General features: G+C 45.4%; 1 protein-coding gene and 1 long non-coding RNA gene across 2 annotated transcripts in view; one reads left to right on the top strand and one right to left on the bottom strand.

Moving 5' to 3' along the window:
• The window catches only part of LOC128902137 (uncharacterized), a 5,891-nt gene extending 4,736 nt beyond the window's left edge, over window positions 1-1,155 (top strand). The window contains exons 2-3 of the long non-coding RNA XR_008463644.1: window positions 453-713; window positions 1,083-1,155. This is a non-coding gene — a long non-coding RNA (uncharacterized LOC128902137). The remainder of the gene's footprint in view (window positions 1-452; window positions 714-1,082) is intronic.
• A 45,819-nt stretch (window positions 1,156-46,974) lies between these two features.
• Window positions 46,975-64,501, bottom strand: LOC128902043 (hsp90 co-chaperone Cdc37-like 1). Its single transcript, XM_054184368.1, is given in 9 exon segments — window positions 46,975-47,137; window positions 47,992-48,129; window positions 51,517-51,639; window positions 51,951-52,066; window positions 53,411-53,504; window positions 54,270-54,551; window positions 63,991-64,020; window positions 64,105-64,119; window positions 64,400-64,501. Coding segments are annotated over 9 exon segments (999 nt in total). The 3' UTR covers window positions 46,975-47,038.
• Between the last annotated feature and the right edge of the window lie 7,588 nt (window positions 64,502-72,089).

The raw sequence follows: 72,089 nt of genomic DNA, 5'->3' as shown, positions 1-72,089 counted from the left end.
AGCAAGGGAAGCTCTCTCCTCTTTGGGGACAAAATGGGAATATCATACTCCCTGGCATCCACAAAGCTCGGGAAAGGTAGAAAGAGTAAATGGGGAAATAAAGAAACAGCTCACAAAATTGATGTTAGAAACTAAGATGTCATGGGTAAAGTGCCTCCCCTTAGCACTATTGAATATAAGAACACAGCCCCGAACTGATGTAGGAATTTCCCCCTTTGAAATGTTATATGGGATGCCATACGATTTAGAAATTCCGCAGGACCACCCCCAACTTGAAAATTCACAAATTAGACCTTATATAATTCAACTCATGGCTAGGAGAGAAAAGCTGCGGAATAAGGGCTTAGTAGTACAGAGACCCCCCTTGGATGTAGCCATGCATAACATAAAGCCAGGAGACAAAGTGTTAATCAAATCATGGAAAGAGTCCCCATTAACCCCCCGTTGGGAAGGGCCCTATCTCGTTTTACTCACCACAGAAACAGCCATCCGGACAGCAGAGAGAGGCTGGACTCATGCGAGCCGCGTAAAAGGACCATTAAAAGACTGTTCTTGGGAAGTGACAAGCCCGCCTGGAGATCTGAAGATTGCCTTCCGGAGGTTGTAAATGGACACACATATAACTGTGGTACAAGTGAGCGACTACAGCATATCGGTGGAGTACGGTTACGGTGATACAGGGGACATAAGAATCAAGTGTGACATTCTGAGCTGTAATTGTTATCCTTTTTATTTGTTTTATTTGTAAAGGGTGTCGAGAACGGAGGGGGACCCATTGCCGTTATGGGATACCCCCTCGAGGGGTTTGCCAACCTTGTGGGGACAAAGAGCGTGAGCTCACCAAATTGGCTCTAGACATAAAAATATTTAATGGTGAAATCCAGGAGCAATCTAGTGAGTGGCGGGAGATATTTGCACGGGGTATTAAACCCGAGTACTATTGCTATCACCCTCACGAACCTGCTCCATTTGTAATTGACATTATTACAGTGTGTTGTTGCAAGACACTTAAAGGGGTTCAGTGCGATTCACCTGAAATGCACAGAAGCAAGCGACTAAAAATTGCATTTATTCTCCTGAAGACTACCCCTGCTGCCGAGAAGATGATACCCCTCGTGGCTCGAAGCAACCGAGTCGACGAGCGAGGCAGAGGAGTACAAAGCTGTGGAGAACAGAACCCACGGAGTGGGACTGTACAAAGCCACTGGGAGGACTGCCTCAGTGTTAACCAAGGGAATCGCACGAAATGCCCCGGGAGGAGTGATAGCACTACAAAGGACTGGGTAGTTGGAGTGAGTGTTCAAACTAAACTTATTAGCCGGCCGGGTTTCCACCCTTCTCGCCACACTCTAATTCTGATTTTACTAAATCTTGTAGGTGTCTTATTGTTTGCACAGCAAGGGGGGTTGTGTGTTGCTCTGGATGAGGAATGCTGCGTATATGCAGATCACACTGGAGTAGTTAGAGACACCATGACAAAACTACGAGAAGGATTAGAAAAAAAAAAGGAAAGAAAGAAAGAGAAGCACAGCAAAATTGGTATGAATTTTGGTTCAATTATTCCCCATGGATGACTACGCTATTGTCTACCATCGCGGGACCTATGATACTATTAATTTTGGGATTAACATTTGGCCCTTGTATATTGAACAAAGTAATTGAAATTGTAAAGGGCAGACTGGAAGCTGCCCATTTAATGCTTCTCAGGGCTAAATACGAGTCATTAGATCAGGAACCAGCAATAGAAGAAACATTAGCTTTAAGTCACGCTGAACTCCAAAGATTTGATGAACAAAATGGTAAATAAAAAAAAAAAGGGGGGGGATTGTAATAAATAGAATCATGTTTGTTAATCAAATCAGGCTTTCTTAAAGGCTGGTGAAAAAATTACACTGTTTCGACTCTTCACATACTTGAATCGCAGGCATCCAGTGTGCTATCTGGTGCACTTTGACACCTCAAGGCCTAAATCACAGGCATCCGGTGTGCTGTCTGGTGCACTTTGACACCTCAAGGCCTAAATCACAGGCATCTGGTGTGTTTTAACACTTCAAAGGGAAGAGCTAAGTTGTGAGATAAGCTGAAAAGAGTCTCCCCAAGGACACTGATAAAGATGAGGAGCCTTCAGCCTCACGACCATCAGGAGGCGGGACAAGACCGACCCCCTAGCAACACGTCGCTCAGACACAGAATATACCAGGATTGACACATATACGGGAACCAGAAGAGTATATAATCAGCTACTTTCGGGGAGTGGGGGTGCGCCGTTGGCGGAGCAAAGACTCCCCGGCCGCCCAGCGCTGTTTTGCTTGCTGCCGCTTGCTTAATAAACTAATTTGATTAATTGGACTGGTTCCTGTCAATTATTGGGCCTCAATCTATAACACTTATTACAAGTGTTTTGCATTATGTTTGCATTGTGTTTGTACGTTATGATCCCAGTAAAAAAGGCACTCAGACTCTGTAAAATATCATTTAGAATGCTATTTATTAGAGCTAACGCTATAAGGAGAGAACAGCACAGACACTTTTACTTCCCTTTAGATGCTAGGAACCCTGAGCGGTGTAGCATTGAATGGGCCTCCAACCCACGAACAGCATAATGGGCAGACTCCATCCATAGAAGAGATTCTTCCCTTTCCATCATTTAAGCTATTATAGGATTTTCTTGCAAGAAAACAATTCTGTTTATCGTTTCTACTGTCAAACAAAAAGTTCTCATGAGAACTTCTTGCTGCACTGTTAGATAAAGGCAAGGCCACGCAGGTGGCATAATCTCCAGTACCAAGTGGAGCTGCCTGCGGGCTCCTCTGTTACAACGAGCTTCTGAGTTTATCCTGCGGCCAAGGGATTTGTGCAACCCAACACAGACTCGAAGGCCACACTGTATGCATAGCATGGCGCGCCACTGCACAGCACAGGTTTGGGCCTCAGCAGGACAGGGGGGAGGAGAAAATAAGATGGAAAAAAAACCTCGTGGGTCAAGATAAAGGCAGATTAATAAAGCAAAAGCAAAGGCTGTGCATGGAAGCGAAGGAAAACAAAAGATTTATTCTCTACTTCTCCTCAGTAGGTGATACTTTCTTTAATAACTGTCGCGTTAAAAGGACTGTAGTTTCGATATTTGTCTGTCAGAGTCCCAGGACTTTCACTGATTTGCTATCAGAGTCCCACCAAAGGACTTTCACTGAATCAGATTCACAAATAATCAAAATTAGTTAGTTTATTGAGAGCGACAGAACAGATTCGAGATTGCCGTTGATAAAGTCACTAACTGCAATAGCGCTAATTACTTAAGGCTGATATTGCTAGCAAAAATAACGATAGTACAACAACCCGGGGTGACATTCCCCAGAGGGTGAAAGGCGCAGCGCTTACCCAGAAAGGCATCCCTGCCTGGGGTGGAGGGAGAGAACGCAGCCCGTCGACTGGTCCATCAGGTATCAAGTTTCTTCTCTCCCAATTTAACAGTCATTTTCTCCATCCTTTTATCCCCAAAGTTACGAGGTTTCCCTCCCCTAGGTGACGTGTAGTATGATTTGGGTGGAGAGACGAGTGCTATAGTCATATATGTTTAGCATGATCTCTAAAATCTTCATTAGCATATACAGGGGTGTCAACTTGAATATGCATTTCACAGGTAACGAGGCAAAGGTCAATTACCAGACATGGGAGACTCTCAAGGAAACAAAGAGCTACACAAAGTCTCTGTTATCTTGATTTTACTGTCTCTGCTGATGAAAAGCAGGGCTGTCCTGGCTCCCCAAGACTACCCTGTCATTTATGTATCCTGTGATAGCCGGACAGGCCTTCACCCCCCTGGGTTGCACAAGAGACAGCAAAGCCAGTCTTAATTGCTCTTTGAGCACAGATACTTCACCTCATTATCCACATTCCACATTATCCACCCTGTGACTATAGTCATCGAAATCCAAATCACACTCTCATAAAATCAATTTTGGGGGTATCCCTTACATTGGAGTTCTTCTCTTCCTCCACTTCAGGATTCATCTTCAATTCTGTCCTGCCAGAGATCATCCGCACCTGATGAATTAACATCCGGGTCAACATAGATTTAACACAAGCCAATATCATACAAAAAACAATTACTACAATGACTACAATAATCACAGATTGCAATAAAGAAGCAAGCCATCCTGATAGTGAAAATCCTAATCCTTGTAATAGCTTATTCAACCATGTTGTTTCCATCCCTATCCTCAATTCGCAGCTGGCCTTTGCCACAAGCTTTATGTGATCTAGTTGTTCGTCAAGATCTTTAGTCACATTTGGTATATGAACACAACAGGTATCATTCACTAAGTCTAAATATCCACACGCTCCATTTTCATGCAGCAATAGCAGATCTAATGCCAGTCTATTTTGCAATGTCATTTTTGATGTTGCCTGCAGCTGTTCATTTAATTTTTCCAGTCCAACCCAAGTCGCATTATCCAAATTCCACATTAAGTCAATTTGTTTCGAAGTTAAAAATTATTTTGATAAACATATTTTTCCTTTCTATCCAGCAAATAAAGATAGTTTAATTTAGCTAATAATACACTGAAAGTGTTGGGAAGATGTATTTTCATTGAATTTTAAATTCCTTTTTAATGATATAAGGGACAGAAAAGGCTCTAAAGGTTCTAAAGGTTGGGCACCAAATAATTTTTGTCTCATAAAAGCTGTTGCCAGAACACTATGACTGTAAGTCCACAGTAATGCTTTAGAATACTTCATCTTACCCATAATGGTTAAGAAAGCACTGACATCAGGAAGCACTTTATTACTATGAGGGTGACTGAGCACTGGAACAGGTTGCCCAGAGAAGTGGTGGTGGTTGCCTTGGAGATATTTAAAAGCCATCTGGACATGGTCCTCGAAAAACAGTTCTAGGTGTCCCTGGTTGAGCAGGGAAGTTGGACTAGATGATCTCAAAAGGTCCCTTCCAACTTCAACCATTCTGTGATTCTGTGACGTGAAGGCTGTTTCTTCTTGATACTGTACTCTTATTTCTTCTGTCAAGCATCATTTGAATGCTTACTTGCTTGGACAGATGAACAGGATAAGCTGTGGTAAGAGCCTTAGAGTTGGCTCTTTATCTCAGTCGACTGGGCTTGTCAATTTGTGTTCTCCAAGCCAGGAACTTCATGTGCCTGTCTTTGAAGGAAGAAATTAAACCTCTTTCAGGACTTGTCAGAAATAAAATGAAATGACTGAAGTTCTTTCCCTTACTCTACATATTTCCAGAATGTTTTAGAAACATCATAGCTTAGGAATATATAATCAGCTGTTATATAGGTAGGAGGGTTGTAGCTACCAGTGTTTCAAGGAAATTATCAAATCAGTTTAAAGTTGTAATCCTTTCTTCTATGTAGTTAATTTGCAATGATAGACACTTAGATCCACCAGGGCCTAATACACCTGATAGAAATTAGAATAGGAATAGGAAATTCTACTTCAAATACTTCCACATATATCATAGAATGTGTTGGGTTGGAAGGGACCTTCAAAGGTCATCTAGTCCAACCCCCCTGCAGTAAGCAGGGACATCTTTAACTAGATCGGATTGCTCAGAGCCTCATCAAGCCTGGCCTTGAATGTCTCCAGGGATGGGGCCTCCACCACCTCTCTGGGCAACCTGTTCCAGTGCCTCACCACCCTCATTGTAAAGAACTTCTTCCTAATGTCCAATCTAAACCTACCCTGCTCTAGTTTAAAACCATTGCCCCTCGTCCTATCGCTACATGCCCTTGCAAACAGCCCCTCCCCAGCTTTCCTGTAGGCCCCCTTCAGGTACTGGAAGGCTGCTATAAGGTCTCCCCGGAGCCTTCTCTTCTCCAGGCTGAACAACCACAACTCTCTCACCCTGTCTTCATAGGAGAGGTGCTCCAGCCCTCTGATCATCTTCGTGGCCCTCCTCTGGACCCGTTCTAACAGGTCCATGTCCTTCTTGTGCTGAGGGTTCCAGAGCTGGACGCAGTACTCCAGGTGGGGTCTCATGAGAGCAGAGTAGAGGGGCAGAATCGCCTCTCTGGATCTGCTGGCCACGCTTCTTTTGATGCAGCCCAGGATGCAATTGGCCTTCTGGGCTGCAAGCGCACATTGTTGGCTCATGTCCAGCTTTTCATCCACCAGTACCCCCAAGTCCTTCTCCGCAGGGCTGCTCTCTATCACATCATCCCCCAGCCTGTATTGATAACAAGGATTGTCCCAACCCAAGTGTAGGACCATGCACTTGGCCTTGCTGAACTTCATGAGGTTTGCTTGGGCCCACCTCTCTAGCTCATCCAGGTCCCTCTGGACAGCATCCCGTCCCTCTCTCAAAATAAACTTTTTAAACTTAAGTCATTCTCAAAGAAGGTATGTCTCTTCTTAATTTTTTAAGAGATCATCCTTTTTTCTGAATTTTACAACAATTACTCGTTGCTATTGTGGAAGTAGAAATGCTAAGGTCTGAATGGGCCTCTTGACTCAACTCTCATCCTGTCTCATGGGCCTCTTGATTGAACTCTCACCCTGTCTCCTGAAACAATAATTACTGTGTAACCTTCATGATAAATCGGTCCCTGTGCTAAAGGAAGCAGACTCCAGACCAGCATTGAGCAGTTCTGTGGCCTTATGTATGTAACAGATATGAATAACTCACATCCTGATATCTGTCTTTTGCAGCATCTCTAAGCGTATAAAACTTGTATACACTTTACAGAGACAGAGTACACATCAGCAGAGGCTGTTTCTCTGCTGCTCTGTGCTCTCTCCAATAGCTTCTGTTCTGACCTTATGTAAATTGTATTCCACTTTTTCCATGACAAATTTGGGGCCGTGAGTCAGTTTAACACATCCTGCTTCATCTGGGAGGACTACAGACTGCTCCCTGCCAAAACCCCTTGGCATCACTCAGAAAGGTACAGGACCTTTTGAAATCATAGAATCATAGAATAGTTTGAGTTGGAAGGGCCCTTTAAACTTCATCTAGTCCAACCCCCCTGCAATGAGCAGGGACATCTTCAAGTGGATCAGGTTGCTCAGAGCCCCATCCAGCCTGACCTTGAATGTTTCCAGGGATGGGGTATCTACCACGTCTCTAGGCAACCTGTTCCAGTGTTTCACCACCCTCATTGTATAAAATGTCTTCCTTATATGTAGTCTAAATCTACCCTCTTTTAGTTTAAAGCCATTACCCCTTGTCCTGTCGCAACAGGCCCCGCTAAAATGTTTGTCCCCATCTTTCCTGTAAGCCCCCTTTAAGTACTGAAAGGCCACAATAAGGTCTCCCCGGAGCCTTCTCTTCTCCAGGCTGAACAACCCTAACTCTCTCAGCCTTTCCTCATAGGAGAGGTGTTTCAGCCCTCTGATCATTTTTGTGGCCCTCCTCTGGACTCACTCCAACAGGTCCATGTCTTTCCTGTGCTGAGGGCTCCAGAGCTGGATGCAGTACTCCAGGTGGGGTCTCACAAGAGCAGAATCACCTCCCTCGACCTGCTGGCCACGCTTCTTTTGATGCAGCCCAAGATACTGTTGGCTTTCTGGGCTGCGAGTGCACATTGTCAGCTCATGTCCATCTTTTTCATCCACCAATACCCCCAAGTCCTTCTCAGCAAGGCTGCTCTCAATCCCTTCATCCCCCAGCCTATACTGATACCAGGGCTTGCCCTGGCCCGGGTGCAGGACCCTGCACTCGGCCTTGTTGAACCTCATGAGGTTCACACAGGGCCCACTTCTCAAGCCTGTCCAGGTTCCTCTGGACAGCATCCTGTCCCTCAGGCATGTCAACCGCACCACTCAGCTTGGTGTTATCCGCAAACTTGATGAGGGTGCACTTGATCCCACTGTCTATGTCATTGATGAAGATATTGAACAGTACTGGTCCCAACATGGACCCCTGAGGGACACCACTTGTCATCAGTCTCCATCTGGACGTTGAAACATTGACCACTACCCTCTGGATGCAACCATCCAGCCAATTCCTCATCCACCGAACAGTCCACCCATCAAATCCATATCTCTCCAATTTAGAGAGAAAGATGTTGTGGGGAACCGTGTCAAAGGCCTTACAGAAGTCCAGATAGACGACATCCGTAGCTCTTCCCTTGTCCACTGATTGGTCAGGCATGCTGGCTGTCTCGAATCACCTCCCTGTCCTCCATGTGCCTTAAATCCCTACTGGGACTTTGGGCAATGGTCATCTGTAGGCTCCTGTGGCATGCTGAGACTGCCAAATCTGAACTTTTGATAAAGATCAGTTCAGACCCAAATTGCTGGCTAAAAGAGAGAAGAAATCTGTAATTCTGGTTTTGGTAAAATTTAGGAGAGGTAAGTCAGGAAAAGTCTGGGTTGATTTCTGGTATTAATATGGTATGAATGAATGAACCTGTGTGAATGGTGATTCTTGAGAGCTAGGCATTGATTTCTGCCACCACTTAGAGGGGTATCCATTAGCCACCCAGTTAAAAAATGGTGTGAGCGAACCCATCAACCCTTTTCTGTCTCTAGTTCTAGTATGAGCCTCCTTTGGTTTCATTGTTGACGACACCAACCTCAACCAGTATGGTGGGCTCAGGTGACCAGGAGGGTTGTCGTGGTTTAAGCCCAGCTAGCAACTAGGACCATGCAACCGCTTGCTCGCTTCCCCAGTTGGGATGAGGAAGAGAATTAGAAGAGTAAAAGTGAGGAAAAACTCGTGGGTTGAGATAAAGACAGCTTAATAAGTAAAGGAAAAGCTGCACACACAAGCAAAGAAAAACAAGAAATTAATTTACTACTTCCCATTGGCAGGCAGGTATTCGGCCATCTCCAGGAAAGCAGAGCTTCATCACGTGTAATGGGTCCTTGGGAAGACAAGCACCATAACTCTGAATGTCCCTCCCTTCCTCCTTCTTCCCTGCAGCTTTTAATGCTGAGCACATCATATGGTATGGGATAACCCTTTGATCAGTTGGGGTCAGCTGTCCCAGCTGTGTCCCTTCCCAACTTCTTGTGCACCCTCAGCCTACTTACTGGCGGGGCAATGTGAGAAAAAGAAAAGGCCTTGACTCTGTGTAAGCACTGTTCAGCAATAACCAAAACATCGGTGTGTTATCAACACTGTTTTCATCACAAATCCAAAACACAGAACCATACAAGCTGCGATGAAGAAAATTAATTCTATCCCAGCCAAAATGAGTACATGGGCTGTCGTGGTTTGGGCCGGACTGGCCACTAAAACAAAGGACAGATGCTCTCCCCCACCTCGCCCTCCAGGGAGAGGAGGAAGAGAGAGAGACTTATGAGTTTCAAAAGAAACTAAACCACTTTAATGAAATATTAATAATAAAATAATAAAAAGAAAATAATGAAATAGATACAGTATATACAAAACCATATCAAGCTCCCAGGATGACAATCACATCACCGGCAGGCACTGGGAAAGTCCAAGACTGGACTCAGCAATGGACGGTGTGTGAGCCAATGCAGGCAGGATGCAGGAACAACCACAAAACCACGGATGGAAAGCAAAGAACAAGTTTAATCTCGATACCTCACAGACCAGGGAATCTCCGAAGCAACACTCGGGCAGAGGCACGCAAGCAGGGGCCGCGGGCACCACAGAGTGAGAGAGAGTCCTTGTTAGCGAGAGTCCTTGGCAGCGAGAGAGTCCTCGTTAGCAAGAGCAGGCGCAGACTCCCTGTTCTCGCTGGTATTTAAAGGGTTCAAACAGGCATAGTTTTCCCACTGTGCTTTGATCTTCTTCCACAACAGGCCAGGATTCTCAAGCAGCTAGATAAGGTGTCCCTGAGTCCATCACAGACTTCTGTTATCTAAGTGCAAGTGTTTTCCTTGCAAGCACCAGAGACTGAATAACAATTAGTGTGATATATGTGTTTTCCAGTACCCCAGGTGCGAGTCCCTTGAGCGTATTTACAAAGGCATGCAATAAACATATATATATATAAAGGAATAAACATATCTCTACAATAATGCTTTGAATCAGGTGTCCCATTCCTCTTGTTAGGGGATTAAACCACTCAGCCAGGCAGGCACCACCAATAGTTTCGTTCATTTGGTGTGTTAAGTCCCAGAGAATGCTGAATGTCGTGCTCCATGCTGGCTGTTTCATCAGTTATGTTGAGGCAGCACATGCCGTCACAGTCGAAGCGGCATTTCTGGTGTCGGGGGGGGGGTGGGGGTGGAAATAGTCCACCTTCAGTTGATATTGTAATATTCATTGGCATACAGCCGTTACCTACTCAGAAAAGATAGCAACGAAAGACATTAATATCAAAAATCACTTAGCATAGTATCATTCTGTAATACAGCTGCTGGGGTTGATGCACCACTGAAAACAAGTTATCTAAATATCTGCAGCTGTTGACCTTCCCTTCATATATAAAAGGCAAATGAGTTAGGTACAGTAGAGACTAACCACATCCAAGTATTTACATATTGATTTTGCGGAGATGTATCCAGGGTGTGTACTTGTAGTACCAGACTATAAAGCACGGCAAGCCAGCCTGTGACAGAGGAGGAATACAGGAGCGTCATCACTTTCCAGCAATACATACGCTATTGCTCCAGCTCCTTCAGCCAATATTACCCCAGGTTTGACGACCTGATGCAGGGTAACTGCCCACACAGACTGGGGAGCTGTGGCTTGTGCTTTTTCAGATTGGACTTCAATTCGATACTGGGCTCGTGATACCAATAACACCGTTCCAATGCGATCTCCTTTAGATAAGGCACAGGTACTTGTCGAGGGCACCTGAAATACAAGAACTCGAGAATCTGATATCAACAACAAAGGATGTAAAGTACGAGGAGAAGTTGGGTTATGATGTATAGGGGAACCTTGTAATGCCTTGGACCAAAATCCTACAGGTTCTTTCTGATTTTTCATCCCAGTCATCTGCCACAATCCCGAGACTGTATCGTCTGGAATTGTTACTTCTAATTCAAAAGGGTATCCTTGCTTAGGAGTGTATAATTGTGCATGCTCAATCAAAGCATTTTTGCAGGCATCAAAGGCTTCTTGTTGCTGCTTGGTCCCCTGCCAGACAACTTTCTTCCTAGTTAATTTCTGCAGAAGGCACATTAATATCACTAAATGTGGGATAAAAGTTCTCCAATACCCGAAAAGTCACAAAAAGATCTGTAACTGTTTTACTGCGATTGGTAAAAGAAATCGCTGGACTGTTTGCTGTACCTGATTTGCTATTTCTCTAATCTGTCCATGCCAAGCTATTCCCCAAAATTGTACGGTAGCACTAGGGCCCTGTATTTTCTTTGGATTAATTGCCCGGCCTCAGTCCTGCAAATGCACTTTCAGCAATTCAGCAGCTGCTTCACTTTCTTGTTGTGACTCTGCCATAATCAGTAGACCATCAATATAATAGTAAACAGTAACGGTACCTGACCGTACTGCTACATCAGCTGCTATCGTTAGGTGGCAAATGGAGGGACTGTGTGTGTATCCCTGAGGCAATACTTGGAAAGTATATTGCTTTTGTTCCCGGGTCACATCTTGCACTGAGGTGTCAGGCAGGGCGGAGGGGGGGCGCGGAGTTGGTGGTGGGGCTGGGGGCGGTCGGCTTTTTTGCCTAAATGCTAACTTTTGCCACCGGGGAAACATTTCTGATGTTGTGATCCCATCTCTTTCTGATTGTGGGATAACAGCTTGTACAAAATCATTCCACATTTGTTTCCTTGTCACCCATGCTGTAACTGCTTTCTGTTTCGTCGGCTCTCCTTTATTGACCACCCACACAGATGGTCCCGAAATCACAGCCTCAGTTTCCCTCAAGGTATTTCCCAGGGCACCTACAGTACCCATAGCATTTGTCGCTGCTGGTATAACCAAGGGGTTTAGTGAGGCAGGCGCTCCTCTCAAAAACTGCATTTTGATACTTCTCATCACTGCTACAGTGTCCGGATTGCATCCTGTAACCAACACGTGAGCCATCCCCATCTGCTGCACCAAATTAATACCTTTCTTGGTTGCACACCAGTTTCCGAGGGACGACACTAATTCAACAAGTTCTGTATATGCTGTTAAAACTGCTGCACACAACCACTGATACAACACAGGTGCGATAATGTCTTGCCCGTCAGGACCTCTGACATTTTGCAGCTGAGCATATCCTCATATCTGATCACGAATGGGGATAGGGCTTAATAAATCTTTTTCGCTCTCTGATAAATGGATAGATGCAGCTCCACTATCCCAAGCTGGCAGAATCCATGCCAGTATACCTTCCCCACTCTTTTGCTGACAAATCTCTAAAAATTCCCTTAACTCTTTCGGAGTGTCAGTACGCGTGATCTGCACTCCCCTGTCTGCTCGTTCCCGCTCCCCCCTCATTTGAATGAGGGGTCGTGCTACCACCACCTCACTGCTTTTTAAGTCCGCATCAAATTCAAACTCAGTCCCGGAGTCTGAGGGTTCACTCCAAATATTTTCATCCCATTCCTCAGGATCCCATGACCATTTTGTGGTGAGAGCACGAACTTGGGAAATTGAAAGCTTACTTTTCCCATATTTCTCCCTTTGTTTATTAACAATACCCGCTACCAACCGGTCTACATTATCTTGCAGCTCATGGCACTGCTCTGCTTGAACAGTAATTACTTCTTGCGCGATCACCTTTTCATCCTGTAAACTCCTGTATTCCTTTTCCAACTCTCTCACTTTACTACGTAATGCAACGACTTCACAATTAAGAGCTCTAAGTCCAGTAGCTAACAGCCATCCTAATTTCCCTGCTAATTCACATGAAGAACACGATGCCGTTTTCCACAGCAACCGACACATAGCCATTTCAATTGCCTGGGGGGTAATCACTCCTCTGTCATCTAATTCAGGCCATGCCTGCGGCAGAGTCAATTGAGCCAGAAAAGCAGCAACGGGAGTCCAGTATTCAGTACTGGGCCATCCCAAAATATAGGAAGACATCTCAGTTTCCCCTCCCCAACCCACCGTTTTTTCCTCAGCCATGGCATGGTTGTTCCTGGAGCTGCCGACTACGCCAAATGTGTGAGCCGATGCAGACAGGGCACAGGAACAAGCACAAAACCACGGATGGAAAGCAAAGAACAAGTTTAATCTCGATACCTCACAGACCAGGGAATCTCCGAAGCAACACTCGGGCAGAGGCACGCAAGCAGGGGCCGCGGGCACCACGGAGTGAGAGAGAGTCCTTGGCAGCGAGAGTCCTTGGCAGCGAGAGAGTCCTCATTAGCAAGAGCAGGCGCAGACTCCCTGTTCTCGCTGGTATTTAAAGGGTTCAAACAGGCATAGTTTTCCCACTGTGCTTTGATCTTCTTCCACAACAGGCCAGGATTCTCAAGCAGCTAGATAAGGTGTCCCTGAGTCCATCACAGACTTCTGTTATCTAAGTGCAAGTGTTTTCCTTGCAAGCACCAGAGACTGAATAACAATTAGTGTGATATATGTGTTTTCCAGTACCCCAGGTGCGAGTCCCTTGAGCGTATTTACAATCCTCCTCGCCGATCTTCCGTTGCTTTCCCACAAGAGGTCGCACCTGCGGGGGGGAGCGGACGGGACAGCTGACCCAAAACTGACCAACGGGGTATTCCATCCCATCTGCCTCATGCTCAGTATAAAAGCTGAGGGATCAGAGGGGTCAGCCCGCTTTCTTCAATGGACGGCATCCAAGGAGGACTCTGTCTGTTTGTCTTCCTTTGATCCTGATCCGTGCATTCCTGAATCCAGAACCAGGATCCATTTCCCGTCTGTCACTGACTCCAGTCTGGGACTTTCCCAGTGCCTGCCAGTGATGTGATCGTCATCCTGGGAGCTTGATACGGTTTTGTCTATATTTCATTATTTTCTTTTTATTATTTTTCTAATATTTTCATTAAAGTAGTTTAATTTTGTTTTCAACTCTTAAGTCTCTTTCTCTTTCTTCCTCCTCTCCCTGAAGGGCAATGCTCTCCCTTCCCTTAAGGGAGAGAGGTCAGAGAGCATCTGCCATTCATTTCAGTGGCCAGTCCAGCCCAAGCCAGGACAGATTTATTGGTGCCCAATGTGGGGCTTGAGAGGGACTCAGGGCTCTGATAAATTGTTTGAATAGTTTGAATTCCAGCTTGCTCAGAAAATAAAACAGACAGCTCACATAATGTCGTTCTTAAGCGAAATGTTATATTGTGTCTTTAAAGAGTTTTGTTTAAAGTTGATGCAATGCTGCTTAACCTGCCAAATGTGTTGTATGGTTTATTTGCTCTTTGTGCTTTTATCCAGTGGTTTAAATGTGCTATTCTGCTGTGGTTTGGGATACAGATCTATAATATGATAAATTGGATAATGGTTTTACCTGCATATCTCGGGCATCACATAATGGATTCTTTTACTAATTACACTTTCATTTTTACCTGGGGACAGTTTACTGTTATGGTTTGAGAAAACCCATAACAATTTATTGTCGTTTAGACAACTATAACCCGATGACCCCTCCCCACCCGGAAAGGGGAATCGGGGAAAGCAAGGAAACACGAGGGTTGAAATATAAATAGACTTAATAGGATAAGACTAAATAATTAACATTAATAATACTAAAGAATCAGTATTAATCCCGATACTAATATAAGATATACAAGAATTATACTCAGCCAATTACATCAGTAGGAAGCCGTGCACTCCCAGCAGTGGATAACGAACATCGGACACTGCGAGCACAATGGCTTCGGGAGGAAGGGAAGGGCTCAGGGGTCAGGCACTGGGGCAAGGAGTTCTCTGGACTGCCGCCATCAAAGGAGAGAGAGACTATGCAGCAAACTTCCTAATTTATATTGAATGTGACATTCATGGTATGAAATAATCCTGTTGGCCAGCCTGGGTCAAATGCCCAGGCCTCGCTCCTCCTCATCCCTGCACCTGGCGAGGCTTGAAAACACTGAGACCTTGAATCCCACATAGCCTAGCTGGCTATAAAGTAAATATTTTCACAAATTCAGACACTAGAGTCTTCTAAAAGTGGAGTTTTCCCCAGGATTACAAGAGAAATTAGTCCTGTGTCGCTCAACCCAGGACATTTATTTTGCCCTTTAATGCTTATGCCAAATTGACACCATGAGAGCTAGGAGATGGAAACCTTTTGGACTTCGAAAATGAATGTTACTTTCTTAAAATCATGATTTTATTGACAATTTTCCTGCATGTGTTGCAGGGGTGGTTTCTTATTAAGAATCGATGCAGGAGTAGGTATTATATGACATATGCTGCTGCTACTCAAATCCCACAAGCCACTCCATCACCTGTACCAGCACGAGCTACTCCAGCTTTGACAATGAACACCACCACTACTGCAACTCTGACAATGACCACTGTCACTATTCCAGCTGCTTTGATAATGACCACTGTCACTATTCCATCCTCGACAATGAGCACCATCATTACTACAGCTGCTCCGACAATGACCACTGCTACTATTACACTCCTTGAAAGGGAGGCACAAGCCACTCTGCCGCCTGCACAGGTACAAGCCACTCCATCACCTGTACTGGCACAAGCTATTCCAGCCTTGACAACGAGCACTGTCACTAGTCCAGCTGCTTTGACAACGAGTACCACTGCTACTCAAACTCCATCAGTACCAGTACAAGTTGCCCCGGTGACCAGGAAGCAGAAAAGGAGATCGGCTGGTTCCCCTGCCCCTTATGACAAAGACCAGCTCAAGGCAGATAGCACGGGAGAGAATTCTTTTGATGAAGATCCAGGAGAGGGTCCTTCTAAAGTAGATCTGGGAAAGGGTCCTTCTCAAGCAGACCAGGAAGAGAGTCCTTCTCGGGCAGCATCAATGCAGGAGGAGGAATCAGACGCAGAGGTAATTGTTAAATCCTTCTGTATGAAGGACTTGCAAAATATAAGAAAGGGCTTTAGCCGTCGTGAAGGTGAGACACTTATCTCCTGATTGCTCCAATGCTGGGATAATGGGGTCGATACCATGGACTTAGACAGTAGAGAAGCTAGGCAGTTGGGAAACCTGGCCAAAGATGGAGGTATTGATAAAGCAACTGGGAGAAAGTCAAACACCCTCGGTCTCTGGAGGCAATTGGTGTCAGCCGTGAAGGGCAGGTATTCCTTTAAGGATGATATCGAATGCCACACAAGCAAATGGACCAGCATGGAGAAAGGTATTAAGTACCTGAGAGAAATGGCTGTGAAAGAGGTGATTATGGTGATTAGCGAGTGAATGTACACCCTGATGAAATGCCATGCAAATGACCTATGTTGCAGAAGTTTGTGCAGAGTGCACCATCAATGTATTCCCACACATTGTCAACAATGGTCTAGGGATGATCTGATGCCGACACACCAACTGTAAATGAAGTGGCTAACAGGGTACGACATTATGAAGACAGTCTCTTTCGTCCCCTCACTGTGGCAGCTGTGGAAAAACTGTCTGAGAAAACCGAGAAAATAGTTAAGAAAAATGAGAAACTGCTTGATAAACTGTTTGATAAACTGTCCAGGATGGAGGAAAGATCCCACTCTTCCCCTGCACAGATCCACGTTGCAGCTGTTAGGAGAAAACATCCTCCTATGAGACCGACTCACAGAATCACAGAATGGTAGGGTTGGAAGGGACCTCTGGAGATCATCTAGTCCAACCCCCCCTGCCAGAGCAGGGTCACCTAGAGCAGGTTACACAGGAATGCGTCCAGGCGGATTTTGAATGTCTCCAGAGAAGGAGACTCCACCACCTCTCTGGGCAGCCTGTTCCAGTGCTCTGCCACCCTCAAAGGAAAGAAGTTCCTCCTCATGTTTAGATGGAACTTCCTATGTTTGAGTTTGTGCCCATTACCTCTTGTCCTGTCCCCGGGCACCACTGAAAAGAGCCTGGCCCCATCCTCCTGACACCCACCCTTTAAGTATCTATAAGCGTTGATAAGATCCCCCCTCAGCTGTCTTTTTTCCAGACTGAAAAGACCCAAGTCCCTCAGCCTTTCTTCATAAGAGAGGTGTTCCAGTCCCCTAATCATCTTGGTAGCCCTTTGCTGCACCCTCTCCAGCAGTTCCCTGTCCTTCTTGAACTGGGGAGCCCAGAACTGGACACAGTACTCCAGGTGCGGCCTCCGCATAAGATTCCTCTCCAGCCTGTCCAGGTCTCCCTGTATGGCGGCACAGCCTTCTGGTGTGTCAGCCACCCCTCCCAGCTTTGTGTCATCAGCAAACTTGCTGAGGGTGCGCTCTATCCCCTCATCCAGGTCATTGATGAATATATTGAAGAGGACTGGGCCCAGTACTGACCCCTGGGGAACACCACTTATCACTGACCTCCAACTAGACTCTGTGCCCCTAATCACGACCCTCTGAGCTCTGTCTTTCAACCAGTTATCTATCCACCTTACTGTCCATTCATCTATCCCACTCTTCCTAAGCTTCCCTATGAGGATGTTGTGGGAGACCGTGTCGAACGCCTTGCTGAAGTCAAGGTAGACAACATCCACTGCTAGATAAGGTGTCCCTGAGTCCATAAGAGACTTATGTTATCTAAGTGCAAGTGTTTTTCTTGCAAGCACCCGAGACTGAATAACAATTAGTGTGATATATGTGGTTTCCAGCACCCCAGGTGCGAGTCACTTTCTTCCGTTGCTTTCCCACAGACAGGAACTGGATTCCGGACCTGGATTCAGGAATGCACAGATTGGGATCAGAGGCAGATGAACAGAGTCCTCCTGGGATGCCAGCCACTGAAGAAAGAGGGCTGACCCTTTGATTCCTCAGCTTTTGCACTGGACATGAGGCAGATGGGATGGAATTGCCATGGAGACCAGCTTCATTGCCACGGAGACCAGCTTCAGGGCAGGTAAGACTGCGCTGGGGAAGGGATCTGCAGCAAAAAGGGCCAACGAAAAGCTCTTCCTGGGGCTTTTTGAAGCTGGGAAAAGCCCTCTGCTTGTGCTGGGGGCTGTCAGGGAGGGATGGGGGCTGTCAGGGAGGGCAGGGACTAGTCCCTGCCCACAGAGCACAGAGTGAGCAACCAGTGCTTGTGTGTGTGCCGCGGCGGGTGCCTCATCTGGCTGCAGCTTGTTCGGCAGGGCGCTGAGCCTCTGCCAGTGTACGAGGTAAGTTCAATCCCTCTAAGTGGTCAGAGGACTAGGGCGCTTACCCCAACTGACCCTCGAGTCGCAAGATGTCAGTTGCTTGTAGAGATCCAGCCATGGTTGCTACCCGGTCGAAGGTTTTTGTTAGAAAAGCTGTGGGCACCCAGACAGAGGCCCCACGCAAACATGTGGGCATCCAGGCCTCTGGCTGCAGAAAGTGCCGGAGCCTGGCACTTGCAATGGAGGGTAGCGGAGACAACACCTGTGTCAGATGTGAACAGGTGAATGATCTGCTCAGCCAGGTGGCTGAGCTGAAGGATGAAGTGGAGAGGTTGAGGAGTATCAGGAAATGTGGGAGAGAGATTGACTGGTGGACCCACTCCCTGAGAGAAAGGGAACAGGTTGAGGCCCCACACAAATCAGAGGACCCCCGCCCCCCTTGTCACCAGGCAATAGGAGGGGATTGCAGAGAAGAGGGGGAATGGAAACAGGTCCCTGCTCAGGGAAGCAGGCAAATCCCCTCCCGGCCCCTCCCACCTTCCCGGTTACCCTTGCAGAACAGGTATGGAGTCCTGCAGGAGGAACTGGCTGTTGGAGAGGAGGATGGTACACCCAGGCCAGAAATGTCAGAAAGACCAAGTTGCCATAGACCCAGCATCACAACTGGCTCCAAAAGGAAAAGCAGACAGGTCATTGTTGTGGGTGACTCTCTACTGAGGGGGGCGGAGGGGCCAATATGCCATCCTGACCCGCTTCACGGGGAAGTCTGCTGCCTCCCTGGGGCACGGGTTAGGGATGTGTTAGGCAAACTTCCTGCCCTAGTAAACCCCTCTGATTATTACCCCCTTTTAGTATTTCAGGTGGGTAGTGATGAAGTGGGTAGAAGGAGCCCAAAATTGATTAAAAGAGATTTTAGAGCCTTGGGATAGCTGCTTAAGGGATCAGGGATGCAAGTTGTGTTCTCCTCTATCCCTTCAGTGGCAATCATGAATAAGGAAATTAACAGGAAGAGGCAACAGGTCAACTCATGGCTCCGGGAATGGTGTTATCGGCAGGGCTTTGGGTTTTTTGATCATAGGTTGCTATACGAGACACCTGGCCTGCTGGTGACAGGTGGGATGCACCTGTCCCAGAGGGGGAAAAGAATTTTGGGGCAGGAGTTAGCAAGGCTCACTGACAGGGCTTTAAACTAGATATGAGGGGGGAAGAGGAGATAACTGGGCCTGTCAGGAATAAACCCAAGGGAGGCATGCCAGGGCTTGAAGGATGGTTGACTAGCGAGGACTCTCACTCTGCCATTTCATTTGAGAGAAGGGACAGACATTTAGAAATCATGGAAGCACCTGAGAGGGGTCTGGTGGGAAATGGGGCCCACACTCACAAAAAGGTGCTGGAGTCATTGGCACATCTGAAGTGCATCTATACCAATGCACGCAGTATGCGCAACAAACAGGGGGAGCTTGAAGCCATGACGCACCAGGAAAACTATGACATAGTGGCTATCACAGAAATGTGGTGGGATGCCTCACACGACTGGAGTGCCACAATCGATGGCTACAAGCTCTTCAGGAGGGATAGACAGGAAAGGAGAGGCGGTGGAGTGGCCCTGTATGTTAGAGAATGCTATGAGAGCTCGGAAATCAAGTATAGTGATGATGGGGTGGAGAGTGTTTAGATTAGGTTAAGGGCCGATAAAGCTGATATCGCTGTGGGAGTCTGCTATAGACCTCCCAACCAAAGCAGTGAGGTGGATAAAGCTTTCTATAAGCAGCTGGGAGAAATCTCTCAGTCACTTGCCGTTGTTCTTGTGGGGGACTTTAACCTCCCGAATATCTGCTTGGAATACAACACAGCAGAGAGGGAACAATCCAGGAGGTTCCTGGAATGTGTGGAGGATAACTTCCTCACACAGCTGGTAAGCGAGCCGACGAGGGAAGGTGCCCTCCTGGACCTGCTTCTTGTGAACAGGGAAGAACTTGTGGGGGAAGTAAAGGTTGGTGGCCGTCTAGGGCACAGTGATCATGAGATGACTGAGTTTTTGATTCTTGGAGAAACAAGGAGGGGGGGTAGTAAAACTGCCACCTTAGACTTCCGGAGAGCAAATTTTGACCTGTTCAGAAGACTGCTGGACAAAGTCCCTTGGGAGGCTGCCCTGAAGGATATAGGAGTCCAGGAAGGCTGGACATACTTCAAGAGAGAAGTCTTAAAGGCACAGGAGGAGGCTGTCCCCGTGTGCCAAAAAACAAGTAGGCAGGGAAGGAGACCGGCCTGGCTAAATAGGGACCTTTGGCTGGACCTCAAGAACAAAAGGAGAGTCTATGACCTTTGGAAGAGGGGGCAGGTCTCTCATGAAGACTATAAAGATATGGTGAAGCTATGCAGGGAGAAAATTAGGAGAGCCAAAGCGCAGCTAGAGCTCAACCTAGCTACAGCTGTTAAGGATAATAAAAAAATGTTTCTATAAATTCATTAACAACAAAAGGAGGATTAGGGAAAATCTCCCTCCCTTACTGGATACAGAGGGATGAGGAGAAATAACTGGACTCCAGACGATCCAATGTGAATCAACAGAAGCCGTTTATTAAGCACAGATCATCATCTTTTATACCCTGTGTTGTAGCCGTACACACGACTCGCTTATTTCTGATTAGCTAGTTACACTGTCCCCGTGTTGTGCATGCAGTTCGTTCACACATCAGATTGGTTACAAGAATTCGCATAGTAAATTGCTTAGTCATTAGCACAGCATGTTTTCTACCTTCTCAGTTCCCGTTTTTCCCATGTACTAATTCCATCTTCTACCACCTGTTTTGCTCTTAATCTAATCTCTCACAGTAGGGAGGCTGGCTCACATGGCCATTTTCTCTCAGACACATTCCTACAATACCCCCTTTTTCTTCTTGAGCCAGCCAGACCTTATGCATGGCATTTTCTATCATGTCAGTCACTTTGCGGAGAACACTCGAGGCTACCATAATCAATAATAATATAACCAACAATAGCATGAGCCCTTGCTTTAGGAAGTCTGATAACCATCCCGTTATACCCCATGAGCTTAACCAATCATCGAAACCATTTTTGACCGCTTTTAATTTGGATATGTTATCCTTCAGATCCCATAACTGCTTATGAGTGGATGATGAGTGGTCGGAAAGGTTCATACAACACATACCTTCAAAATCTTCACACCCATGACCCTGAGCTAACAGCAAAAAATCAATAGCCGCTCGATTTTGCAACGTAGCATGCCAAATGCTATCAGCATCAGTAAGCAAGCTAGATAGGATTTCAGTTGTAAGGTTTATCTGTTTACTTGCCCAACACCCTATCTTATTCAACATATTTAATGCCGTCGCTGTTCCTAGTGAAGGAAGAATACTTAGCCCTATTCTTTGTCCGATATTCGAAAATGTTATATGGTCGTCACAGGACGGAGTGAAGGTATGAACTGTTCTCTTGGCTCTGTGGTTACTGTGTGCTCTGCTCACTGTGTCTTTGGCCGTACGCAGGCCTCTGCTCGTAGATCTGCCACATCTCCCCCTTTTTTGTTTAACACCAGACCATTTATTAACAGGGTCGCCATGACTTGTGCTTCTACTCGTTGTGACGCTCTTAGCAGGTTATATACTAAACACAATTAAAAACAGAATCAAAAAGAACCCTGCTAAGGCAATAAATACCCAGATTCCTAAATTTAGCCCAGAAAGCCAATTTCTTTGGATTTACCCACGAGAAATCCTTTTGTAATATTTCAAATGCATTGCGGTTCATTAAGTCTTGAATCTTTAGTATTTGAGCTTTTAGCTGATCATGTAAAGGACGAATATTTTGTTGCAACGACATGTCAAAAGCACCTTGGAGATGGTGTTTAACCATTTCCCAGCCATGTAGCAACGTATTCCAGGGGAGAGATGTAACACAAAGTCTTTGAGAGTTGTACTCCCAATCCCAATACAGAGAAAGACGTGTTTTTAACGCATTTTGCCGATTCCCTATCCATAGTACTGCTGTTTTATACCTTACTCGCGTTAAATTTACACAATAAGATTGATTACATTCTTGTATACTTGCATTTTGAGCCGAAGCAAACATGCAGATGAGAAGTACAAATCATTACAGAATTTTCTTGCTCACAACTTCTATTTGTTGCAGTGTTATCTGTGGTTAGCATGCACCCCGGTTTAAGGTGCTTATAGTACACCTTCGGTTCTTCAGGCCATTCAACAGTTCTTACAAAATGTCCATCTACTGCTGTGGATGACAAAGAAGACATGTTTAGAAAATTTAAAACATGAGTTGCTTTATACAATCACTCCTGAGGTGTCATACCTACGGGATTCCCCCTTTTTTGTTTAGCAAGCATGGTTTTTAAAGTATGATGCATACGCTCCACAATTGCTTGCCCAGCCGGGGAATGAGGAATACTGGTGACATGTTTAATGCCCCATGTCTGTAAAAAAAAAAGGCCTGTACTTTAGCGGACACATAAGCTGGTTCATTATCAGTTTTTATAGTTTTCGGTACTCCCATGACTGCAATGCATTGCAACCAATGTCGAATAACATCACAAGCCTTCTCTCCTGTATGAGCAGTAGCCACAACAAAGTGAGAAAACAAATCAACTGAAACATGTCCAAATTCCATAATGCGCGTAACATCAGATTGCCAAAGTTCATCAGGTGTAAGCCCTCGTGGGTTAACCCCTGCAAATGATGGCAGAGGAGCCAGCTGCTGACAATCGGCACAAGTTCACACAATACCATGTGCTTGTTGTTGTGTTAAAGAAAATTGCTTCCTCAATGCCTTCGCATTTTGATGAAAAAATCATGCGACATTTTAGCTTGCTGCATAATGTTCAGAGTTGTTACCGACAGAGTGTGATAATCTGCAACTGTGTTTCCCTCAGTTAAAGGACCAAGTAAACAGCTATGAGAGCGTATGTGGACAATAAAATAAGGAAACTGTCTTTTTCATAAAAGCAACATTAATTGCAGTAAGAGACTAAATAACAATTGGTTCTCTACTTGTTTTATAAACGCTCCTTCAAGTCTTTGAACAATGCCAGTAACATATTGAGATTCTGCCTACATTTAACAGTTCCTGTTGAAATAAGTCAAAAGCCTTTACTGTGTCCCTGAACCATCTACAAACACCGTACGGGTGCCAGCGAGAGGCTTTGGCCCTAGCAGGATGTGTGGCTGTAAAGGAATTTGTGAAAGTGACTGTAATAGTCTGTGCTAGGGGAAAGAATAATTTCTTTGCCCAATATAATGTACTAAGGAGGTTAAGACTTTGTGATAACCAAGGGTCAAGGTCGTCCTTTTTGATGGGGACGTGTATGTGGCTTGGATCCATTCCAGAAAGCTGCTGACAGCACAAACGACCCTGGAAAAACAATCGCGGTAACATTTCAATCATCATAGTTACTGGTTTTGAAAAGGTACGTGACAAAAATACCCACTCTAATGCAGTCAGGCTCTTTGCGAGTGCATCATCCCACTGTCCTATCAGGGCATAAAGTTGAAATTCTTGTAGGAAGGTGTTCAGTGCGTCTTGCAGCAGTAGTAGACTATATCTTATCTTGCAACATGCTGTAATGCCTTCGGAGCTGTTGGGGTTAATGAACATAGAACTTATGGGGGGGCGGGGGCAGACACAGTGCTTCAGGGCATCCCCTGTATCTTCAAAGTGCGCTCATGTCTCTCTCCCCCTCTCTGACCCGAGACAGCCTCCTTATATCCTGCACTGGATTGAGTGGAGAAGTACAGGCTAGAGTCGCTGCATGCATGGCCAGCGCATGCAGCGAGTCCCACCAGACTCTCCTGCACTGGATCGAGTAGAAAAGTACAGGCCAGAGTCGCTGCACGCGTGGCCAGCGCATGCAGCGAGTCTCACCAAACTCATGATCCAGCTTTGCTAACAGCGGCTGTCTGATACCTGACTACACTGCTGTACTCCCTTCTTGTTATCTTCTTCTGTGAAGGTCAGGTTCTCATGGATACACACATAGTTTTTAGAGCAACATATTCTACAACTCGTACAAGGGTACGACGCAAAGCGGCATCTACAACTGATCGTATAATGCTTATTAAACACGGCAAACAGCATACTAAACATAACAGACAAATTCCTTCCACACAGGCGATGAGTATAATTTGCTTCAACCAACCCCACCCCCAAGTCCATCCAGCAAAGAGATTTCACCCAGTGGTCTCCACAAGTTGCTGGTTCGGTCGGTGCAGTTCCTGCAACTGGGCATGGATGGATTTGGAGTGGTCACTTAGATTCATACAATACAGTCCTTTAAAATCTTGACAACCATGTCTGTGAGCTGAAAGCAAAAAATCAGTAGCAGCTCTGTTTTGCAGCGTCGCATATCGAATACTATCTACATCTAGCAATAACTCAGAAATAGCGGTACTAGTAGCATTGTTAAACTTATCCTTGGCAGCAAGAGAGTCCTTGTTAGCAAGAGCGCATGCGGACTCCGCGTTCTTGCTGGTACTGTGCTTTGATCTTCTTCCACAACAGGCCAAGATTCTCAAGCAGCTGGATAAGGTGTCTGTGAGTCCATTACAGGCTTATGTCATCCAAATGTTTTTCTTGCCAGCACCCGAGGCTGAATAACAACTGGTGTGATATATGTGTTTTCCAGCACCCAGGTGCGAGTCCCTTGAGTGTATTTACAGTCCTCCTTGCCGATCTTCCGTTGCTTTCCCATATTCCACCCCCTTGCTCAAGAGACCGCTTCCGCTGGGGTTCATTTTAGTCTCGCAGGGTATAACACAGAGCAATCTACTAAGGCATGCAATAACATAGACACATATAGGAAAAACCCAAAAATGTATCTCTATGGTACTGCTTTGAATCAGGTGTCCTATTTCTCTTTTTCTGATGCTTTCTCGTAGTGTGTATGGCATACTTTTGTGCTAACGTGGCACATTTCCCATCTAATTGGTCCTGTTTGGTTTTTTTTTTTTCTTTTTTCTTTTTTTTTCTTTTTTTCTTTTTTTTTCTTTTTTCTTTTTTCTTTTTTCTTTTTTCTTTTTTCTTTTCTTTTTTCTTTTTTCTTTTTTTCTTTTTTCTTTTTTTCTCTTTTTTTTTTCTTCCATCACTTACGACTGACATAAAAGTCTGCCTTTGCAACAAGAGCTCAGTTTCTCATTTTTCCTTAAGTTTCTCATTTTCCTACAGAGCATCCTATAGATTTTGGCTCAACTCCTTTTCCCAATCAACCATGATCTTATAGACAAACAACAAACAACCAGCCATACACCCTGCACGGGCGAGCCGTTCCCGAGAGCGTAAACGTGTCGGCTCGTGAAAACTCCCCCAATATTTCAGGACTTCCATCGGTTCTACAGCCCATCCTGGTCTATCTACCTGGGGCACGCTCGCCTTACGTCTAAACATTGTGTATATACAAACTTCTTCACTTGACGGAGTGTCAGCCCTAGTTGCATACGAGAACAGTACCACACCGGGCAGAACACCTGCTCAAGGGGAGTCACCTAACGACACTGCACACAACAAAAAGCAAACAATAGCACACATGCTGATCAGCAGGTATAAGCTGGCGCCCACACACACTTACACAGCAGACATACAAAACCAGCACTTCTATCTCAGGGAGGCGACTGGGGAGGGGAGGGGGCGAGGCGGGCAATGGCAGGAGCAAACAGCTCCGGCTCTGTCCTTCTCTGCTGACATTCTGCCTCCTCCCTCGGCCTCAGGTGGAGCAGAGGGGATCAGCAGGGGATCGTCCCAGACCTTCGGACCTGGCCTGTTCGATCCCCCTCCCGTGGGTTGTAATGCTGCAAAAGCCCCGGCTGCCGTGGCTCGCTCCGCCTTCATATCTTGTAAGGTCGATAACACCAACCACCATGTCGTCTCCAACGGTGATGCCTCTTTGTCTCCTTTACTTATCACTTCCCACAGTTTTTTCCCAACAGCCTCCCATATTTCTGGTTTAAAAGCTGTCTGGGGCCCTGGTGCGAATCCGTTCTCTCTGCACCAGGTTAACAACCTTCGGAGCATACGCTCATCGTATTTCACCCCTCTCTTAGAGAGGATATGCAGGAGAAGTCTTAATATAGCCCCTTCTTCTTTTGTTACTTGTTGCCCCATCTCCTGCCCCGGCTGCTCACCTCTCTCTGGGTGTCCGTGGCCACGTCGTCTGTTTATTCCGGATTGCCGCCCAATCCACCCGGTCTCAGTCCAGCTGAGCCGTCCTCCAGCCGGTGCATCTCCTTCTGGGTCTTCCGCCCCTCGCATTCCGTTGCTCAAGCCAAGCGCCAATCGGTATCACGTCGGGGTCACCATCTGAGGAGAAATAACTGGACTCCAGACGGTCCAATGTGAATCAACAGAAGCCGTTTATTAAGCACAGATCATCATCTTTTACACCCTGTGTTGTAGCCGTACATGCGACTCGCTTATTTCTGATTAGCTAGTTACACTGTCCACGCGCTGTCCATGCAGTTCGTTCACAGATCAGATTGGTTACAAGAATTCGCATAGTAAATTGCTTAGTCATTAGCACAACGTTTTCTACCTTCTCAGTTCCCGTTTTTCCCATGTACTAATTCCATCTTCTGCCACCTGTTTTGCCCTTAATCTAATCTCTCATAGTAGGGAGGCTGGCTCACATGGCCATTTTCTCTCAGATACATTCCTACAGAGGGAAACATAGTCACAAAGGATGAGGAAAAGGCTGAGGTGCTCAATGCCTACTTTGCCTCAGTCTTTAGCAGTGGAACTAGCTGTTCCCTGGACACCCAGTCTCGTGAGCTAGGAGACAGGGAGGGGAAGCTGAACGAGGTCATCACAATTAAAGAGGAAGTGATCAGTGACCTGCTACGCTGCTTGGATGCGCACAAGTGTATGGGACCGGATGGGTTACATCCAAGAGTGCTGAAAGATTTGGCAGACGTGCTCACCAAGCCACTTTCCATTATGTACCTGAAGTCATAGCTAACTGGGGAGGTCCCAATGGACTGGAGGGTAGCAAATGTAGCGCCCATCTACAAAAAAGGCAGAAAGGAGGATCCGGGAAACTATAGGCCTGTCAGTCTGACCTTGGTACCAGGGAAGGTCATGGAGCAGATCATCTTGAGTGCCATTACAAGCCATATAATGGACAAGCAGGGGATCAGGCCTAGTCAGCATGGGTTTATGAAAGGCAGGTCCTGCCTGACGAACCTGATCTCCTTCTATGACAAGATGACCCGATTATTGGACGAGGGAAAGGCTGTGGACATTGTCTACCTAGACTTTCGAAAAGCATTTGACACTGTTCCCCATAGAATTCTCATGGAAAAACTGGCGGCTCATGGCCTGGATGAGCATACGATCTGCTGGATCAAGCACTGGCTGGATGGTCCCAAAGAGTGGTGGTCAATGGAGTTAAATCCAGCTGGCGGCCAGTCACAAGTGGTGTCCCTCAGGGCTCAGTGTTGGGACCATTTCTGTTTAACATCTTTATTGATGACCTTGATAAGGACATAGAGTGTATCATCAGCAAGTTTGCAGATGACACGAAGCTAAGCGGGAGTGTTGATCTACATGAGGATAGGGAGGCTCTACAGAGAGACTTGGATAGATTGGACCGATGGGCCAGTGCTAATGGTATGAGCTTCAACAAGGCCAAGTGCCGGGTCCTGCACTTGGGCCACAACAACCCCATGCATCGCTACAGGCTTGGGGAAGTGTGGCTGGAGAGCTGCCTGGCAGAAAAGGACCTGGGGGTTCTAATTGACAAGCGGCTGAACATGAGCCAGCAGTGTGCCCAGGTGGCCAAGAGGGCCAATGGCATCCTGGCTTGTATTAGAAATAGTGTGACCAGCAGAAGGAGGGAGGTGATTGTCCCCCTGTACTCAGCACTGGTGAGGCCACACCTTGAGTATTGTGTCCAGTTCTGGGCACCTCAATACGAGAGAGATCTCGAGGTGCTGGAGCGAGTGCAGAGGAGGGCAACGAAGCTGGTGAAGGGCCTGCAGAATAAATCTTATGAGGAGCGATTGAAGGAGCTGGGACTGTTTAGTTTGAGGAAGAGGAGGCTGAGGGGAGACCTCATCGCTCTCTACAACTACTCGAAAGGACATTGTAGAGAGGTTGGCGCTGGTCTCTTCTCACAGGTAATTAGCGATAGAACAAGAGGGAATGGCTTCAAGCTGCAACAGGGTAGGTTTAGGCTGGACATTAGGAAAAAATTCTTCACAGAAAGAGTGGTTAGACACTGGAATAGGCTGCCTAGGGAGGTAGTGGAGTCACCATCCCTGAGTGTGTTTAAGAGTCATTTAGATGTGGTGTTGGGTGATATGGTGTAGGGGAGAACTTTGTAGAGTGGGGTTGATGGTTGGACTCGATGATCCCAAGGGTCTTTTCCAACCTGAATGATTCTATGATTCTATGAATACCCTGTTGGTCAGTTTTGGGTCACCTGTCCTGTCCGCTCTTCCCCACAGGTGCGACCCCTCTACACTTTTCCGCTTCCAACCCTCTGATGGGGCAAATAATGAAGTTAGCTGACCTTGGTTGTTATAGCAATAAGTATAAGCAAGAGCCTCTCTGCATACCATTCCTTGGCATAAATTATAATCAATCAGGTCTTATCAGTCTGGAAGCGGACACTGTCTGAAGAAGATGCTGTTAATTTCAGAGAGTTCAGTTAGTTAGAAGAGGCTTAGCTGCAAAGTAAAATTACTGAAAAGAAATTTGGTTCTGTTTTACCTCCAACCAGGACATGGGCAAAGAGGAAATACCTTATATGTAAAGTTAGGAATTTACTGTTAGTATAATTAAAATCTTCACATTCTAATCCAAGAATCACTATTAGTCCAGATGTAATTATTGCAGTAAGAGAAAGAATATGTCTATACATAATATGCTTCAATAATAATAATACAATTGTTACATACACTCCTTTTCCTAGTATTACGCAAACCCTTCCAGTGCTCCTCTAGGTCCTAACATCAGTGGCTTCATTCTGTTGTTTGTGATGGGGGGTGTTACTGCAAGTTGTCAGCATCTAGAGTCCTTCACCTGGAGGAATCTGATATTCTTGCTGATGGGTCCTTCTTCCTTACTCTAGGATCCACTTAGGCTCATTTGTATATGCTTGTTAACACACATTTACACCTTTGCTCTTTCTTCATTGGTCTGCAACTCCACATTATATCTGAATTTATTATCTATGACTTCTACGTATTTTAGATATTATTTATTTGTTCTCTTTGTTACCCCTTGTAGTGATCCAGACTGGAAGACCATTGTACATCGAGGAGTTAGAGATCCATATAACAGTTAACCTGAGTAGACCCAAGCCTGTGCTGTGCTGCGCTTATAGCTTGGCTTTCAGGCCTTTGTTGTGCCACACATTTTCCTTGGCCACAGGATAAACTTAGCCAGCTTATTGTAACAGAGGAGTCTGCAGGCAGCACTCGGTATCAGAGTTGCCTTGCCTTCATCTAAAAGTGCAGTAACAAGTTATAATGTGAACATCATTTCTCTTTGACAATAGAAATGACTAATAGAGTTGTTTTCATGTAAGACAATCCTATAATACCTTGAATGAACAAAATGGGATAACCCTTTGTACTGAGTCTGTTTGAGATGGAGTTCATTTTCTTTGTAGCAGCTTGTATGGTGCTGTGTTTTAGATTTGTGACCAAAACAATGCTGATACTAATATTTTAGCTGTTGCTGAACAGTGGTTGCACTCTGTTTCTCACTCTGCTCCCCCGGTGAATAGATTGGGGGTGTGCAAGAGGTTGTGAGGGAACACAACTGGGCAGATGACCAGAACTAACCAAAGAGCTATTCCATGCCATATAACATCATGCTCAGCAATAAAAGGGGAAAGAGGGGATTTTAGGAGGGTTAGCCATCTTTTGCTTATTAACTGGTTGGGTATCGATCTACCTGTGGGAGATGGTAAGTGATTGCCTTTGCATCACTAGTTTTGTTTTCTTTCTCTCTTCTTCCATTTCTCCTTCACTTATTAAACAATTTTTATTTTGACCCATGATTTTTCTTGCTTTTACTTTTCCTTTTTTCTTCCCCCATCCCACTGGGGGTGGGGTGGGGAGTGAGCAAGCTCCCCAGCTATAGACTGGGCATGGCTTCACATGGTATGGAATACCTGTGTCGCGTGTCAGCTCCTTGGGAAAATTAACCCTAGCCCTGACAGAACCAGGACAGACAGCTATGATAAAAGCAATGGTCTTGAGCCTAATCTGGTATTCCAGATTAAATTAATTTAATTTATTGCAAATGAATAATAGAGTAGGAGAGTGAGAAATAAAAACAAAACTAAAAACACCTTCCCCCCCACACCCCCTTCTTCCCAGTCTCAACTGTATTAATAAATAAATCTTCTACCTTCTCTCCCTGAGTGACGCAGAGGGGATGGGGAATGGGGGTTGCAGTCAGTTCATAACAATTTGTCTCCTCCACTCCTTCCTCCTCATGCTCTTCCCCTGCTCTGGTGTGGGGTCCTCCATGGTCTGCAAGGTGGATATCTGCTCTGCTGTGGTCCTCCATGGACTGCAGGGGGACAACCTGCTTCGACTTGGTCCTCTCCAGGGGCTTCAGGGAAATCTCTGCTCTGGTGCCTCCTCCCTCTCCTTCTTCTCTGACCTCAGTGTCTGCAGGGTTCTTTCTTTCACTATTCTTACTCCTCTCTCTTACAGCTGCTGTGCAGCATTTTTTTGCCTTTTCTTAAATATGTTATCACAGAAGCGTTACCAGCTTCGCTGACTGGCTCATCTTTGGCCAGCGGTGGATCCATTGGGTGTGTCCCAATACACCTCCCATGATACAATAGACAAGACAATACATCACACGGCTCACAAAAAAGGAGATGGATTTTTCCAGTTCGAAGACCACTTTTGTTCAGTGGATTGTTAGGAAAACCAGCATAACAATGCTCATACTGTTAGTAAAGTCTAACGGCACCCTCAATTCCATATTTAAACCGTATACAGAAGATTGGATAGAAATTCTTTTCTACCTTCTAGGGATTTTGTTTTAGCATGTTTTGAGCAAAGCTGTCAAAGAGGATCTGAACAAATTGATGAAATTCATTTTTTTAGGTTTAAACTTAAACTTTGGTCCAAATTTAGGTTTGAATGTGCTTACATGGATATAAAACATATGGCGACATCACTTATCTTTCTTGCCTTTTTCTGCAAGCAGAGAAGTGCAAATCCGCCCTCAGTCATGTTTGTACAGCCTCAAAAAAGGTAAAGAATTTTGTCTGCTTTGTCCCAGTCAGTTTAATGAGTTAAATTCTGATTCTATTACACTATTGTAAATATATATCAACTCTACTGAAGTAAATCAAATAACTTAGCACATACACAACTAGCAGAGAACAGTGTGGCCTATTATCTTCAGGACACCTTCCTGAACAACAAAAGATGTATGATTTCATGGAAAAATCCTGTTTCAGCTCACCTCTACAGTTAGCCTCCACTCTCCGTTAGATTTTCGCACCGGCCGTATGGGACTATTAAAGGGTGAGTGAGTCTTGCTAATCACTCCTTGGCTCTTTAGTTGATGAATCAGCTTATGGATGGGAATCAGAGAGTCTTGGTTGGTGCGATATTGCTGCTGATGCACGATTGTGATAGCGATTGACACCTGTTGTTCTTCGACCCTCAACAGCCCCACAACAGAAGGGTCCTCCGAGAGACCAGGCAAGGTAGACAACTGTTTAACTTCCTCCATCTCCAAGGCAGCTATGCCAAAGGGCCACCAGTACCCTTTTGGGTCCTTGAAATACCCTCTCCTGAGGTAATCTATACCAAGGATGCATGGAGCCTCTGGGCCAGTCACAATGGGATGCTTTTGCCACTCATTCCCAGTTAGGCTCACTTCTGCCTCCAGTACAGTTAACTGTTGGGACTCCCCCATCACTCCAGAAATAGTGACGGATTCTGCCCCTTTATGATTCAATGGCATTAGGGTGCACTGTGCACCCGTGTCCACTAGAGCCTTATACTCTTGTGGATGTCCAGACCTGGTTGTCCCTTTCCTCCACCTAGCTGGAGGCAGGGCCCTTCTAATCTTGGTCATAATATTAATTACTCACTTCATGCAAAAATGACTTAGAAGTCCCTTCAAGAGGATCAGAAGTAAGATCAGGCCTTCTGCTCTGTCTGGGGAACTGCCTGCTGGAAACTGGGGCGGCACTTTTCCTGGAATGATCCCCTTTTGTGATTGTTTTTCCTTGCAACTCATGTACCCGTGTCCGCAGGGTCCAAGTAGGTTGTCCATCCCACTTCCTCGTGTCCTCCCCGTGGTCACGCAGGTAGAACCACAGGGTGCCTCATGTTGTGTGCCCTCTATATCCTCTCTCTTGGTCAGAGAAACGCCTACTGCTATGTGGAATTTGGCTAACAGGGTAGAGTCTCTGTGCTCAAAGAACAATTAAGACTGGCTTTGCTGTCTCTTGTGCAACCCAGAGGAGTGAAGGCCTGTCCGGCTATCACAGGATACATAAATAACAGGGTAGTCTTGGGGAGCCAGGACAGCCCTGCTTTTCATCAGCAGAGACAGTAAAATCAAGATAACAAAGACTTTGTGTAGCTCTTTGTTTCCTTGAGAGTCTCCCATGTCTGGTAATTGACCTTTGCCTCGTTACCTGTGAAATGCATATTCAAGTTGACACCCCTGTATATGCTAATGAAGATTTTAGAGATCATGCTAAACATATATGACTATAGCACTCGTCTCTCCACCCAAATCATACTACACGTCACCTAGGGGAGGGAAACCTCGTAACTTTGGGGATAAAAGGATGGAGAAAATGACTGTTAAATTGGGAGAGAAGAAACTTGATACCTGATGGACCAGTCGACGGGCTGCGTTCTCTCCCTCCACCCCAGGCAGGGATGCCTTTCTGGGTAAGCGCTGCGCCTTTCACCCTCTGGGGAATGTCACCCCGGGTTGTTGTACTATCGTTATTTTTGCTAGCAATATCAGCCTTAAGTAATTAGCGCTATTGCAGTTAGTGACTTTATCAACGGCAATCTCGAATCTGTTCTGTCGCTCTCAATAAACTAACTAATTTTGATTATTTGTGAATCTGATTCAGTGAAAGTCCTTTGGTGGGACTCTGATAGTAAATCAGTGAAAGTCCTGGGACTCTGACAGACAAATATCGAAACTACAGTCCTTTTAATGCGACATCCTAATAGCTGAGATACTGGTACACACAAGTAGGGAGTAGGACATATCCTTTTGGAGTTGCTGGACCTCCCTGGACAGTTTCTCCACAGCAGAGATGAAGGAGGAAGAGAGACTTTTTTCATTTTGCCGGAGTCAACCAGCCACCTCATCCACTGTTGGTCCCTCTTCGCCTTTCCAGGTCATTACTGCCAAGGAGCTGGCATACAACAGTGGTGTGCTCCATACAAAATTCTGCCACAGGGGCCTTGTGCATTGGACTTCATCAGGATCTGGGGGTAACTGCGTGTTGTCCAGGTCATAATAAGTCATCTCCCGCATGGCTAATTCCCTCATGTACTGGATACCTCTCTCCATGGTGGTCCACTTGCTTGGGTGACATACAGCACCTTCACTGAAGGGATACCTTTCCCTCACACCTGACAGAAGTCTCCTCCAGAGGCTAAGGTCTTGTGTCTTTCTTCCAATCGCCTTGTCAATGCCCCCTTCCCTAGACAGGGATCCCAGCTGCCTGGCTTCCCTACCCTCTAATTCCATGTTACTGTCCCCATTATCCCAGCATCGGAACAGCCAGGTGACAATGTGCTAGCCTGGACAACGGCTGAAATCTTTTCATGTATATCGCAGCTCACTCGGGGATAGGAATTGCCTCTTCCTCCTGTTCTTGTGATGGCCCTGGTTCATCGTCATCCCTTAGTAAGTGAACTGATTTCTTTGTATCTTTCTTCTTCTGTAAAGGGGCACAGGTTGGTTCTCTGGTTCAACTGCAGTGCCTGTCACTGGGGTTGGAGTAGCCGCAGTACCTGTTGGTTCATTTTACCGCTCTTCCTGAGGGTGCTGCACAATATCGAGCAGGGTTTGATAGATACTGGCCAGGGCTCAGCACAGTGCAGTACGTTGTGCCTCTTTGGAATAGCTGCACCATTTTTCTTACAAACGTTCTATCACTTTATCAGGGTCCTGTAGTTGTTCGTGAGTGAAATTCCAGGCCACTGGAGGTGAGTAGTTCTCTAGATACCTGCCCATATTCTCACACGTGCCGTGCCATATGACCTGTGACCATAGTCTTGCGGATCCTGGGTCATATTCCTAGATTTCTTGTTAACTTTAAACAATTTCAATACCAGAAACACATTCAGGAGACATGGCTATAGGACCATGCTGGTTTGAACATCCCAGGGATATTCAAAATTCTCAAGGGCTATTGTAATTAGCTTGGAGGAGAAAGGGGAGGTGAAGGAAGGTGTCTCCCCCACAGATTGGTTCTCTGAGGAGAAAAGGTAGAAAGTGTATTTATTAATACTTTCTGCTAAATGGCTCCCGAAGTACAAAGATGATGGCAATGCTGCATACAGACACAATACCGGTCTTACTATCCATGATTTTATCATACCATAAGCCAGTGTTATACCATACAGCGAAGCGACAACCTCAATCCAACTCCCACAGATGATAAACAGCACATAAATACTGGTAAGCAGTGTATACAGCAAGTAAGGTATTACAGAATACAACTCTGAGAACAAATGAAGTAACATTGTGACCAGCAACTATTAAACTAATATAATAAATGCTTATAACAAATATAACAAATTTGTTTTAACACGTTCTGCTCAGATCTGTCATTATCTCAACCCTTCGTGCCCCACGTTGGGTGCCAAAAAGGACTGTCATGGTTTAGCCCTAGCCAGCAACAAAAAACCACGAGGCCGCTCTCTCAGTCCTCCCCCTCCCAGCGGGACAGGGAGGAGAATAGGAAGAAAAAGGCTAAACTCGCAGGTCGGGATAAAGACAGTGTAACAGAACAGCAAAGGAAAGGGGGGAAACAGCAGCAATAATACTGATAAAAGAATATACAAAACCGATTAATGCACAACCGCTCACCAACCAGAACCCGAAATGCCCAGCCTGCTCCCGAGCAGCGATTCCCTGCCCCCCCCCCCCCCCCCGCACCGGCCACCTCCCCCAGCTATATACTGAGCATGATGTCACATGGTATCGAATACCTCTTTGGCTAGTTTGGGTCAGCTGTCCTGGCCGTGTCCCCTCCCAGCTTCTTGTGAAAATTAACCCTATTCCTGCTGGAACCAGGACACCTGGTAGGCCTGTTTTCCAATGCTTGACAACACTTTTGGTGAAGAAATTTTTCCTAATGTCCAATCTAAACCTCCCCTGGCGTAACTTGAGGCCATTTCCTCTTGTCCTATCACTTGTTACTTCGGAAAAGAGACTGACACCCACCTTGCTACAACCTCCTTTCAGGTAGTTGGAGAGAGCGATAAGGTCTCCCCTCAGCTTCCTTTTCTCTAGCCTAAACAACCCCAGTTCCCTCAGCTCCTCCTCATGGGACTTGTTCTCTAGACCTTTCACCAGCTTCATTGCTCTTCTTTGGACGTGCTCCAGCACCTCAACATCTTTCCTGTAGTGAGGGGCCCAAAACGGGACACAGTATTCGAGGTGGGGCCTCACCAGTGCCGAGTACAGGGGGACGATCACTTCCCTGATCCTGCTGGCCTCACTATTTCCGATACAAATCTTCCACTTCCTTTACTGGTACTTAGTTAAATTGAACAGGAGCTTGAACAGGGAAGACATTTATTGGAAAAATAAATTATGTATAGAAGAAAAACTGGTGGTGTGTGGAAGCAGATATCAGGGAGGGATAGGACCATTGGATTGACTGAATAGAGGATGGAGATTTGAGAGATTTGAGTTCTCATAAATACATACCTTAGGTGAAAGTGGAAAAAGAAGAAAGGGAGAACAGGATCAAAATCTTCAGAATGAGGGTAGGAGAAGGAGGGTATGAGAAATGTTGATTCTATGTAGTATAGAGGGATTATTACCAAGTCCAGAAATGAGGGTCTTAATCTGGAGATTTACGCTCAGTTCCCTGCTATGTTACAGATTGTGTGCGTGGTCTGGTCTGTAGCAAATTATTCAGGCTCAGATAATCAAAGATATTTAGGGACCTAATTCGTCTTGGCTACTCTTTGGTTGCAGTTTTTAAGTATGTGAAAGCATGCAGGGTTCTTTTATTTGTTAATACCCTTTATATGATTTCATATTCTGGTATATACGTTGCTCAATTTAAAAGGAATATGACCGGGATGGTGTCCCTGCCCATGGCAGGGGGGTTGAACTAGATGATCTTTGAAGGTCCCTTCCAACTCAAGCCATTCTATGATGCTGTGAAGTTCCATCACAAGTACTCTGGTTAGGCAATCAGGTTAGTACCTAAAAGTACCTGGTTAGGTACTTTTAGTCCTTAAAGACCTGACAGCTTTCCTCAGCTCCTTTGCCCTTCAGAGCTGCTGCCCATGGGATCCCACTTTACAGTTTCCTGAATAAACCAAAATATGCTGTGAATTCCAGAAGATTTCTGGAGAGTGCCAGGTATGTCTTCTTGATTACAGGTTCTGGATGAACCAACCAGGGATGATGCACAGCTGGATCTGTGTGGTGGGTTGACCTTGGCTGTCCGCCAGGTGCCCACCAAGCCACTCTATCACTCTCCCTTCTCAACAGGACAGGGGGAGAAAATAAGATGGAAAAGCTCGTGGGTTGAGATAAGGACAGGGAGATCACTTACCACTTATCGTCACAGGCAAAACGGGCTTGACTCGTGGAAAATAAGTTTAACGTATTTCCAATTAAAATACATTTGGCTAGTGAGAAACAAAGACAAAAAGTTAAACAACATCTTCCCCCCACCTACCCCCTTTTTCCCAGTCTCAGCTTCACTCCTTCATTCCTGACTGTTACGGTTTGAGGAACCCATGAGCATTTATTGTCGTTTAGACAATTATTCTATCACCCGATGACCCTTCCCCACCCGGGAAGGGGAATTGGGAAAAACAAGGAAACCAAAGGGTTGAAATATAAACAGATTTAATAGAATAAGACTAAATAATCAACATTAATAACACTAAAGAAACAATATTGATACCGATACCAATATACAAGGATTATACTCGACCAATTATATCAGTAAGAAGCTGTGCACTCCCAGCAGTGGACAGTTAATGTCAGACACTGCAAGAGCTACGGCTTTGGGAGGAAGGGAAGGCCTCAGGGGTCCGGCACCAGGGCAAGAAGTTCTCAGGACGGCAGAGAGCACTTTGCAGCAAACTTTCTAATTTATATTGAATGTGATGTTCATGGTATGGAATAACCAGCTTGGGTCAAGTGCCCGGGTGTCGCTCCTCCTCATCCCTGCACCTGGCTAACTTGAAAACACTGAGACCTTGAAACCCACATACCATAGCTGGCTAGAAAGTAAATATTTTCACAAATTCAGACACTAGAATCTTCTAAAAATGCAGTTTTCCCAAGCATTAGAAGAGACCTTACTGAAAAGTAAAATTACTGAAAGAGAAATTAATCCTGTGTTGCTCAAACCAGAACACCGACTGTGCCTCTTTTGTCATCGTGTCCGTGTGTCGTCGTCTCCCAAGCGGCACGGGGGGGATGGGGAATGAGGGGCGGGGGTTGCGGTCAGTTCATAACAGTTCCTCTCTGCTGCTCCTTCCTCCTCACGCATTTCCCCTGCTCCAGCATGGGTCATCTCCATGAGCTGCAGTCCTTCAGGACAAACCTGCTCTGGCATGGGTCCTCTCCACAGGCTGCAGTCCTTCAAGGAAAAAAAACACCACTGCTTGAGCGTGAGTTCCCCGTGGGCTGCAGTTCCTGTAAGGAGAACCTGCTCCTGTGTGGGTGCTCCACGGGCTGCAGCTTCCTTCAGGAAATATCCAACTGCTCCAATGCGGGGACTGCCGTGGGCTTCAGTGTGGATATCTGCTTCAGTGTGGTCTCTTCCATGGGCTGCAAGGGAATATCTGCTCTGGCAGCTGGAGCACCTCCTCACCCTCCTTCTTCTCTGACTTTGATGTTCGCGGAATTGCTTCTCGTGCTTTTTTTTTTTTTCCTGTACAGTGTTTTGCCCTTTCTTAAATATGTTTTCACAGAGGCACCACCAGCTTTGCTGATTGGCTCAGCTTCAGCCAGCAGTGGGTCGGTTGCAGAGCCAGCTGGAACCACCTGTTCCCAGCACAGGGCAGCCCCTTACCTCTTTTCACAGAGGCTAGCCCTCCAGTCCCCCACCCGGCTACCAAAACCTTGCCACATACACCTGATATATAAATCCAAACTTTTTCTTCAAAGTGGATCTTTAAATCTGATATGGTTTGTAAATAACATGGGTAATGTTAGAATAGTAATAGATCACCATAGAAAGGCTTGTGGATACTTATCCCACCCAAATGAACTGATCGGAAAATTTTTTTTTCAACATCCTAAAGTGACTGTATTTATTTGTGTTTCCACATATTCCACCTTCATTCTGTTCTACCAAAAGTGAATCTCTAAGGTAAGTCGGTTGCAGAAAAAGTGTGTATTTATTAAGTTTTGATTTATTATACTTTTTCCTGACTTCAGTAGCCCTCTGGAGGAAAAAATGCATCTAGTTCCACAGCAAGAGATAAGCCTAAACTACTATCGCTAGTAATAAAATACTTTACAGTTAATTGTAGTTACTAGAACTACTTCAAAGCAACTCAGTTGTACTCGGTTCACTTGTTTGAACCGATGCATCCTTGGGTACATCTATGATCTTTGAGGTTTTGTCATGACCTAAAGGGTTACCCAGCCTGCGGGTGTGTAGAGATCGTGACCATGGGTTCATAGGATTCTGTAATACACAAGAACACAGAGGCTTTTATCCTCTAAATTTCTCTCCTTTATTACAGATTACCACAAATACCATACAAATCACCACTAGCAAATATGCTGCCACAAATCACCAGTAGCAAGTATACCTATGACTAATAAAATGAATATATATATATTAAGCCATTGCAAATTACTATCAGCAATCAATAATGCCAACAATCAATATTATAGCAATAACCAATTACAGCAACAGCCAAGTAGGTATATACTATTACAGGTTACTACAAACTTATCCTTAGTGAAGCAAACTTATCAGCAATATAAAAGCAGATATACTTATGACAGATTACTTATATGGATAATACTGGTATCAAGTGAATTAGACAGATCTCAGAAGGGGCCAAACCATCCCAGAAGTGGGAGGACAAACCGAACTGCCCCCAGAAGTGGGCCCAGAAGGGGACCAATAAAATAAAAAAGAAAGTTCATGCAGAGAGCTCAACCTGTTTAAGAAAACTATGTGCAACACAGGAAGTTCTCAGAGAGAGAAGCTCCATTTTGGTTAAAAATTAAGTCATTTTTATATCACAGAGACATAAGAGAGCGTGGGACATACATACTTTTTTGAGCAGCCAATAGATGCTGTTAATTTCTGGTTTTCACCTGAAACAGCCGATAGATGATGATATTTTCTGTTCTTTCAGACCAGTTTTTATCTTTCCAGACTGTTTTTCTGTTCTTGCAGTTAGACCAGCCAATGGCAGTTACCGATTCCTACTTCCTCAGGATGTTTTCCCCTTTTTCCAGACTATTTTTCACCTTTTCAGACAATAAATTGCCGTTACAGTTCCATGTTTATGCTCTTATCGATGGTATCGCAGGATGTCTCTGGTTTCAAGGTACCCATCTGTACTTCAAAGATGCCAGTTGCACTTTTCAAGGATGCTTTGGGTTCACAGGCCTAGTTCCCAGGCTGGCAGACGATTTCTTCTGTTCAGTAATTTCCCCCTTCTAACCGGGTCACCTTTATGGCTGTTCATATCAGGTGTAATAACTACAGTACTTGTCCCACTCAGGGTTATTTGGTGTATTGAGAGTCTTGCAGAAGATATTGTATTTGAGGAGTTAGTGATCTTGGGCAAGCCGTGTCAGCCATATTAGGCCTAGTAACCTATATGTTAGCATGAGTGACTGCTATATAGCCCTATGTATGTAACAGTGACAGAGAACATGGGATTCTTCCAAGCAGATCTTTGAAGAGGCCAAAGTCTGCTCTCCTGAAGTCCAGGGCTGTGATCTTGCTTTTTGCTCTCCTCAGGATCCTGAACTCCACCATCTCATAATCGCTGCAGCCAAGGCTGCCTTTGACCTTCACCCGTAAGCTCTCAGTCGAATGCAAAAAGGCTTTACGCACAAGGAGAGACAAGCTACAAAGGTAGATTAAAGAAATATTGCCTGGGCGTGTAGAGATGGTGTCAGGAAAGCCGACTGTGGTGGGTTAACCTTGCCTGGCTGCCAGGTGCCCACCAAGCCGCGCTCTCACTCCTCCTCCTCAGCAGGACAGGGGAAGAAAATAAGATGAAAAAAAGCTCGTGGGTCAAGATAAAGACAGGAAGATTGCTCACCAACTACCGTCATGGGCAAAACAGACTCAACTTGAGGAAGATTAATTTAATTTATTGCCAATTAAAAATAGAGTAGGATGGTGAGAAACAAAGACAAAACTGAAAACACCTCTCCCCCCTCTTCTTCCCAAGGTCAACTTCACTCCTTCGTTCTTGACTCTTCTGTCTCCTCTTCCCCCCCATCTTCAAGAACTGCTCCAGTGCGGTTATGTTCCATGGGGTGCAGTCTTTCAGGAACAGATTCCTCCAGTGTGGGTCCCCCATGGGCTGCAGTTCCTGCCAGAAAACCTGCTCCTGCGTGGGCTCCTCTCTATGGGCTGCAGTTCCTGCCAGGAGCCTACTCCAGCGTGGTCTCCACAGGCTGCAGCTTCCTTCAGGGCACATGCACCTGCTCCAGCGTGGGGTCCTCCACGGGCTGCAGTATGCATATCTGCTCTGAGGTGGTCCTCCACAGGCTGCAGGGGGACAACCTGCTTCACCATGGTCTTCTCCAGGGGCTGCGGGGGAATCGCTGCTCTGGTGCCTGGAGCACCTCCCCCTTCTCTTTCTTCTCTGACCTTGATGTCTTCAGGGTTGTTTCTCTCACGTTTTTTTCCTCACTTTTCTCTCTCACAACTGCTGTGCAGCATTTTTTACCTTTTCTTAAATGTTTTCACAGAGGTGCCACCAGCTGCACTGATTGGCTCATCTTTGGCCTGCAGTGGGTCCCTTTTGGAGCTGGCTGGAACTGGCTCTGTCCAATATGAGGGCAGCCCCTGGTCTCTTCTCACAGAGGCCACCCCTGCATCCCCCCCCTTCCCCTCCTGCTACCAAAACCTTGCCATGTAAACCCAATACACCAACGCTCACCTGAACTTTAGACTTGCAAGGGACATCAAGGGCAAAAAGAAGAACTTATACTGTAGGAAATATCGTAGCAACATTGTATCGACAGTGTAGCAAATATCAATGTGAGACTTTATAGGAGGAGAAGGTGATTTTATTTAAAATAAAAACTGAAACAAAACAAGCGTCCGTCACAGTGTCACACTCACAAGCAGCATCGTAAGTGTCCAAGAAGTCTGTCCAGCAGTCAGGCACCTGCCAGGGTCCTGAGTGCACTAGTAGGCCTTAATGGCCGTGACCAGCCTTAACTGAGGTTTCCACCCACACCCCCTACCCATGGGCCCAGGAGCTCCATTTAAGCTCAGCCATGAGCCATGGGTCTTCTGTCCCTGCCTGAGCTACGTTGTAGAAGTGCCTCTCTCCAGCTCAGCCATAGCCATGGCTGTGCCAGGCTATGGCCCCCCATTGAACTGGACCCTGAGCCGCGGACAGACTTCCTGGCTTGATCTCAGACCTGCCCCATCATCATGAACTTGCCTGATGATCTAGACTCTTGGTTGACCCTGGCTACCCTTCTTGGGTCTGCCTTGGTTGAGTATTGTGAGACTGGGCCCTGGCTGGCAAGGCCTCTACCCTGCTGGCCTTGTTATCATGCCTAGCTCCTTGCTCCCCATCCCTCAGGGAGCAGCTAGCCCTCCTTGCTCCCTGACAGCACCAGGGCTATGCATGTTCAAGCCCAGCAGTCAGGCAGCAAGCTACCAGATGTTAGGTGATGACATGGAGGACAAGGGATGCCAGCTGCCAAGTCCTTCTAATGCATCCTGGGTTATTCTTAGGTTAGTGACCACGTGCAGGTTTTGGATATGCCTTTTTGTACCCTTTTGGAGCTGACAGAGATCAGTGTCTCCACCCTATCCCACCCCTGTGATTGTCACAGGTGAGCAAACAACAACCCGTACTGGATCTGGATACCACAAAATTAGAGCTTTTTACCCTACTTGGTTATCTTACACACTCACTCGCTCTCCCCCCCACCCCAGCAGTACATTCACTATGTCTCTACTTCCTTTCCCATTGGGAAGATCACTGCTGGTCCAGGAAGGTTGAGCAGAAAGTCATGTTGGTTTTGTGCTGTGCGGATGCTTCCAGTTACCAGTCTCGGGCATTACTGGCCAAGGTTCCTGCATGTCCCCCCACGCATCTCCCTGATCTCCCCCACTTCCAGGATCTTTCCTTCAGCCAGGATCTTCACCTTCTTCTTTCCAGGCCCCCTTCTTCTTTTTGGTAACCCAAGCCCCCAGTTTTCCCAATTTAAATAGTCTATGTGCAGAAGCACAATACATGATCAGGCTCCTAATTGGTGGTTCTATCTCTGAATTGGAGGATTCAGGACGTGACACTTTTGTTTAGTCCAGGTGTTAGTTATCAAAATTTACAACCAGCCTGCACTGTTGCAGCTAACAAGTGGCAGGCTTGTGCTTGAGAGTTGTAAAGTTCAGTTTTGGACGTTCACCCCCACACAATCATCTGCAGCCTGTCAGCGTTCACAATTTAAGCTCACAATTTTTTCTGCCTACCACAAGAAGTCATCAGGATTTGTTCGCTGTTCTTTGTTTCCAGATCTGGATGTCTTCTGTAATAGCTGGTAGATGTGCTGGTCTTGATGACCTGCTAATCTGGGTACCATTAACACATGCAATTCTGAGAGCCTTTGTCCTGCTGCGCGTTCCTTCTGGTGTCTCCACACGCAGAGGCTCCCATTCATTCTCTATTCACACTAATCATAGAATAGTTTGGGTTGGAAGGGACTTTAAAAGGTCATCTAGTCCAACTTCCCCTGCAATGAGCAGGGACATCTTCAAGTAGATCAGGTTGCTCAGAGCCCCATCCAGCCTGACCTTGAATGTTTCCAGGGATGGGGTATCTACCACCTCTCTAGGCAACCTGTTCCAGTGTTTCACCACCCTCATTGTATAAAATGTCTTCCTTATATCTAGTCTAAATCTACCCTCTTTTAGTTTAAAGCCATTACCCCTTGTCCTGTCGCAACAGGCCCCGCTAAAATGTTTGTCCCCATCTTTCCTGTAAGCCCCCTTTAAGTACTGAAAGGCCACAATAAGGTCTCCCCGGAGCCTTCTCTTCTCCAGGCTGAACAACCCCAACTCTCTCAGTCTGTCCTCATAGGAGAGGTGCCCCATCCCTCTGATCATTTTTGTGGCCCTCTGGACCCGTTCCAACAGGTCCATGTCTTTCCTGTGCTAATCTTAGCCTTTCTATCAAAACTCTCTATGCTACTGCTACAATAGTAGTAAAAGGCTGACCAAGGAAAAACTGGAGCCATTGCTGAATAGGGCAGATGATCTAGTGACCATGGACACAGATAAGGTTGAGGCACTTGGCGCCTTCTTTGCATCCGTCTTCACTAGCAAGGTCTCCCAGGCCTCTGTGCTTTGTGAAAGGGTTCAAGGAGGAGAACTACCAGCAGTGGATGAGGATTGAGTCAGGGATTATTTGCGAGAACTCTACCCATACAAGTCCGTGAGACCTGACAGGATGCATCCAAGGGTGCTGAGAGAGCTGGCTGATGTCCTTGTAAGGCCATTCCATACCATCTCTGAAAAGTCATGGCTGTGTCATTGGAAAGGGGGAGGTTCCTGATGACTAAATGAAGGCAAATGTTGCATCCATCTTCAAAAATGGACAAAAGGACAATCTGGGGAACTACAGACTGGTCAGCCTCACTTCAGTCCCTGAGAAAATCATGGAGCAAGTCCTCTTGGAAAACAGTTCTGGGCACATGAAAGAGAAGGCTACTGGAAATGGTCATCGTGGATTTACCAAAGATAAATTATGCCTGACCGACCCGATTGTCTACTGTGATTAAAATAGTTATGGTTGTGGACATTTACCTTGACTTTATCAAGGTTTTTGACACTGTCTCCCACCCTGTTTTTGTATCCAAGTTAGTACGTTCTGGTCTGGATGGGGGGGAAGGGGGGGCAACTGGATTGGTGAAAAACTAGTTGGATGATCGAGCTCAAAGGATAGCGGTTGATGGGTCCTATTCTACCTGGAGGCCAGTGACAAGCAGAGTACTGCAGGGGTCTGTCCTGGAACCTGTCCCGTTGAACATCTTTATCAGTGACCTGGAGGTGGCAACAGAGTGCACTCTTGTCAAGTTTGCAGATGATGCTCTTAAGGACAGGGCTGCCATTCAGAGACCTAGACAGGCTGGAGGAATGGGCCCACAGGAACCTCATATAATTCAACAAGAACAAGCACCTAGTCTTGCACCTGGGAAGGAAGAACCCCTTGCAAAGACAGACAGCAAGCTTAACATGAGCCGGCAGTATGCCTTGGCAGCAAAGGTGGCCAGCAGCATCCTGGTCTGTATTAACAGTAGCGCAGCCATTAGATCAAGGAAAGTTATTATCCCCCTTTACTTAGCACTCATTATACCACATCTGGAATACCTTGTCTGGTTTTGGGCCCCGTACAATACAGGAAAGACATTGATCAACTGGAGCACGTCTAGTGGAGGGCCACTGAGATCATCAGGGGCCCGGAGCACATGCTCTATGAGGAGAGACTGAGGGAACCGGTCTTTTTCAGCCTGAAGAAGAGAAGGCTTTGGGGGGGACTGGGCTATCAAGAAGGCGGAGCCAGGCTCTTCACAGGGGTGCATGGTGGGAGGACAGGAGACAATGGGCATAAAGTGGAAACAAGAGGGGCCCTGACTGGACAGAAGGAGAAACTTTTTCACTATGAGGGTGGTCAAGCATGGGATCAAGGTGCCCAGAGAGGTTGTGCAGGGAAAACACGTAAGATATTTGTTATCACAAGGAGCTAGTGGCCTTCGACAAAGGTCCAGCAACATGTTTAGTGCTTCTTTGCTCTGTATAAGGAAGGGACATAAAAACAGCACATGATGGAATAAAAGTGGGGAAGCCCCTGTCAGCTTGAGCCTTGATACAGACAGGACTATGCAGCATGCTGTACACCAGAAGACAAATCCATCTGATGCCATCACCTTGGGGCTCCTAGTATCAGAAGGGATGTAAGACACCATCTAATTCAACTATCATCAGTTCCATATAGCTTCTGGTTTTGTGTCAATAAACAACCTCTTTTGCTCACATCCTGGATGTGGTATGTTGTTTCCTTGAATCCTCACTGTCTGCCCAATAGCTAGACAGAACAGCAGATAACCTGAGGATAAAACACAAGTGTTACAGACAGTAGTACCAGGGCCAAGAAAGGAGTTTCCATCAGCTGATCTATGCTCATGTTTTACTAATACTTATCCCTCTGTATACTACAACAGACTTAGACTTCACTATATCTTAATTAGAGCCTACAAGAAAAAATAGCTAGTGTTGCATAATGGCTAGTTTGCCTGTGTCAGCAACTGCGGGTAGGCTCTATGAGAACTAGTTATACCAACTCATTTACTTGGGTTAGTCAAACACCCGTGTGTGCGATCAGAGCAATGCAGTAGAGGGCCAAGTAAACAATAGAAGATCTGGCTCAAGGAGCATACAAATAACAGACTCCTGTAAAAACACGTGAGGCAAACATTTATACTGATATTTGAGGTACAGACTCTCCCTTGAAATAGCTCAGCTACAGAGTACATGTTTATGGACAGAGATGCTATAGAAGCAGCAAGTTTGAAAGGTTTGGTAGAAATTTTAGATTGCAGGGGCTCTGACACCAACCTTGTTCTGGGAATAGCATTTGGACCTAAGATTCTAAACCAGAAGGCTTTTAAAAATCTTCCTATTTTTCAGTTCTTAAGTTGATAATTTCAGAAATCATTCACTTAATAAAAAGACCTTTAGTTTGGCAGTGTATGGACTTACAAGTGTTTGGCTCTGGACTGTGATAAAGCTTTTTGTTGAGAGCAGAGTCTCATCCCACCCACTGTACCTGAAGGTTCTCTTTTGTTCTCTTAATCTAATACTTTTTACTCCATTACAGATCTAGCTTTAGAAAATTAGTTTTTTAAAATTAGTTAATTTAAATGAAAGAAGTCTTAAAAATGAAAAAGAAAGTTTCTCAGTGACCATACAACTCAAAGTTCGTATGTAAGCAATTGTTAGTTATATGGGGGGAGGGGAAAAACACACAAGATTTTTTTACGAAAGCAAAATGTAATATTTAAATCCTCTTAGAAGAGGTAGAGAGCCAGTGTTTTAATTGATGGCATCCAGATCTGCAGTACTGATGTCATACTGATTTATTGCTATTAATGATAAAACCAGATTTAAGAGCTATACCAGCAATATAGCATAGATCTCCAATATTCATAGAATAAGACATACCCGTATCTAATAACAATAGCAGATTCCACCAGAAATCTATCACTTATTGTAAACATTGTATTTGTGCAATTCCTTTTTCATACTTTAATTCCCAAAATCATGAAAGGCAAATTTAGTAGCATAAAACACATCCAGTTTCGTGTTTGGCAATGAGAACCCCATTCTTCATAGACAAACAAAAACCTAGCAGCACATTTTCAACCATTATTACAGGTATTTCCGGATTACCCTCCCTCCAACCCCCCCCCACTCAAAGCACCAAAAATAAAGTGCAACACCCATAAAAATGTGTCAAGAAAATAGCCACATTCTTTTCTTTGTAATAAAAAAAGAGACTACTTTGCCTCAATCTTAACAGTGCTATACTGTGTCCATCATTTTGGATTCTTCATCTTTTTGTAGCATTGAGTTCAAATTGCAGGCACTTCTGTTTATAGAACCTTGTAGATCATTTGCATTCTGCAACAAATGAAGAACTGAAAGCTTAATCTCAATACATACATACACTTACAAAGAACTAAGTCAAGCTATTTATTTTGTCTGTCTTAGGATGAGATAAATTCGTAATAAAATATAATTTCTTAAAAAAACCACCCAGACGGCATTATCATAATGTGAACGTAAAGAAGCTTCTTTAAATTTAGCTAGCATACTATCACCTTATTGTGCATTTACTTAGGGTTCAGTTACCACATCTTACCAAACAGGTACCTTGACCAAATTTATTTCAAAGTACTTTAAATTGTGTCTCCTTCCCCAACATCCAGCTTTTAAAAGCCTTTAAAATTTTCTCTTCAGCCCAAGATGTGATCATCACTAACATGGAAACCAAAAGATGCCAGTGTTCCAAGATAAAGATAAAAACAAGGGCAGAATATCATAACACAGTGTAAATTTTCCTTAGACTTGACTAACTGTAGGTTTCCATTAATGGGATTAGTCACTTTCAGTTGAAAGCTCATTTCACCTCCTGTGATGCAAAGTAATTAATTACAGAATATTGTAACTAAATGCATGTAACTAATTAACATATAATTAATTCTAGTACCTGAACAGGTTAACGATGCAGTTTTCCATTTAGCAGAATTATTCAAGGGCACTGAACTAACATATGCCTTTTGACACTATAAATTGTGAGAGATTTGAGAAACAATCTCTCTTGCATATTGATAATAGTGCACATTAGAACTGACAGTGCTCCAAGTATAAAGAAGCCTATTCCTAGATCTCAAAAAGTACATCTTCTCAAGAGTGTAGCAAAAATCTATTACTAATAGAGTTGCTATATTAATTTCTGGAAGTAAAAAGCCTACCTGTGACAAAGACTCCAGTCCTACAATACCAGTAGATACACTGGCTTGAAAGCCTTGAGACTGTGAACAGATTCTCACTCTTGATTTGAATGCTTCAAGCTCAGTTTTAAAAGCTTCCAAATAGCCTTCTTCCCCTGCCTGTAAAGAGAAGAATGAAATATTTTTCATCTCGGACAGATTTACTTCTAGTTGTAAGCATACATACTGATAAAAGGAAATCCTGCAGTAATGCATATTATATTCATTGAAGGATAATGGTTTGGACGAGTCAATAACAATATTAGCACCAGTCAGCTTAAAAAGAAGATTCAGGTATGCTGGTTTTTGTTTGTTTTGTTTTAAAGAGACTTTAGCATTTGATGAGTATAGGAACCGAGTTCTTCATTCATCTGAGAACACGTAAGAACAAAACAAATATGGAATGGTATGGGTTGGAAGGGACCTTAAAGGTCATCTGGTTCCAACCCCCCTGCCGTGAGCAGGGACACCTCCCACTAGACCAGGCTGCTCAAAGCCCCATCCAGCCCGGCCTTCAACACTTCCAGGGAAGGGGCATCCACAACCTCCCTGGGCAACCTGTTCCAGTGCCTCATCACCCTCACAGGAAAGAATTTCTTCCTGATATCCAATCTAAATCTACCCTCTTTCAGTTTCAAGCCGTTACCCTGTGTCCTATCGCTCGACTCCCTCATAAAGAGTCCCTCCCCATCCTTCCTGTAGGCCCCCTTTAGGTACTGGAAGGCTGCTATAAGGTCTCCCCGGAGCCTTCTCTTCTCCAGGCTGAACAACCCCAACTCTCTCAGCCTATCCTCATAGCATAGGTGCTTCAGCCCTCTGATCATCTTCGTGGCCCTCTGCTGGACCCGTTCCAACAGGTCGATGTCCTTCTTGTGTTGAGGACTCCAGAGCTGGATGCAGTACTCCAGGTGGGGTCTCACCAGAGCGGAGTAGAGGGGCAGAATGACCTCCCTCGACCTGCTGGCCACGCTTCTCCTGATGCAGCCCAGGATGCGGTTGGCTTTCTGGGCTACAAGTGCGCATTACTGGGTCATGTTTATCTTCTCATCCACCAGCACCCCCAAGTCCTTCTCCTCAGGGCTGCTCTCAAGCCATTCTCTGCCCAACCTGTATTTGTGCTTGGGATTGCCCTGACCCATGTGCAGGACCTTGCACTTGGCCTGGTTGAACTTCATGAGGTTTGCACGGGCCCACCTCTCAGTCCTCTCAAGGTCCCTCTGGATGGCATCCCTTCCCTCCAGCGTGTCGACCGTGCCACACAGCTTGGTGTCATCGGCAAACTTGCTGAGGGTGCATTCAGTCCCACTGTCCATGTCACCAACAAAGATGTTAAACAGCACCGGTCCCAGTACTGACCCCTGAGGAATACCACTCGTCACTGGTTTCCATGTGGACGTTGAGCCGTTGACCACAAGCCTTTGAGTGCAGCCATCCAGCCAGTTCCTTATCCACCAAGTGGTCCATCCATCAAATCCATGCCTTTCCAATTTAGAGACCAGGATGTTGTGCGGGCCAGTGTCAAATGCTTTGCACAAGTCCAGGTAGATGACGTCGGTTGCTCTCCCCTTATCCACCAATGCTGTGGCAACATCCTAGAAGGCCACCAAATTTGTCGGGCACGATTTGCCTTTGGTGAAGCCATGTTGGCTGTCACCAATCACCTCCTCATTTTCCATGTGCCTTAGCAGAGATTCCAGGAGGATCTGCTCCATGATCTTGCCAGGCACAGAGATGAGACTGACCGGTCTGTAGTTCCCCGGGTCTTCCTTTTTTCCCTTTTTGAAAATGGGCATTATGTTTCCTCTTTTCCAGTCAGCGGGAACTTCCCCAGACTGCCATGACTTTTCAAATATAATGGAAAGCAGCTTAGCGACTTCATCTGCCAGCTCCCTCAGGACCCGTGGATGGATTTCATCCGGTCCCATGGACTTGCGCACCTTCAGGTTCCTCAGATGGTCTCGAACCTGATCTTCTCCTACAGTGGGCGGTTCTTCATTCTCATAGCCCCTGCCTTTGCCTTCTGCGACTTGGGTGGTGTGGTTGGAGCCCTTGCCGGTGAAGACCGAGGTGAAAAAGTCATTGAGTACCTCAGCCTTCTCCATATCCTGGGTGACCAGGTCTCCTGTCTCCTTCCGGAGAGGGCCCACATCTTCCCTAGTCTTGCCTGATGTACTTATAGAAGTTTTTCTTGTTGTCCTTGATGTCCCTGGCCAGATTTAATTCTGTCTGGGCTTTAGCTTGCCTAACCTGGTCCCTGGCTGCTCGGACAGTTTCTTTGTATTCCTCCCAGGCTACCTGTCCTTGCTTCCACCCTCTGTAGGCCTCCTTTTTGCTTTTGAGCTTGTCCAGGAGCTCCTTGTTAATCCACGCAGGCCTCCTGGCTTTTTTGCCTGACTTCCTCTTTCTTGGCATGCACCGCTCCTGAGCTTGGAGGAGGTGATCCTTGAATACTAACCAGCTCTCTTGGACACCTCTTCCCTCCAGTGCTTTATCCCATGTTACCCTGCCAAGCAGATCCCTGAAGAGGCCAAAGTCTGCTCTCCTGAAGTCCAGGGTAGTGAGCTTGCTGCGTACCCTCCTCGCTGCCTTAAGGATCTTGAGTTCTACCATTTCACGATCACTGCAGCCGAGGCTACCCTTGAGCTTGACACTCGCCACCAGCCCCTCCTTGTTGGTAAGGACAAGGTCCAGCATAGTTCCTCTCCTTGTTGGCTCCTCTACCATTTGAAGAAGAAAGTTGTCATCAACACATTCCAAGAACTTCCTGGATTTCTTGTGCCCCGCTGTGTCATCCTTCCAACAGGTATCAGAATGCTTGAAGTCCCCCCATGAGGGCTGGGGTCTGTGAATATAATTTTAACCCTTCCTTTGTTCCATCTCAGAAGCCAATACCCTTAAGAGAAAAGGTACTCATGGCAGCACTCAATTCAAAAGCAAAGCATTAATCAAAAAGTCAGTGTCAACTTAAGTCCTTAAGGCAGTATTAAGATCAGCATGACTTGATTCTTCAGTCTTGTATAACTTAATATAGAACCTGCATCAAACCGCAGCTTCAGTCTTCTCACATCTCTCTCTCCTTCTCCCTCTCTCAGCATTCCAGAGCTAACTATGACTGACTGAAGAGAAACAGACTCCAAATTAGGCCCTGCCATGAACTGCATAGAGAGAAACTATAAGCAAAATAGGACACTCAGTCATTAAGACACATTCATGTTTGCCACTGTAATTTAGGTGGCACTTAACTATTCCACGCTCTGGTAGTTCCCATGCTGTTCTGCTTTCCCTCTGGCCTAACAAGAATCCATGGAACTTCCATTCTCAAGATCAGAATTACACAAAACATTCATCCTAGAACGAACTGCCAACAAAACAACACTTCCCCATAAGCTTGATTCAGTCAGTAACATATTTAACCTCCAACTGTCAGGAAGAAAGCTCCTTCAGAACACCTATCCCTTGGCAAGCGTATCAAGAGTTTCTCTCAGTGTTATACAAGTTCTGACTTACTTTGGCTTTTTGGAAAAATAGACGAAAACAGCCTCTTGGATCCACATTACAGCTTCTGGCCATTTCTATAATAAACTGCATCACAACTGCTTGGTGTGCTATTTGTTCCATCAGAGCTCTTTTCTGAAAAGAGAAATTACATAATTACAGAAAATATCTTTAAAAGTATTTAACTCTATCTAAAATTCAGCAACATCTTTACATTTGATTCCTGAAGAGAAAAGAACTGATGCTGACAGAAGCAAAGGGACTGTTAATTATCTGAGACTAGATCTAATGCACTAATGTGTTTTGGAGGCTTCCTTCAGTAAGATAACATGGACATGGGAAGACAGGGAGAAGAGTAATTAAATGGCTCGTCAATTTGCACGGCTTTTCTGTAGTGTAAGTGGGAAACTACATACTTTTAAGCAGTTTAAAGGTCTTCCTAGTACCTGTTCAGCTTCCAGATGAAAACACCATAAGATGAGATATTTAGCTGTTTCTTCACATACAAGATATGGGTGGTCAGACAAAAATCTTTGACTGTCATCCCATCTGCCCAGCATACCTGATTAAAAAAAACCCCAACAACATGAATTAACACATTCAATATGGAGAAGTGATTTAATGCAGTGAAGACGTTATTCAAATTTACATACTACTACATTGTCTTTATCACTTCATTGTTACCTCAGAAGAACAGCATGCAAATAAAACTGAACTCATTTTTTTTGTTGTTTTTAAAACACCTCCCAATGCTGAAAGAGCATTACCAATAACATATGCTTGGACTGTAAAGATACTGAAATATAGTTAGCTGCTACTATTAAGATCTTATTTTTATTGTATCTCTGGCAGTGTTAAAAACAGGTTTTTGGTTCTCAGGTAAATGGTTTTCATACACTGTAACAAAGTAGTATCTATACCTATTTGTTAAGAATTTGATAGTATAACTAAGTTGATGGATGGAGATTTACATTTAGTGATTTTGACAGAAAAGTTCTTTAAGTGCTTTCAAGTAAGACAAATAAAAATGAAAACATAATCACAGTCTAAAATGAATATGCTTCTGACATGGTTTGCTAGGTTTTAGGAAATACAAAGCTATTTTTATAACCAAGTTCAAGCATTAAGGTCAAAACAGGAGAGCCAACTCAGTGGTTGAAAGTTAACTAGAAGACTGAATTGTAGTAATTAGCATGAAACTACCTTCATGGAAAGAGCTGTAGGTTGAATGTCAGAACTCAAAATTCAAGCAATGAGATCATCTCCCCCCCCATTGTCCTTCATATGAGTTAATTGCCCTAATATACATATTAGTGATATTTTACTGCTTGCCAGTACTAGATACAAAGTTTTACCCTTCTATCACTCATATAAATATATCCTTAAAAATAAAATATCGGTTCCATCTCTACATTGTTTGAACAGCTGTTTTGCAGATATTTACCTTTTATCATTCACCCCCCTCATGGACTAACAGACAGCAAAACCCCAGCTATTTATAGGAGGCAGGTACAGACAGTCCCAGGCACTTTTACATGCAGGAATTGCATCTCCATTAATACCCCTATCATTTCCCATGAAACAGCAGAAAAAGTTGCTAGAATTTTAATTTTCATGACTTGAAAAACTTTTTCAGTTCTATGTTGACTCAAGAAGTTCTCATTGATCATAGGAACCAACAGGCTTCTGCGATTTACAGTTTCCTTTGCTTTGAAATGGTTATTTGTTACGATGCCACATCTCCTGTCCTGAGAAACAAGAATCTAGATACTCTCATTGCCAGATGTTTCATTTGTTAGCATCCATTTTGTACAATAATAATAATAATAATGATGAAAAAAAGAAACAGACCTACACAAATTCTACAGGAGGTTAAACTGCAAAATGTTGGAAGCAACATACTTACCAAAGTATCTAATCTTTTGTTCATGCTTCTGTATAAATGATTTAGATATATCTTCATCTTCTCCTTCTTTTCTTTTATATTGACTAATAAAACTCTAAAGATGAGAAAAAACTATCATAGAATCTCCACATATACCTTATTTGAACTATAGGATTATTTTAATTCATTACTTTTTAAAGGGCAATGTTCTAGTTTTAAGCATAGCCCAGCAAACACATATGTATGCACTTAACGTACCGAAGAAGGTTATTTACCAAAACACAGCTCGACCAATTAATAATAGGGTGAAAAATGCCTTATCATATTCTTCTTCTGAGCAATAATCTATCTCAAAGTTCTACACACTAGTAGGAACTTACTGATCTATAAACAACGAGAAACATCTACATCATCTAGCCCTGATGAAGCTAACTCAGTGGAATTATGAAAAACGATTCATCAACAGTTCATATTCAAGTTAAGTGGCAAAACCAAAACTAGTATTTACTATGAAGACAGTTTATGTTAAAATAATTTGTATTAAGAAATTCATGTTATTAGAGGCAAACTGTGCATGTTTCAAACGTGAGAATTTGGCATGACAAAGAAGCAAACTTCGCATGAAGAACTATTGCTCAACCTTGGTTTTGGCAACAGTTGCTATAAGGGACAAATATAAGTTCTGATTCACAATTAAAGAAGTGTCATACACATTTGTGATATCAATGCAACATGTCCCCTTTAATAGAGCAAAATAAGAAAGAAAAACATTCACCACATTACAGTAAGCACTATACTAGATATAGAAAACACTCAAGATGAGAAATAAATGGAATAAAAAAGGCCTATAATTGTTTTCATACACATTTATAAGTCATACCTTATTAAATACCTCCTTACTAAAAGAATCTGTATTCCATAGATTCTGTCTTTCCCTCTGTATTAGCGCTGCTTCTTTTTTTCTCCACTCTTCCTCTCTCTGTCTCAGTTCTGAAGCTTCAGTCTGTGCTTTGGCATATTCCTGATCCATGGATTCTGAATTATGCAGTGCTAAACTACCAAGTTTCTGCTGGGCTTCTGCTAGATTCCATTTGGATTCTACAGAGCTCTTCACAAACTCTTTTTGGTTTTGACAGATTAATTCAATCTCTTGACCATAGGTCTGTGTAGAAAACAAAACATGCTGTTTACGGAAGGAAAACTGATAGATTTTATGAAGCATATAGAAATGGAAGGCTTTGACTCCCAAATAGAACACCGAGATGGAAGGCATCTTAAAAGCAACATTATATTCACAACAGTGACTAAACTTGATACTGTGCAGCTAGATTATTTTTAAAGGAAACTTCTACTTCAAGCTTTCTAAACTTAATTGAAAGATATTTACAGAATCATGGATCAAGTATTGCCACCAGTAATACAATCTCCAGACTGCATATCATAAAATTCTTTTGTAGATGAAAGGATTTTCCTCACTCCCCTCTGGTTATCTTTATTCTGCAAAATTAACAATAGACAAAATAGCAGAATACTTGTAAGACATACTTCCGAGAAGAAAGCATCTACTTTATGATGTCAAATCCTAACAATAGAGTAACTATTACTACCTAACTTCCAGGTTGGATTAATATTACTGTGGTGGATTGACCTTGGCTGGATGCCCGGTGCCCACCAAGCCACTCTCTCACTCCCCCTCCTCAACAGGACAGAGGAAAAAAATAAGTTGAAAGAGATAAAGACAGGAAGATCGCTCACCAATTACCGTCATAGGCAAAACAGACTTGACTTGGAGAAGATTAATTTAATGTATTGGCAATTAAAAATAGAGTAGGATGGTGAGAAACAAAGACAAAACTGAAAACACGCTCCCCTCCCCCTTTCCAAGCTCAACTTCATTGTTCCTGACTCTTCTGTCTCCTCCTCCCTGTCCTGAGACGAAGCTGGGGGGATGGGGAATGGGGGTTGCGGTCAGTCTGTAACAGTTCCTCTCCGGTGCTCCTTCCTCCTCACACTTTTCCCCTGCTCCAGCGTGGGGTCCTTCCCATGGGCTGCATTTCTTCAAGAACTGCTCCAGTGTGGTTATGTTCCATGGGGTGCAGTTCTTCAGGAAAAGACCACTCAAACATGGGTCCATCACAAGCTGCAGCTCCTGACAGGACCCTGCTCCAGTGTGGGCTCTCCACCGGCTGCAGCTTCCTTCAGGGCACATCCACCCGCTCCAGTGCGGTGTCATCTATGGGCTGCAGTGTGAATACCTGCTCTGGCATGTGGTCCTCTCCATGGGTTACTGGGGGATAACCTGCTTCACCATGATCTCCACGGGCTGCAGGGGAATCGCTGCTCTGGTGCCTGGAGCACCTCCCCCTTCTCTTTCTTCTCTGACCTTGATGTCTTCAGGGTTGTTTCTCTCACATTTTTTCCTCGCTTCTCTCTCTCACAACTGCTACACCGTATTTTTTTGCCCTTTCTTAAGTATGTTTTCACAGAGGTGCCACCAGCTGCACTGATTGGCTCAGCTTTGGCCTGCAGTGGGTCCCTTTTGGAGCTGGCTGGAACTGGCTCTGTCTGACATGAGGGCAGCCCCTGGTCTCTTCTCACAGAGGCCATTCTTGCAGCCCCCCCACTACCAAAACCTTGCCATGTAAATCCAATGCATGTCCTAGCATCTTAGCCTGGACTATCAGTGAAAGTGTAATTTAAGCTATGAATTAGTTGAGGCACAACATAAGCATCCCTTTCCTTCTACCAAATATATTGAGAGGGTCACTAACAGCTAGGAGACAGAAGTGATTTCTTAAATCACAGTATTTATATTGCCTACAGGTGTACACTAGAAACTCAGCAATTTAAGAATTTTTTCTTTCTCTAAACCATCTACAGGCTACAAAGAGGATGCAGGCTCTCTCTTCACAAGGAGCCACATGGACAAGACAAATGGCAAAGGGTACAAGTTACACTAGGAGAGGTTTCATCTCGATATAAGAAATAAATTTTTTACAGCGAGAAAAATCAATCACTGGTACAACCTCCCCAGGAATGCGGTAGAGTCCCCATTACTGGAGGTTTTCAAGATGCACTTGGACAGGGTGCTAGATAGTCTCATCTGGGCTCCCTTTCCCACAATAGGTTGGACCAGATGATCTTTCAAGATCCCTTCCAACCTGGACTGTTCTATAATTCTATGATCTGTTCTGCCCTCCCACCAGAAGTCAGAAATAAAATGTGTGTAATAGCTTCTCAGCCTTCCAGTGCAATATTCTGAAGTTAGTGATGGTGACCATCTTCGGTAGAGGGATAGGAAGGACACTGTAAGTTGTGAGAGTTTATCTGAAGGAAACTTCAATGCAGATTAATCAAAGCGTTCATGCCAACTTTGTTTCAGAATCACAGCAAATCTCTTTTTAAAGAACAACTGACTACTTGCAATTTGGAAAAAAATTACAACTTCTTATAAACAATGCAGTCTTCCTAATGACCTACTTATGCTATTTATAGCTATATAGTGAGGGGGGAAGGCACAGCTAGAAGTAGGTGCATCCAGCGGGTAAACACCTATCTCCAGAGGTCCCTTCCAACCTACAGTATTCTTTGATGTATCATGGGGGAATTATGAGAGATCATGTTCTGGCTTTGGGAAAATGAAGTACATATATATAAAGTACATGAAGTACAAATACATAAAAAGAATTTAGGTCATATTATTTTCAGCAAAAATAGTTCCCCCCCCACAATAAAAAATGGGTACAGTCAGTATAAAAATTTTCCTACTCCCATCTACAGAGCCACATTTTAGTAAAAACTGTAAAGGGGTCTGGCTCATAAGTGAGTTTATCAAGATGAAAAAGACTGGGGCTCTTGGCCCTTGCCTGCATTGCACTTGGAGGTGTGCTTGTAGCAAATGTAGCTAGCTCCAGTTTAACTTGCTTGGCTATCAATAGTAGCAAAGCCAGAAGCCAACAAGGAGAGGAACTATGCTGGACCTTGTCCTTACCAACAAGGAGGGGCTGGTGGCGAGTGTCAAGCTCAAGGGTAGCCTCGGCTGCAGTGATCGTGAAATGGTAGAACTCAAGATCCTTAAGGCAGCGAGGAGGGTACGCAGCAAGCTCACTACCCTGGACTTCAGGAGAGCAGACTTTGGCCTCTTCAGGGATCTGCTTGGCAGGGTAACATGGGATAAAGCACTGGAGGGAAGAGGTGTCCAAGAGAGCTGGTTAGTATTCAAGGATCACCTCCTCCAAGCTCAGGAGCGGTGCATGCCAAGAAAGAGGAAGTCAGGCAAAAAAGCCAGGAGGCCTGCGTGGATTAACAAGGAGCTCCTGGACAAGCTCAAAAGCAAAAAGGAGGCCTACAGAGGGTGGAAGCAAGGACAGGTAGCCTGGGAGGAATACAAAGAAACTGTCCGAGCAGCCAGGGACCAGGTTAGGCAAGCTAAAGCCCAGACAGAATTAAATCTGGCCAGGGACATCAAGGACAACAAGAAAAACTTCTATAAGTACATCAGGCAAGACTAGGGAAGATGTGGGCCCTCTCCGGAAGGAGACAGGAGACCTGGTCACCCAGGATATGGAGAAGGCTGAGGTACTCAATGACTTTTTCACCTCGGTCTTCACCGGCAAGGGCTCCAACCACACCACCCAAGTCGCAGAAGGCAAAGGCAGGGGCTATGAGAATGAAGAACCGCCCACTGTAGGAGAAGATCAGGTTCGAGACCATCTGAGGAACCTGAAGGTGCGCAAGTCCATGGGACCGGATGAAATCCATCCACGGGTCCTGAGGGAGCTGGCAGATGAAGTCGCTAAGCTGCTTTCCATTATATTTGAAAAGTCATGGCAGTCTGGGGAAGTTCCCGCTGACTGGAAAAGAGGAAACATAATGCCCATTTTCAAAAAGGGAAAAAAGGAAGACCCGGGGAACTACAGACCGGTCAGTCTCATCTCTGTGCCTGGCAAGATCATGGAGCAGATCCTCCTGGAATCTCTGCTAAGGCACATGGAAAATGAGGAGGTGATTGGTGACAGCCAACATGGCTTCACCAAAGGCAAATCGTGCCCGACAAATTTGGTGGCCTTCTAGGATGTTGCCACAGCATTGGTGGATAAGGGGAGAGCAACCGACGTCATCTACCTGGACTTGTGCAAAGCATTTGACACTGGCCCGCACAACATCCTGGTCTCTAAATTGGAAAGGCATGGATTTGATGGATGGACCACTTGGTGGATAAGGAACTGGCTGGATGGCTGCACTCAAAGGCTTGTGGTCAACGGCTCAACGTCCACATGGAAACCAGTGACGAGTGGTATTCCTCAGGGGTCAGTACTGGGACCGGTGCTGTTTAACATCTTTGTTGGTGACATGGACAGTGGGACTGAATGCACCCTCAGCAAGTTTGCCGATGACACCAAGCTGTGTGGCACGGTCGACACGCTGGAGGGAAGGGATGCCATCCAGAGGGACCTTGAGAGGACTGAGAGGTGGGCCCGTGCAAACCTCATGAAGTTCAACCAGGCCAAGTGCAAGGTCCTGCACATGGGTCAGGGCAATCCCAAGCACAAATACAGGTTGGGCAGAGAATGGCTTGAGAGCAGCCCTGAGGAGAAGGACTTGGGGGTGCTGGTGGATGAGAAGATAAACATGACCCAGTAATGCGCACTTGTAGCCCAGAAAGCCAACCGCATCCTGGGCTGCATCAGGAGAAGCGTGGCCAGCAGGTCGAGGGAGGTCATTCTGCCCCTCTACTCCGCTCTGGTGAGACCCCACCTGGAGTACTGCATCCAGCTCTGGAGTCCTCAACACAAGAAGGACATCGACCTGTTGGAACGGGTCCAGCAGAGGGCCACGAAGATGATCAGAGGGCTGAAGCACCTATGCTATGAGGATAGGCTGAGAGAGTTGGGGTTGTTCAGCCTGGAGAAGAGAAGGCTCCGGGGAGACCTTATAGCAGCCTTCCAGTACCTAAAGGGGGCCTACAGGAAGGATGGGGAGGGACTCTTTATGAGGGAGTCGAGCGATAGGACACAGGGTAACGGCTTGAAACTGAAAGAGGGTAGATTTAGATTGGATATCAGGAAGAAATTCTTTCCTGTGAGGGTGATGAGGCACTGGAACAGGTTGCCCAGGGAGGTTGTGGATGCCCCTTCCCTGGAAGTGTTGAAGGCCGGGCTGGATGGGGCTTTGAGCAGCCTGGTCTAGTGGGAGGTGTCCCTGCTCACGGCAGGGGGGTTGGAACCAGATGACCTTTAAGGTCCCTTCCAACCGAAACCATTCTCTGTGTGATTCTGCACGTGTGTGAATGGGAGCTACTTGTGGAATTATATCCTCTGGTCTCAGGATTCCCTGTACATCTACTGCAGAAAGCCACAACTAGCACATTAAAACACTCAAGTTGATTTGAGACCAGTTCAACATTTTGTCACGTGCTGTATTCATACATTTGACTATTTTAGAAATATGCCCAAAACCTGTGGTATAAAGTCCAACCATTGGTTGATTTCCAGTGGCATCCCTCAGGGCTTGATACTGTATAACATCTTTATTAAGAAGCTAGAGAATGGAATGGAGTGCACACAACAATCTTGTGGATTATACCAAATTGGGGGGAGTGGGCAATATGCTGAAGGGACAGTCTAGAATTTACAGAGACCTGGATAGGCTGAAGAAATAAGCTGAGAGGGACCCCATGAAGTTCAACTAGGGCAAATGCCAAGTCCTGCATCTCGAATAACCCCACGCAACAGTACAAGCTAGTGGCCAACTGGCTTTGCAGAAAAGGACCTGGGGGTCCTGGTGGACAAGTTGAACATGAGGCAGCAGTGTGCCCTTACAACATGGAAGGCCAACTGCATCCTGGGCTGTATTAGCAAGAGCGTAGCCAGCAGTTCCAGAAAAGGGATCCTTCCCCTCTGTTTGGCAGGTGAGATCACACATGAAGTGCCATGTCCACTTTTGGGTTCCCCAGTACTAGATAGACAGGCATGGACATGTTGGAACAGGTCCAGCAGAGGGCTACTAAGATGGTCATGGCCTGGAGCATGTGATATATGAGGAGAGGCTGAGAGAGCTGGGTTTGTTCAGCCTTCACAAGAGAAGACCCAAGAGGAATCTTATTGTTGCCAACAACTGCTTAATAGGAGAATGTGGAGAAGATGGAGTCAGACTCTTCTCGGAGGTGCACAGGGACAGGATGAAAGGCAATGGACACAAGCTGCAACAAGGGCAATTCCAGTTAGTTTTTTTCCAGGATGGTGGGCAAACCCTGAAACCAGGGCCCAGAGAAGTTGTGAAAACTCTGTCTGTGGAGATATTCAGAACTCAGCTGAACAAGGCCCTGAGCAACCTGCTTTGAGCAGAGGGTTGGACTTGAGACCTCCAAACATCCCTTCCAACCTAGTTTGTTCTATGACTATAATTTAGTTATTTAGAGAAGATTTCTCACCTACAGAGAAATGCACTGTATCGGTGTTTATTTTTCAATCGTGAGAATGTCTGAGTAACTCCTATACTCCAGCTCTTGTAAAACGCTCAACTGTTACTGTGGGTGTATTAGGTATAAATTGCAGGGTTTCCATAGCAGTGGGTTGCAGGGGTGACCTATATGGGAGGAGGCCATGAACTGCCTTGTACCAGTCACAGCTGGTTCCAGCCAGCTCTGAAACGGATGTAAACAACCCATCGCATGCCAAAGCTTCAGCCAGTCAGAGAAGCACATGAGAAGCAGCGGCTGGAGGAAGAAAAATGGATGGGACACATGGAAAAAGACATTGCTTAGGGACATGGCTGGAGATGCACCCTTGGAAGGAGGTGCTCCATGCCAGAGCAGGCACATCCCGAAAGGGACTGCAGCCTATGGAAGAACCCAGAGTAAGAAGCAAGGAACAGTAGAAAGAAACTATTACACATCAACCCCAACCTTCTGTGCCACCTGTCACCGCATCAAAGGAACTGTTAGGGACTAAGGGTAACCTGACAAAAACAACTTGGAAGAAGGGAGAAGAGGTGTTTGACTGAAGCTGAGTCTGGGGAAGGGAGAAGAAAAGTGTTTCCTTAAGTGTTTAATGGTTTATGTTTTCTTCCTTCAATACTGAATCAGTAATTAAGTTTGTGTCAATTAGCAATAAATTACATGAAGCAAAATTCCCTGAGTCAAGAGTGTTTTGCCTATGAAAGTATTGGTGGAGAATACAGGCAACACCCAGACCTGGCACGGCCTGGGATTGAAATAATTGAAGTGACTTTGAAAATTACAGTGTTTAAGCAGATCTATGCAAATGGGAGCATTGCTCCCCAGAGTGTGAGCATTCAGCAGTCCTTGACTCAGACTGAAATTATAGAAATGCAAGACACCTACAGCTGCCACCCCAGGGAGTGCTGAGAAATCAGAACTGCTGGGATACAGCCAATAGCTCAAGTAAGCAGAGCGAGTTATGGGGAGTTTGGGGTCTATGCCACTTGCAAACTCAGCCCTGTGCAAAGGAGGAGGGCTTTGAGATCGGCTGATGCTGAGCAGTGACCTGATCCTGCAAATGAAATAACCCCATGGAGGGTCTGGGAAGAAAGGAGTAATCCATTGCAGTTGCTTGGGCTGCTGGAGTGTATTTACAGGAGAGAAGGGAGGGACCCTGAAAAGGTGGTCATCACTGACACCATGGCCCAAAAGCTCTGATGGCTAGACACAGTTACTAACACCCCTCTGGTATCACCTGATAACCTGGTGGGATGCCTCGTTGATCAAGGAGTGATCTATATGTACCATACTGGAGGGAGCATGTCAGAAGAACCGTGCAAGATTAGTAGCATAGCCAAGGATAATACTGAGGATCTGGTAGTATGGTTAACCTAGGGAAAAACATCAGTAAAGAATGGTAATTCTGCATACCCCCCTCCTACATGCTGGGGCTTACGGATGTTGTTGAAACAAAAGGAAGAGGATATGACAGAGCAGGATGGAAGGCCCTTTAGAGATCTATCACTGAGAGCTAAGGAACTGCAAGAACAGGGAAGAGGTCAGAGTTCAGTTAAACCATTGCCTTCCCCTACCTCCATTTCTGGACCACATACTGTTCTGACAATTGATTTGAATTTACTGCATTGGCTGGGGGGGGGTGGGGGCACTGGCCTGGCAGGGGATGGGGATAACTGAATGTATTGGACTATCTGGGTAGAGTGGCCAAGCACCCCTTTGCCTCAACAATATGGTGCCCTAGTGGATACTGGCACTGAGCGCACTTTATTGCCCTCATTGTGTAGCAGCGATGAAGTGTAGTCATTCATGGAACAACTGGAGGAGAGACATGCCTAGCACTAGTGGAAGGGAGCCTCAGTTTGAATAGATAAGATTGGTACCCCCTACCTGCTGCCACTGGTCCTGCTGCTCCTGCCATCCTCAGGACTGACTTTCTTAACCACTGCAGATGGACAGATGGGACAGGAAAGCTTTGGGTTTTGGGAATAGGAAGAAGCGTGGTTTGCACAGGAGGGAACCAACTAAAGCACTCTCTACTGACCCCAATGTTGTTGCATGTACTCAGATAGACCCAGTTGTCATTCCCTTGGCAATCCAAGTAATTTGCTGAAAGCAGCAGTAATTTGCTGTATGTAGTGTATGTAGAGTTTATAATGTATGTATATTAAGATTGTGATGATATTGAAAGTAGAGTTTATAATGGATGTATGTTTAAACAGTTCTTAAATATGTGTTTCACAGAGGTAAATGGTGAAATGTATTGGGCATAAAGTAAAGGGTTTTGGTAGCAGGGAGCTGCAGGGGTGACCTGTGCAGGAAGAGGCCATGTACTCCTATGTGCCAGTCATAAACAGTTCCAGCCAGCTCTGAAAATTATGTAAACAATCCATTGCATGCCAAAACTTGGCACACCTGGTGCCTCTGCTCAAACATATTTAAGAAAGAGTTGCAGCTGCTGGTGGGAGGAGAAATGGAAGGAGACAATGTAGGTACCAGCTGGAGATGCAGTCTTGAAAGGAATTACTTCATGCCAGAGCAGCTATGCCCCAAGGGACTGCATCCTGTGGTTAAACCATGCAGAAGTAGGCACACTCTCAAAGGGCCTGCAACCCATGGAGGAACCCATGCTAGAGCAGAGGAAAATGACTAAGAGTGTAAAAGAAAATGAGTAAGCAGCAAGGAGCTGCAGAAACCATTATGCAGATGACCCCAACCTCCTTTGTGCCACCTGTCACCAGATCATAACCCAGCAAAACCAAGGTAGAGTTGAGACTAAGAAGCAGGGAGGCATTTGATTGAAGTTGAACCTGGGGAAGAGGGGAGAAAAGGTGTTTCCCTGTTTGTTTAATTCTGGGGGGTTTTTTCCCCTCAATACCTGAATCAGTAATTGAGTTTGTATCAGTTGGCAATATATTAAATTAAATAAAATTCCACAAGTTGAGACTGTTTTGCCTGTGACAGTGGGCTGGTGACAAATTCCAATATTATCTATAACATTACTACACAAGTTGTCCTTTCTTCCAAGGATAGCTAAACAGATCCAGGATAAGCATACACTTATGCATGCCTGTTTACACCCCTACCCTCAATGCACCAGTTGGTTATTTAAGAAAAAAAAAGTTTAATCACTTCTCAGACTCACATCTTTGCACCTCTTCAGTGGTTTCATTTTCTATTTTACACCACACAGTGCAAAGAAAGTACACATGTATGAGCCCAAAACATATCCGGCTCTCTGTAAGTTGTTTCTGTAAACTAATAGTCAAAAGCCCTTCCCCGAAAACCCGGAGAGCTGAAACCAGGTACAAGCCCTACAGGTGCAGGCACTGGCAACGTAGAATGCCCCAGCGGTGGGAGTCACGCGTGCTTCCACCTAAGGTTCAGTTGAGCAACGAAAACCCACGCCACTGGCACGTGCGACCGAAGACACCCCCCCCCACACACACACACACACACACACACCCGCCGGAGGAAGGAAGGAGCACACGGAGCCCCGTACAAACTCAGCAGAAAAGAAAACGGCATGACAAGCGGTACAGGGAGAGATGTACCTGCGTTTCCGACAGGCGCTGGATAGATGTAAGAGTCAATCCCCGTTCTTCATCCTCCTCAGCCGAACCAAGACCCTGTAAGGAGGAAGACCACAACGCCATCCTCACCACAAACTACACAATACCAACCGAGCCTCCCCAACCCTGAACCGGATATTCCTGTTGCTTGAGGTCGTTACAAGCTTCCCCGGAAATGACACTACACACTACCTCCAACGGCAGACGTAAGGCTTATTTCCCCTCCCTCGCCCTGCACGTTACCCCGCTACTGGTCCAGGCCACGTGGGTAGAGCCGGCTCTGTGTCTTCCGAGCTAGGGGAGTCTCAGTTCAGTGTGACATGGGAGGTTGGGGTGTGCGTGATCTGTTTATCATTGAGGCTATTTTGTTGGATCAGTGACTCTGAAAAGTTTTTTAGGGAAATAGCCTTGCTGAAGTTGTCGCTGGGTGGAACGTGATCGGTTGTGATCTGTTTGTAAGCGGCCAAGGGAAAGCATTCAGTGCTGAAGTCCCAGGAGCAGCTCAGTCCGCTCCACCTAGTCCTCTGCCTTCTGAGCTGGTTGCTGTATGTCTATCTCAGATCTGCTTCACAATCACAGGTTTGGATGTTGTTACAGAGCAAGAGGTGATCATTGCATCAGTGTGGGAAATGGTTCTTTATGCTGAATCAGTTTTGTAACATATGCAGGTCAATGTTTAGCTTTTGCTAAAAAGGAGATTTTTCTGTGTTTTCTTTTTCAGAGTTCTATGGAATTTTTCTGTAAAGATGGAGAGCCAGTTAGCAGTCTTTGCTCCCTCCTCATCTTCATCTAGAGGCTACTCCAGGAATTAATCAAATGTGTATACATGCACAGGTCTGCTCTAGTGTCATAACATGCGCGTGCAGGTTCTTTGAAGGTGTATGCATGGACCCAAAGGATTGCCTGTGCAGACAGCACTGCTGAGCACGTTATAGACGTCCCATTGGGCTGGCAGACCTCCGAGTTTACATCTCTCCCTCTTCTCTGCCACGGCGAGCAGTGCTCAGTGAGAGCTCCCTGCACCGCGAGCGTAGTTACACGGAGCTGCAAAATCCGCGTGCCAACAGCCATGGCGTTCTGGCATGGAATGTTTGAGTCTCCATAGCAATGTGATGCGTCCCACATGAGATGCCGCAGCAGCTGTAGTGGCAGCTCAGTGAGCTGTGCGCAGGGGCTGGAGACCTGCCGGACTGAGAGCGGCCGAGGTCTTTTTTGCGCCCCCTCCTTCTATATCCCGGTCTCCTTGAGTTGCTAGGACCATCCTCCCCCCTGTGGCTGGCACCGGGACCAAGATGCCTTTGAACTACATAGTGAGCTGTAGATTAACACCATGAAGCAGTCTGAGAGAAGGAGCAGGGAGAGCATGGATGAAGTTCAGGGACAGGGGAAAGGAGCTGGGGGAAATTCTACCTCTGATACAGGTATGGTAAGGTCGTAGAAATCTACCTTCAATACTGAAATGCGACACTCCTGTGAAATGCAAGAATACACACACATATCTATGCATTTATAAATAGATGTGTGTACATATATGCACCATTGAAGAATTTCTGTCACCAAGAGCTCGTGGTGGAGTTCTCCATTTTATATCAGCTTGGTTTCTACTTGGAAATAAAAGTTAAGGTAAAACAAAAGTTTAAAGGATACTATGAGGCAGTACATTTGAGGGAATAATAACAACTGTAAATTTTACAGGGGCATATGCTTTTCTGTGCCCTAGGCAGTTTTGAAAGTCCCTTTTCAGAAGATCAATTCTATAACTGCCCCTGGCACAACTGAAGACAGAATTAGATCTGGCACCCTTGCTAACAGCTTCAATAAAGAAGCTAAGGACCTACTAGACTCCTTTCTGAGAAAGAGGATAGTTTTATAGACCTTGTTTGAGGCATGGGTGTAAGAGATATTAGAGTAAAATAATTTTGTTTCACTATAAATGTATTTTTTTTCTCAAGGTCATGTGTCATGTGTCCTGGTATGTTCCTGCCAGAGAAACATGACATTTATCTCTGTTTTATGTGCAACTTGATGACTGATATGAAGGAACAGATTTTAACATGTCTTTAAGATTTTGCAGTCTTGAATTTTTATTGATAGCAGTGGTTATGGGAGGACAGACAATAGTATGTAAGGATACTTGCTCTGGATTTATTCTGTTTCAAATTTATTTTTTGTGTGAAAAAATGGTTCTAATAAGGCTATCATCTGTTCAAGATTTGTATGATATCAGCAGGCATATGACTTAAAGATCCAAATAAATGACTAATGTTTTTACTAACATTTTACATTCTATCATAACATGTGAAATCAGTGAAAAGACAAGTCTTCAGCTTGATTATTCCTGTATTGTATGCCTATTAGTTATGACGAGTGGTGATTTATTTTTGAAAATTGTTTTGAAAAAATGGTTTAGCACAATATGGTTTTGTCTCTAGTGGTTAGCAGAACCATGCTGAAACCATTACAAAACAGGAATAGACACAGTTTAGAACTGTGTATTTTTCTCCTTCTTTCTTTCTTTCTTACTCTTCCTCTGCTCCAATATGAGAATCCCTTCTCTTTGCAAACCACTTGCTGAGTGGCTCTGTTTCTCTAAAACTCTTTCCCTATTGCTCACAATATTCCTTTTTCTGGGGAAAGTGGTTTCTTTTCCTTTTCCTCCTGAAGCCTGTGGTTACTATTGAAGGTTGAGGATGAATCAATAGACGTAGTAACGTTGTTACTAATAAGGTAATTTATTTTTTTTTGCTAGATAACCTAAGGCACCAAATACAAGGAACATACTAATGAAGATAAATTGGTTATATTTTTAAAAGTGAAGGTAAATTTGCCTATCCTTCATTTTGATCTCCTAACACATGTAAAAAATTACAAACTGCCTATAAACCAGGTCCCCCATCTCATTCAGTAGTGGGACCATGTTTTCCCTAGTCTTCCTTTTGTCATCCATGTATTTATAGAAGCCCTCCTTGTTGCCTTTAATATCTCTTGCCAGATTCAATTCCATCTGGGCTTTATCTTTCCTAACCTCATCCCTGCATGCTCAGACAACATCCCTGTGTTCCTCCCATCTTACCTGTCCTTGCTTCTACCCTCTGTATGCTTCCTTTTTGTGTTTGAGATTGCCCAGGAGCTCCTTGTTCATCCACGCAGGCCTCCTGCATTTTTGACTTCTTACTCCTTGGGATGGACCACTCTTGAGCTTGGAGGAATTGATCTTTGAATATTAACCAGCTTTCTTGAGCCCCCCTTCACTCCAGGGCCTTATCCTATGTGATTCTTCCAAGCAGATCTTTGAAGAGGCCAAAGTCTGCTCTCCAGAAGTCCAGGGTTGTGAGCTTGTGTCCTGGTTTGAGGTAAAACAGAACCAACTTTCTGTTCAGTAATTTTACTTCTTAGCTAGGCCTCTTCTAACTCTCTGAAATTAACAGCATGTTGTGTTGAAAACAGTTCGTTCAGAGTGATAAAACAGTTTGTGCCAAGGAATGGTATGCAGAAAGGCTCTTGCTTCTACTTATTGCTATAACGACCAAGGTCAGCTAATTTCCTTATTTGCCCTGTTGGAGGGTTGGAAGCAGAAAAGCGTAGAGGGGACCCACCTGCAGGGAGGAGCGGACAGGACAGGTGACCCAAAACTGACCAAGAGGGGTATTCCGTTCCATCTGCCCCATGCTCAGTATAAAAGCTGAGGGATCAAAGGGTCAACTCTCTCTCTTCAATGGCTGACGTCTGAGGAGGACCCTGCCTGTTCATCTGCCTTTGATCCCAATCTATGTGTTCCTGACTTCATCTGTGGAATACAGTTCCCACCCGTCACTGAGTCCAACCTGGGACTTCCCCAGTGCCTGCCAGTGATGTCATCCTGGGAACTTAATACGTCTTTGTATATACTGTATCTATTTCATTATTTTCCTTTTTATTTTATTATTAATATTTCATTAAAGTAGTTTAGTTTCTTCTAAGCTCGTAAATCTCTCTTTATTTCTCCTCCTCCTCCCTGTGCACGAGAGGCTTGGGGGGAGCATCTGTCACCGGCCATTGGCCAATTTGGCCAAAACCATGACACTCTTCTATCACTCGGAGGAGGAAGTTATCATCAATGCACTCCAGGAACCTCCTGGATTGCTTACGCCCTGCTGTGTTGTCCCACCAGCAGATATCGGGGTGGTTGAAGTCCCCCATGAAGAGCAGGGCCTGAGAACGTAAGGCTGCTCCTGTCTGTAGAGGGCTTCATCCACTTTTTTCTTCCTGGTCAGGTGGCCTATAGCAAACATCCACTATAATGTCACCTTTACCTGTCCTCTCTTTAATCCTTACCTAGAAGCTCTCATTTGGCTCCTCATCCGTTCCCAGGCAAAGCTCCATGCACTCCAGCTGCTCTCTGACAGCTGCAACTCGCCCTCCTCATCTTCCCGGCCTATCCTTCCTAAAGAGCTTGTCCATTGCAACACTGCAATCATGGAAGACATCCCACCACATCTCTGTGATTCTAAAAAGACTGTAGCCCTGCAACTGTACACAACTCTCCAGCTCATCATGTTTATTCCCCATAGTGCATGCATTAGTGTACAGGCACTTTAGAGAGGCACCCCAGCATGTTGAGTTCCCAGAGAGGGCTTGGGGGTTTTATCCATAATGGTGCCTTGTAGGCAGTTCCTTGCTGTACTGGTTTTGGCTGGGATAGAGTTACATTTCTTCATAGTAGCTCGTATGGGGCTATGTTTTGTATTTGTGCTGAAAACAGTGTTGATAACACACTGATGTTTTAGTTATTGCTGAGTAGTGCTGACACAGCATCAAGGCTTTTTCTTAAACCGTTAACCACTACCCTTTGAGCCCAATAATCCATCCAGACCACTCATCCAGACCATAATGTCTTAACTTGTATCCAAGTGTGCTGTGGGAGACTGTGTCAAAAGCCTTGCTGAAGTCAAGGTAGATGACATCTATCACTCTCCCCTCATTCATGTATCTAGTCATTTCATCACAGAATTCAATCAGGTCAGTCAAGCATGATTTAGCATTGATAAATCCATTTTTGCTCTTCCCAATCATCTTCTTCATGTGCCCAGAAATAGCTTCCAAGAGGACTTGGTCCACAGTTTACTCAGGGACGGGAGGGAGTTCAGCCTGCAGTTCCCTGGATTGTCCTTCTTGCCATTTTTGAAGATGGATGCAACATCTGCCTTTCCCCAGACATTGGGAACCTCCCCCAATATCCATGACCTTTCAAAGCTGATAGAGAGCAGCTTTGTAATAACATCACCCAGTTCTCTTAGCACCCTCAGATGCTTGTATGGACTTGTACAAGCCTGGGAGACCTTGTTGGTGAAGACTGGAACAAAGGAGGCACCGAGTACCTCAGCCATTCAGCAGTGGGCCCATATTTACCCTGTTTATCCTTTTACTGTTAACATTGCAACAGTAGCTCTTCTTGTTGCCTTTGACATCCCTTGCAAGTCTCAATTCCAGTTGAGCTTTGGCTTTCCTAACACCATCCCTACTTTCCCAGGCAATGTCTCTATATTCTTGCTTTGTATCCTGTCCTCACTTCCATCCTGTATACATTCTTTTTGCACTGGAGCTCAGTCAGGAATTCCCTGTTTAGCCAAGCTGGTCTCCTGATAAGTCTACTTGTTTTCAGAGTATTGGGATGCACTGTTCTTGTGCTTGGAGGAAGTTGTTCTTAAAGGCCTGACAGTTGCTTGTCTTCCTCACGCCCCTCAGGATCTTCAACTCCATTATTTCATGGTCATTGCAGCCAAGGCTACCATTATCACATCCCCAACCAATTCTTCCTTGTTCCTGAGTACCAGATCCAGGAGAGCATTACCCCGGTTGGCCTATCTGCCATCTGTGTTAAGAAACTTTCCTGGTCAGCCCGTTGGCAAAGATATTCTTGCCCCACTTTGTTAGGTGTAACCCATCTCTCCTCAGCAGTCCTCATTCCCCAGACACAGTTCCATGGCCGTAAAAGCCAAAGCATTGTCTGCATCACCAGCCACACAGCCAGGTGTTAGCTCATAGGATATATTCACTTCTATGCAAACCTTTCCCCTTCACCTGTAGGAAGAACACCACCACCTGGGCTCCCATGTCCTTCACCTATTCCTTCCTGAGCTCTGTAGCCCCTCTTGATTTACTCCAGGTCCCTCTTAGCAATGTCATTGGTACATATGCAGGTGGGCAATAAGGGGTAGTAGGCTAAGGGTCAGATGAGCCTTGGCTCGCTCTCAGCAGTATCCCAAATCTGGGTCCCCAGCAAGCAACAAACCTCCTGAGATGGTAAATCTTGGCAGATCAGTGCCAGCCTCTGCTCCCTGCAGAAGGGAATCTCTAACCAGTCACCCAGTGCTTTCTCTTGGTGATGATGATTGGCTCAGTCTCAGCTGGCTCTGAAGCTGTTGGGGTCCTGAGTGTACTAGCAGGTTTTAATTGCCCTGACCAGCCTGTAACCATCTTTCTCTGTAATCCTCCTCTGAAACTTCTTCCACACACACACCCCGCCCCTCACCAACATGGGTTTGCCTGCCTATGCTCAAAGGCAGCTCTGATATGGCACAGCCACGTAATGAAACCAGACTGGACCTCCCTTCATCAGGGGGCTACATTTAAACTCAGGCCCTCATCATTGGGCCTTGTCTAAGCATTGTTGCACCTGCTCATATACCTTACTGATCCTGGCCCTGACCTGCTGATTTGGCTTCCTGGCTTTACTTCAAACCTGCCTCATCACTAAGGTCTTGCCTGGTGATCACTGGACTGTGGCTGACCCTGGTTACCTTCACTAGACCTGCTCTACTCTTCTTGCTTGGGCACTGTGGGACCACACCCTGTTGGTGAGGACACTGCCCCTGCTTGCCTCACTGTCCTCAGCTCCTATTTTCTTGCATAGCAGCCACTCTCACTGACTCCTGACAGAAGCCTCCCTTCATGGATCTTGTTCCCCTTTCCTAGCTAGCAGAGCACTGTACTAATTCTGTAAATTCAGATCCTCAGTTAGAGAGAGAGCCTTTCTCCTGCTGCCAGAAGCCACAAACTTCCAGCTCCCCCTATCTTGAGAGCATTCATACAGCTCTCATTCAAGCATAACCGGTAGCCATCCCTCCTTCCTTGCATCATGTGGCTCAGGCTCTTGCCTCTATAGAGTCTCTGTGAAGACCCTGTCCATCTCCTGCTCGTCCTCCCTGATGCTACACAGCCTTCTCCCCTCTTCCCATAGCTCCTTCACCTGCTGACTCAGTGCCTCAACCAGAGCACATCTCTCACAGGTGATGCCGCCATCACCCCCAATCCCAGGGAGAGTCCTTAGGCACTCCCTACAGCCCCAGACCTGGGCAGCTGCATCCTCCCTCCAGGGCTCTGTGTCTGGGTCAAGCTCTCTGATGTATTAGGGGTACTTGCACCTGCCAGTGCTGGGGACCGAGTGCTGTGGCATGTCACCACCATTGTTATGAAGTCCCAAGCAGTCCCACACTGTCTCAAGGAGAGTTTCTGTGGTCCCTGCTCCATTTACTGACCAAGTATCTGTTAGTTTTATTCCTGCTTACCAGTTATGTAGCTGCTACAGAGCAGCAGTACTTGACATTCACTAGTCAGGAGTCAGTTGACAAAAATGATGTAGGCCTTTGTGGAATTTGGATAACAAGGTGGAGTCTCTGTGCTCAAAGAGCAA

This window comes from Rissa tridactyla, chromosome W, assembly GCF_028500815.1.
Source record: "Rissa tridactyla isolate bRisTri1 chromosome W, bRisTri1.patW.cur.20221130, whole genome shotgun sequence".
NCBI classification, from domain to species: Eukaryota; Metazoa; Chordata; class Aves; order Charadriiformes; family Laridae; genus Rissa; species Rissa tridactyla.
Note: the sequence above shows the minus strand (reverse complement) of the source record. Positions and strands in the feature narration are given on the sequence as shown.